Here is a 71567-nt window from a genome sequence, read left to right on the forward strand (position 1 = left end):
ATAAGGGGATTTCAGTATTTTCCTCCACCATGATTGTACTAACCTCTATGTGCCATAGAATAAATATATTGCCTGGGTTGAACCCAGCCTTTATCTTTTTTTGTTTCTCAGAGCGCAAACCTCGCTCATACATACAAAACTCACTTTTTTGGGGGGGTGATCCAACCACTATTCAATTGCCTTGTCAAACAGGAACGGAATCAAATTTTCTAGGGTCATTAATCTGAATCAAGGATGGGCAACTGGCGGCCCGCGGGCCGCATGCGGCCCGCATCCTCACTCAGTCAGGCCCGCACATAATAAAAAAAGAAAAGAATAATAATAATTGATCGAGTTACAGAAAACTCGGTCAAGAAAGATGAGAAGAATTCATAGAATTTGTAAGGCAAACCCATGCGTCTAGTTTGCTTAGAAGCAATATCAGTCATTAAAGATATCCACTTAAGTCGCTACTACAACTGCTTGTTGGGTTTGAGTTCATTGAGTTGTTGCACTTAAAAGTTGAGCCACTGTTTTTTTTTCAGTTTTTTGACTTCATTGAATGATGATGTATGTGAGCCCTTTGCACTGATAAAAATACTGACCATTCATGTGGCTGTTTGAGCATGGAAAACATGAAATGAATGTATGTTGGTTCAATTAACATACCGTACATAGGTTATGATTCTGGATGATTTTTTAGGTAGTGGCCATCCCCAAAATGCACCAGAATACAGGAAATCATATCTACCAAATTCAAAATTGTGTAGCTTCTCTCAGCTCACGTTTAGTTGAAGTGTGTCATGTGGCCCTCCGATGGTTATGGTGAAAAATGTGGCCCTCTTTATCATGAAAGTTGCCCATCCCTGATCTGAATTGTGCTACACGTATATAAATCATTGTTTATCAATTGGTAGGCCTATCTATTTATCAACCCTAAAAATGTAACTCACAATTTCCTCAACCGTTTATTTTTAAATGGATTAATTTGTGAGGCCGATCAGGTAAGCATATCAAGCATTCTATACAGTATGCCAGTTACACAAGTGTCAGTAGTATGAAAAGTTTCGGAGAAAAAGATGAGGAAAAGCAAGACCAAAAAATTAACCAAATAGCAAAACAGTTCATTTACAGAACAAGCTCATGAATTCGATACTATTGATTTTTTTATTTTACTTGTAATTGCTTCTATTTACTTTATTTTTTCATCTCATTTTGAGATGTTGCTACTCACTGATTCAAGTGTGTATTGGTATTATAATAAAAAAAAAATGCAAAGGTCCAGGGGTCTCATTTATAAATGAGAGCCCTGGGATCGTTACTAAAAGTGTACGTACGCCCAAAAGCCAAGTTTTGCGTGCGCCAAAAAATATTCAGATTTATAAAACCGCGTGATATCGCGTGATACCGGTGCCGTGTTCCAACACCCGTACTTCAATGTGTTCGAAATCGTTCCCTATCATGGATGTAGTGCACTAGGGTGCACGCCATTTTGTAGGGTGTTCGAATTCTCAGTGGTCCACACTGGCTGTTTCCCAATGTCAAGGAAGCATGCTCAACGGCCGCCCTTTTAAGGACGCTACGTCATAGAACGCCGACAAGCACGGTTCCAATGTTGAGGACACTCAAAAGCCGCGCCATTTTTGCGTCCTTTGTTTTTGAGAGGATGCATCGCTGCATCCTAGACGAGCCAAAACTACCCACAATCCTCTGCGTTCACTGGGCGGGTTCTGGAAAATGGCAGCGCAGTACACGTTCAAATTAAGTGAAGTTATATTAGTTTTCAGAAATATTTTGTGCCGTATTGCTTTTTATAGATTCATCATGTTAATGCAAATAATCAAGCCTAAAGACCTGTGCCACTTTTCAAACGTTTTTGCAACTTAATGATACGTTGCTATATTTTGCATGGACGTAGCTGGTGTTAAACACCACTGTCACCAATGTCAATTTACTCGCTCACAAGTTTACATTATTTATGTATACCTATTTATGTTTGTGTTGAATCGTTTTTTTAGGGTCAGCCCAGCAAACGGAGGCTTTTGTGCGCCTTAGGGTGGCGCACAAACATTTGTTTACCGGTGGAAGGGATAGTGCCACTATCCAATGTTGTAAAATTAATGCACAACCGATCATTTGCAATGTTTGTAATTTTTAATGAACGTATTTAATTGTATTTTATATGATATACTTATGTGTTCAAAGCACTGGTAGATTGTAGGCATATATGAATGAATGAATCAGATCAGTTAAATAATATATCCAAATAAATACACGTTTATCATCTCTTTCTGTCTTTTCCCCCCTGCATAATAGTAATCAACCGTACTGTAAATGTGATGCATGAATTCAGTTCTCAGACAATTTCACTTAGTTTTATAAAAATTGAATGGATTTTCCTTTTAATAAAGACAATTCGATCAACCACAACAAAGCTTTTGTGACTTCCCCAAAGAGGCTCCATGCGAAGGAGACATGACCGCATTCATAACAGACAAAAGTCAAATAAATATCGATCAGCTTGATTGCTGCCATATTTTATTCATAAAAGCGCACATGTGTTTACAAGCGGACACGCAGTATTAAAAAGCGGAAGCGGAAGCGCTTCCACACTACCAAGTCGTTCCCAAAGTCCGACGTTACAAACGCTAGGAAGCACTCGAGCTAGCACTCTAGTCTCATCTCCATAGGACGCGACTAGCAAGGACGCGTCCTAGCAAGGCTGCAGCCTTCACTTTGGGAAACAGCCTATATAGGGCACTGGGACTCTCTAAATCGACGCCACTTCGACCTGGGCGGGACTTTACGTCCTACGTCACTCGCTATGTGTGTGCATGTGTGCGCATAGCCGTCACTCGCGATGGGTGTGCATGTGAGAAAGGTTTTGGCTTTAGTGTCTATGGGTTGGTAATAACGGTTCTGATGATTTTTCTGATGGAAAAGTGGTCTTTTATTTCCACAATCTTTGTTCAGTGAACGCATAAACCCGTTTGTTAGTTAGCAGTTAAACAAAATGCGATCTCTTTGTTTACAGTTACCAACGACCAACTGATGATTGGGGGTTCGATTCCCTAGTGAGGACTGCACACACATCGCGAGTGACGGATACTCGCACAATGTACACACATCACTGTCTTTACAATTTCTAGGCAACCGAAGTTTAAAGATTGTCAATTGGTCTTGAATCGCATGTACTAAGACCTGATGGGTTAGTGGTCAGAGAACAACTCATTAACGCGGGGATAAGGGGTTCGATTCCTTAATGAAGCTAGCTTTTTTCTTTCATATTCGACTTGATTTTTCTATGCCATTTTGCGTAACTTGTAGTTTATGATGAAGAAATGTTACTGGGGTTAAGGTTAGGGTAACGCTAAGGGTAAGACACAGTGTTTTTGCAACACAATATTTCTTACAATAACAAATTCCAAAGTTTTGATGACTCAAGTAGGAAACTTAAGATACCTAGAGAAATGCGTGAGTGCTCACAAAACATCAACAAGTCAGCAGTGTGGCACAGGGTGATCATTTCTGATAAACAGTACAAAAGCTGAAACTATTAGCCAGGAGTGGGAAAGATGCAGACGCAGACGCAGACGCAGACGTGGGAAGCAATAAGACGCACCAACACACAGTTGCCTGTTGCAAAATGGTTGAGTTTAATATAAATAGATTTTTCTATGCCATTTTGCGTAACTTGTAGTTTATGATGAAGAAATGTTACTGGGGTTAAGGTTAGGGTAACGCTAAGGGTAAGACACAGTGTTTTTGCAACACAATATTTCTTACAATAACAAATTCCAAAGTTTTGATGACTCAAGTAGGAAACTTAAGATACCTAGAGAAATGCGTGAGTGCTCACAAAACATCAACAAGTCAGCAGTGTGGCACAGGGTGATCATTTCTGATAAACAGTACAAAAGCTGAAACTATTAGCCAGGAGTGGGAAAGATGCAGACGCAGACGCAGACGCAGACGTGGGAAGCAATAAGACGCACCAACACACAGTTGCCTGTTGCAAAATGGTTGAGTTTAATATAAATAGTTAGGGTTAGCTGGTATGGCGTTATCTGGTATGGCTATAGTCTAATGTTAGCTAAGTTCGTGTTGTTTTGTCATGTTAATCGCTAGTAATAGTAAGTCATTTGTAGAAATATAGCCTATCATCACAGACTGTAGGAATGTCACCCACCCTCCATCACGTACGACACTGACGCTCGTAATCTGTAGTGCAAGGGAGTTCGTGCACAGATCCCTGAGACAAACGGCTACGCGCACACATACAAACCCATAGCGAGTGACGTAGGACGTAAAGTCCCGCCCAGGTCGAAGTGGCGTCGATTTAGAGAGGGGCACTATGGTGGACTTAAAATAGGGTAGGTACATACATGTTCCCTACATGTTACTCCCGTATACCACAATGCAATGCGGTCGTGTTTTTCCGGAGGAGAAGAAGAAGCTGAATAACCGCGAAAACGAATGCATTTAATGATGGAGTCTCTGGCTTTCGTTTAGAAATGTCAACAATTTATTTGGGATTTAGCATAGAATATTTAACATTCAAAATTAATAAAAAAAATACTTGAACAAGGAAATGTAACATTCAACATCAATACAACCTCCAGCTTTCCTCGTGAGTGCCTGGTTTGTTTACATGATGTGGGCGCATCTGTCTGCGTCGCACAAATACCCGGCGCATTTACTGACGCAAATGACGTTTAGAAATGTTCAGCGTAGTGTCCGAATTCTCGTTCCCTATTCCCTATATAGTGCACTATATCATGTACACTATATAGGGAATAGGGAATGAGTGTATAGGGAACGATTTCGAACACAGCTCATGAGTACACTTACAGGAAGTACTATCCGTACTCACTTGAGTACGTTAATTTTTCAGATGTGAGTGCTGTTCCAAATCGAGTACTCCGTGGTGCACTAACCGGAAATTACGATCACGACTGCCGCCGCGGCTGCTCCCCCGCAATAAACATCCCGCTTTGAACGGTGAACTCTTTACGCCTAGCAGCTATAAAAAGCTATAAAAACGATAACAACTACAAAATGACTCTATTAATGCAGGCTATGTGGAAAATGCGCCGACTTTGGCTCAGCCTGGCTCCGCCTCTTCCGCTACGTAGCTAAGACAAACGAGCTGTGTTCGAAATCGTTCCCTATACACTCGTTCCCTATTCCCTATATAGTGTACATGATATAGTGCACTAGGGAATAGGGAACAAGAATTACGCTGAATTTATAAAACCGCGTGATATCGCGTGATACCGGTGCCGTGTTCCAACACCCGTACTTCAATGTGTTCGAAATCGTTCCCTATCATGGATGTAGTGCACTAGGGTGCACGCCATTTTGTAGGGTGTTCGAATTCTCAGTGGTCCACACTGGCTGTTTCCCAATGTCAAGGAAGCATGCTCAACGGCCGCCCTTTTAAGGACGCTACGTCATAGAACGCCGACAAGCACTGTTCCAATGTTGAGGACACTCAAAAGCCGCGCCATTTTTGCGTCCTTTGTTTTTGAGAGGGAATAGGGAACAAAAACACTACGCTGAACATTTCTAAACGTCATTTGCGTCAGTAAATGCGCCGGGTATTTGTGTGACGCAGACAGATGCGCCCACATCGTGTAAACAAACCAGGCACTCACGAGGAAAGCTGGAGGTTGTATTGATGTTGAATGTTACATTTCCTTGTTCAAGTATTTTTTTAAATAATTTTGAATGTTAAATATTCTATGTTAAATCCCAAATAAATTGTTGACATTTCTAAACGAAAGCCAGAGACTCCATCATTAAATGTATTAGCTTTCGTGGTTATTAGGGCAAACAAGGTGTCCTTTGACATCTACGTTTCGAGGCGATTGCAACAGTGCCACACATGATCATATTTGAATATGTTTCGGGGTAGTAATTAGCTGTCGATTTTGGAGGCCTTTATCAATAATGACCAGTGACCAATGACCAATGACCAATCCACACTTGGGATTTAATTTACATTTGATTATGTGTTTACAGTGTCACATAAAAATATTATGTTATTGATACATGTTGGACAGATGCTTTATTCCATGCAGTCGTGCCGTCAGTGGACAGTATGGAGTGACGGGATTAAATATAGGCTAGAGATTTTTTTTAAATTTCTATTCTAAGGAGATGTTTCCGGAGTTATAACTGAGAAATAACGCAGTTGACTTAAATTATTCTGATTACATAGATTTAACGCATGATACGGGTTGAAATTAAATTTATGAAGGGCGATGATAAAACAATCGTTCTTCTCACTCTACAATTCTTCTGTCTGACTTCAGTTCACCACCCCACCATCTGTGTCGCCAATTCTCCTTTTCCTTCAAACCATGCGTACGCATGGGTCAGAGTTTGCTTAGGGCTGCGCACATTCTCCCGTCAAGTAGTTTTTTTAATATATTTTTTCTTGGCGTGGAAAGTCACGTAGGCCTACGCAAGGGCGTCAGTTTGTTTTTAGAAGTGGTGGGGACAATAACCATAAGCTTGAGTGTGGTCTGAAAAGTGCTGGGTACCCTTATGTAAGCTATTCATCCATTCAACGCTGCATTACAATATGCTGTACAGTGTACAGTGGAAAATTAGTATTTGAAGCTTAAATCAGTATTCGGAGCTTCGTTATTTATTTTTTTCACGTACGTGACTTTACCAGAGCGAGGGAGGGAGCAGGGAGGCAAACTATAAGCGTCAGCGACACCAAGCAGAGAAGCGAGAGAGGTGGAGGAAGAATAGATATCTTGTTTCCCTTTACTTTATAACACAACATTAGCGGGATCTCTGGAGGAAAAGTAATACTTAAAACCTTAGCTTAGTTGTTTGTTTACGTTCGCTGTACAGCGCCGCGCCAATCAACTGTGACTGGCTTGCTGCAGAGCGTGAGCGTCTTGGGAATACCCGGTCAATATAATGGATATCATATGGACACATAAGACAATCAATATTCGGTCCATTTGTTAAGGATTTATTGTAGAAATTCCCTGAAAAGATGCACGTTCCAGGATGAATTGAAAAGCTCCCGTAAGGGCTGAGATGGCAGAGAACAGCTGATTTGGAACAGAGCAACAGCTGTTCGCTTTCACGGGGAAAAACGAAGGAACTTCAACCTACTTAGGCCTACTAATTAACGTTCAAAAGCTATTAAATCTTCAACAAAATATGCAGATACTGTCAAAATCGGTTCCAGGGAGTATATAAGGATTATTAATGTTGTTTTTTTATGGTGTTTTTTTCATAAAACCCAACGAGTATTCAAAGCCTGAAAAATGGCATTCGGGCCAGCCCTATGAAGATCCTATTCGAACAATAAAAGTTGAAAACCACAGTTTGTGTTTTGGCTTGTTTTTCAAAACGGCGTTGGAAACACCAGGGTATGGCTCGGGATATGTAGGCCTAATACAATGCATACTAACTGGAGCAACCAGAATCAGATCAAAATCGCTTAGGACCGTGGGTAACCTTTGGCCAGGTCATCACGATTCACGAGCAAACAGAACCAGCAGCAAAGTTTACGTAAACCAATTTCTTACCTTATGTGGCCCTCCACATGCAGGCTAGATGACGTATCCATATCGATATCCAGTGTCACAAACATGCTTTTTATAGGAAGCAAAAGGACCGGCTATTTTCTGAATAAAAATGTCAATTTTGGCTGTCTGTCTTGAAACTTCTCCAGTGCGTTCACACCAAACGCAACGGGACGACAAGATCCCATACAAAGTGAACGTATAGACGCGTATCGGGCGAATTTTTTTGATTTGTCGCGCCACACTTTCGCCGTGCACAGGCGAGCGCGCTCACGAGGATTTGTGGCGCGACAAATTTAAACTTTGACACGAATTTCGCGTGATGACAGCCAATCAGCGTTCAACAGCGTGGCCACTGAGTGACATGTGTAACGTAACAGCCAATCAGCGTTCAACCGTCAAACTCAGCGCAGTGCAGTCCGGGGTGTACTGCAGCATGGAGGAGAAAGTGATTGTTGCCGTTTGCGACTCTCGGAGCTCTATATATAATAGTATATAATATAATATAATTGTATATATAATATCACGGCCAAAAGCTCTGTGTGCCTCCGGATGGCCATAGCGCGGGGAGCTCATAGGGATTGGGCTTCTCGGGAGTCGGGGTTTGTTTACCGGCGTTGCTATGGGTTCTGGTCTTGTGTGTTCCAACGGTTTATTAGGTAGGCCTATCTAATAAATGATGTCTTCGAGCGCGCCTATCGCATGATTTTAGACTCGACGATTTCGGTTTAGTATGTGGGGATTTTTTCAGTCGCAATTGGTTTGCACATTTTTAAAACTGGTGGGGACAAAATTCGTATTTCAAATAGTGGGGGGGACATGTCCCCCCCGTCCCCCCCGGAATCGACGCCTATGGGCCTACGCCAATTTCAGCCCCTTTTTGTGCGTAGCCTATTGTCCCATTTCCACTGCAGGGTGCGGAACGGATCGGATCGCAAAGGTGCGGTAGGGAGGGGGCGGTATAGCCCAGCTCAGTTCCGAGGTCGCGTTTCCACTGCCGACAGTACCCTTGGTGGTAGCCCGGATGTCGATCGCCGCGGCAGCTACGTAAACATCGTAAACAACGTCTTCCTCCCCAAGAATGCAGACGAGCGTCTCCACCTCCTTGTTCGCCCAAGCAAGCTTTTTACGCGACATGTTAATTGTAAAGAATAATACCTCGAGGCTACTGTTTGTTTGTTTTTATCCCCGCGTCACCCGGAAGTGACGATTCTGTCGACCAATCAACGGAGGGGGGGTGTAGCTAGAATTTCACGGGACCCTTTCAGGCGTCTGGTCTCGTTTTGGGTACCGCAACGGAGGAGTCCCGAGAATGGGGCCGGAACGGGTACGGCAAAGTCCGGGTCACGCCCACTTTTGGCGGTGGAAACGCGACCCGACCCGCACCTTTGCGATCCGATCCGTTCCGCACCCTGCAGTGGAAATGGGGCATTAGCAACGGTTATAAATGAGACCCCTGGCTACTACACGCTACGCTTAAGCGTAAATTTAAAAAAAAACTAAATTGGAACAAACACGTTATTAGGAAGTTGTTGAGGAATTGCAGTAAAGAATATTCTTAGGAACTTCGTAGAAATTCCTCTTCAGAAATGTAGAAACATCCTTACTATACCGACAGTGTTATGTTCCTCTTTCTTATGAAAAATGTAATTATTGTACGTCGCTTTGGATAAAGCGTCTGCTAAATGCCCTAAATGTAATCTAAACGCAAACATAAGATAGACAACAGCAGGACAATGAAGCTTGATCCGATGCTATTGCTGATATTCCCAAGGTTACACAAATCGCCTTCGCAGCAAGCTCCGACTTTTCCCAGGGCACACAAACCACTGAATTGACATCCCTTGATCAAGGTTTCCCCTCCAAAACATTAAGCATATATTAAGCATTATTCTTATTTTATTGAATATTTTTTATTTTTTGATTTCAATATCCGTTTGGTAATACACTAATGTTACAACCGGTAGTGGAAATGAAGCACTGAGAACTGTGTACATTTTTTGTTTGTTTTTTCATTTTTGGAAACACATGGATTTTCATCAATACTGAAATTCAAGTAGTTTCACCGTAAAATGACATGTTTATAACGACTTTCGCCTCTAGGGCGCAGCCATGTTTTAAAAACGCAGGCGCTACGTCATCAGAATGGTTGGCTCCATATATATCTATGGTTGGCTCTTTAAAATAAACATGTCGGATATTGGAAGAAGAACAGGGGGGTCCTTTTGTATTGCCCCTGGCTGTTCAAACGAATTTTATCGGTTAAAGGAGAGCGGTAGAATAGTTCATTTCCATGTAATTCCCGTCAAGAAGCCTGAAGTGCTCCGAAGATGGTTAGCTGCATTGAAACGCCTCAGCCCCCCAATGGGACCAGGGCAGAGAGTATGTAGCGACCACTTTATAGAGGCTGATTACATCGAAGAGGGAGCTTTTTCTGAAGATGGGAGATTTGTTCGCCGTCCCACCAATCGCCTGAAGCCAGATGCTGTGCCAACTATTTTTAATTTTAGTGGATATAGTGCTGGAGACACGGACATACCCGTCAGATCGGACCCGGGCGGTGCTCTTATGCGCAGCGAAAGAGCGCAGAAACGTGCTTGCCAGGCAGAGGAACGAGAGGTCTCAGGTGATCAGTGTAGTCCCCTTACTCCCTCCGCACAAACCAGGGGCGTTGCTAGACCTAGAGTTTTACTGGGGCACAGGCCCCCAACTGCCAATACTTATTTTATTTTATTTTCTTACGTGGGCACAATATGAAATAGATGGATACAGAAGGGTATGTACGAGCTTCAAAATCATTGTCAGTGTCATACTGTAGGCTATATTAAAGCACTGGTAAAGGTAAAGATTCAAAGATAGATTCATGAGTACCGTACAATGATATGTATTTAAACACATACACATCTCAAAGATTTACAAATAAGGTAACTGACAAATAAACAAAAAGTCTCTTTATGGCCTTCACCTCTTTATCAGGAGAAGTCTACACATCTATATTTATTTAGAAGCTGTGTGGAAACAGCATAATTTTGCCAGAACGACATGGACTATAAAGGCCAGAAACAAGGTTTAAAATATAATTTCTGACTTAAGGTGAGGTGGCTCATTGTCACCAATCAACCTGGAAAATGTTATAGAACATCAAAGCTCTTAAATTTAACTAAATAAGGCCATACACTACTGCATAGAGCCTTTTTAAATTATTATTTTTTCACTATTAAGCTGTATCGCCACGCCTTCATGGTGGCAAAGCGGTCAATAATTTGGCTTAGACTCACTTTGCATAGTTGCTCCCTTTCAATGGACAAAAGAGAAAGTTGGTGAAGCCTTCCTTGCCCCATGGTTGACCTAAGCCAGGTGTGGAGCCTTCTCAACACACTGAAAGATTGCTCACAACTACAACTGTTTACAGGAATTGTGAGTGCAATCTGAATTATCTGTTTCAGTGTTGGGAACATTGTTGGATCCAGTATGTTAAAAACACCCTGTCTATCCATAATTTCCTTTTTAGTGTTAAGGAAGTTTTTGGCCACTAAAACTTCCTCAAATTGTGAAGATTATTCATTTTCCGCGTGTGTGTGTGTGTGTGTGTGTGTGTGTGCGTGTGTGCGTGCGTGCGTGCGTGTGTGTTATAAAACGACAGGCTACAGACGCTCAGTATTGAAAAACTGGTGCTATTTATGTGGGCAACATTCTCTAACAGCAATCAAGTTGTCATTGTTTGTGTCAAACAAGTTGTGCATTTGTTGTAACGTTAAAACAGGAGATGACTATACTCTGCGCTGTTTCCAGCTCCCGTGGTTTCCAACGAAACATTCAGAAGAGTCACGTGGACGAATCCGGAAATAACTGATTTTTTTCATTGGTTGTTGCGTTAAATCTTACCCAGATACAGTAGTGCTATTTTCTGATTGGCTTTTATGTGGCCCCTTTCGTTTTTTGATTGGCTGGTAAGTGGCAGGCTCGACTGAAGACTCCCGAGGCAGCAGGAGATGCACTTGATGAATCCTGCCGATTCCATAGCGAGAGCGGCGCTTCTGCAGATTAATTTAATGATGATCAATGGAATTTTACTGGGGCACTGGAGACTTTTACTGGGGCACGTGCCCCAGTAAAAAGGGCCTGACGACGCTCGGCACAACCCATCAAGACTGTTAGTTTACCTGCTGTTTATTGGGTGCTCCAGTGTTTCGGCTCGGATGTCCCTCAGCGACAGCATTGCGACCTCCAACACGTCTCGCTCTAATGACAGCATTTGGCACGTCGGATTGGACGTGATACATCTGATATTTTTGATGAGATGTCCCAGGTTCATTTCATGGCAGCATACACTCTCCATGTCAGTGGACATAGGGACACAAACCCCTCACAAGCACCACCGATTGTTTCCTGTACGCTCAGATACATCTCTCTCTCCTTCATCTATTTCTCCTCCATAGTCAGGCTCTGTTGGGGGCACTAAAACTCCGACTTCTCTTACTGGCTCAAAAGCCTAGGCAATTGGATGCCTGCCCTCATTGGTGGGTATATCCCATTCGTCCATATCCATTTTGTTGAGGCAGTAAGCTACCTGTGAGGCTATGAGCCGCTATGTAAACAACATAGAATGTTAATACCAACCATTCTCGTGACGTCATCGTATTCTGAAAACGGAGATGGCGGCGCACAGGCTGAAAACATTGTAATTAATGCAACGTGTTTGTGCTTCATTCTGAATAACGGGACATATTTCCGACTTTATTTGTATTTATGGTATATTTAAATATTTAACTAGTGCTATAGACATGTTTTATTTGATTGCTTCTTTCCACTTTAAGAACAATACACTGTGTATTATAAATACTTCAAGGGCCGTCTCAGACATTTATTTTTTTCCAAAGGAAAAGTTACCAAGGCCAGTCAGATCCAGGCTGTAACAGCGATCCATGGGGATGGAACATTCTTTGGTCTCAAGGCAGGAGAGGGGGTCTCCGGCGACACACGAGTAGCATTTTATTCCCCCAACTCAGAAACACATTGTCAATGCATCCCCGTAGAGGCAGGGTGAAAGCCCCCCCCCCCCCCCCCCCCGCTGAACGGATTAAACAAATAACATAAAAGTGAGGTGTTCAAAAAATGTGTTACCGGTTGATATTGTCAAATAAAGAACGAAGAGCATGCAAATAGCCCATCGTGGAAGCAGGAGATAAATGATAGCGCTAGTGGAAGGCTTTTAACCAAGGTGTGGTAAACGCCCTGTATAGCCTACTCTATTCCTTTGAAAACGAAACTTAAAAAAAGGGATTGGTCTACTTGATACTAAAAAGAAAGAAGTCCCAATGCACAGCCTTTTGATTCTCAGGTGCTGGTGATGTGCAGTCAACAATAGTAGGCTATATCAAGTCAAAGAAGGATAAGATCATGAAATTAAAGTATGAAATGTCCCAACGTTTTAGACAAAGAGGGTATGATGAAACACTTATTATTGACCACTTATCCTACACCTACGTATAGTGACTTTTGTGTCTGAATACTCCACTGCATCAAAGCAGGTCAAACAAATCGTCATAAGCATTGGACACTTTTAGAATTTGACCCCAGTCTAAATCATTTATCGTCACTCAAACGTCGCTTACGTTTTAAAAGAGGAAAGACCATTGCCCCAATGGTCTTTCTGCGGCTGCCCCTAATTCCGACTCCTCTTTGTTCCGACGTCTCAATGGTCCGAAATATTTCCCATTAGATCGACATGCCACATATGCCGACGGTTATACGAAAACGGAACGCATTGTTCCGAAGGGCCGTTTGTCCGATGGAGCTATTAAAAAATATAAATGGATTTTTCATAAAAATAATGACTAGTATTCTCTAAAATTAGGTGTGTCCAATTGGTTTAAGCTTAAGGTATACATAATATGGTATACTAATAATATATGGAGTTACTGGGTCACAGGACATTGAAGCCATTGAAAGCAATACAAATATTTATTTTTCAAATATTTAAGTATGAATTACATTAGCAATCAAATATGTGTGATACATGAACAATTTAGTAAAATATTTAAATCATAATTTCCACTAATACAAGCAAGTCAGCACGAACGTGCATATTTTTTTTTCAGTTCACATAACATCTTTCCAACATGATTGTACTAACCTCCATGTGACATAGAATAAATTTGCCTGGGTTGAACCAAGCCTTTCGCCTGTTTTGTTTCTAGGTCAGACATACAAAACTGCAAATTTACATTTATTTTCTCGTACTTTGTGTTTGTTTTGCAACCCCTATTCAATTACCTTGTCCAAAACAGAAACGGCATCACATATTCTAGGGTCATTCCTTTCAACTGTGCTACACGTATATGCCTTATTGTTTATCAATTGGTATTTATGATGTGACAATGGTTAAATGGAACAATCACTGGTAGTATCCGTAAAACAATAGGTATATTAGGAACTTTGTAGAAATTCTTCTTGAGAAAAGTATAAACACAGAAACATCCTCACTGTAGGCCTAACAGCGTTATATTGTTGTTTCTTTTTCGTCCGACAAATGTAATAATTGTAAGTCGTTCTGGATAAAAGCATCTGCTTAAGGCCCTAAATGTAATCTAGATGCAAACATAGTCTCCAGACATAGTCTGGCCCCAGGTTTCTAGAGTGCATGCAGACCCACTGATCAGAGGAAATACAGTGCAGCGGTAGACAACAGCAGGAGGATGAAGCTTGATCCAATGCTATTGCTGGAATTTGCAAAGTTACACAAATCGCCTTGGCAGCAACCAGTCCCTGGCAGGGCACACAGACTACTGAATTGACATCCCTTGATCAAGGTGTCCCCTGCAAAACAAGATAGAATTATTCATATTTTTTATACTGGCCATTTCAGTATCTGTATGGTAATACAGTAATGGTACAATTTATGATCTTAAGAACACAAATCAGGTGTATTATAAATACTTCTAGGGTCACCTCAGAAAAAAATGTTTAAAGAAAAAAGAAAAGTTACCAAGGCCAGTGGTGAAACAGCGATCCATGGATGAGGGACATTCAACGGGCTTAAAGCAGGAGAGGTAGTCTCCAGAGATACACGCGAAGCATCTTAATCCCCCAACTACACAGAAACACATTGTCAATACATCCCCGTAGAGGCAGGGGTGACAGATCCCCCCCCCCCCCCCCCACAGAACGGATTAAACCAACAACATAAAAGTGAGGTGTTCAAAAAAGGTGTTCTTACCGGTAGATATTGTCAAAGAAAGAACGAAGAGAATGCAAACGTAGCCCATCGTGGAAGCAGGAGATAAATGATAGCGCTAGTGGAAGGCTTTTAACCAAGGTGTGGTAAACGCCCTGTATACTCTATTCCTTTGAAAACGAAACTTAAAAAAAGGGATTGGTCTACTTGATACTAAAAAGAAAGAAGTCCCAATGCACAGCCTTTTGATTCTCAGGTGCTGGTGATGTGCAGTCAACAATAGTAGGCTATATCAAGTCAAAGAAGGATAAGATCATGAAATTAAAGTATGAAATGTATGAAGGTATTATTGTAGCAAAAGTCTTTAGCACCTGTAACTGCAGAATTTGAATGCGTACACTAAAGTCACAGTAAATTTGAAGTCGTATATATTTATTTTGCAAGTGTACTCTAAAGTCACAAATGTGTAACAGTACATTTGTAGTTTTATACCATTGTAAACACAAAATAGGGTCTACGAGTACGCAAATCTGTGTTACAAGTGCACAAATCCTTTTGCTACAATTATTGCAGCGCAGTTGGTGCAAAACACATTCGCACACCCGTGTTTCATAATCTGAGAACATGCCCAAAAGGTGTGCATTCGTAAACCCAAATTTGAACTAATGCATCAGAAGATGCACATCTGTGAAAACTTTCCTCACAAATAAAATGATAAAGAACGCTATGTTGATTCAGCATTTCAATGAGCGAACACAAATCCAATTTTACAACTGCTCGAATCTGCTCCTGCAAGTCTCAGCAGTGGGGTTTTTTGCAGGTTGTTTTGCACCACGTCTAGGTGGTAAATGTGTAGCAAAAGTATTCGTATCCGTGCCAGAGCGTCCGTGGGCGGGACAAAATAGTCCCGCCCATAATTTCCTAATCCAATGAAAATCGCCGGCAGGGATGCATTTCTCAAATTACACTGGGACCAGTGACGGCTGGTGGTGATTTTGGGTGGGTGGGCTAAAGAATGCATTACATTTATCAATACTTCACAGGGCTCCAGACGCCATGAGGTCACCTTTATATCTCTGTTCATAACTTTCATATAATGTGAATGATTTTTAAACAAGATTAAGGTGTAGAGAAAGGCATGTCTTTATTTGAAGCACAATTATAAATAAAAAGAAAAATAAGGTGTTTAAAGTGCTTCACTGAGCTGAAATTGAACATTTCGAACTAAACCATTAAGCAAAATAAAACTTTTTTTGTGCTTAAAGTATTACACAATTAAAATGTTGACTGGTCTCCCTTTGCGCAAAATGCGGCTGTAGACGATCACACACTCTTTGGTAGAGACGTCTGTGTCGCCGTCAATCATGAAGGACATGTAGGCCTATGTGGCGTTTCCGACGTCCGCAGCTGTCTTTTGCTTTAAGGTGTCGCCCATTAGGCCTACTGCAATGAATTGTGCACATGCCATCTCATTGCTATACGTCGGGTTGATGTTTAATCCATTTCTCTTCATGAGAATAATTTCGGATTTAAATTGAGAATGGCAACTCCTCTTTGGCAATGTTGTATGCAACATTAAATGAGATCATTTCCGATTCCTTAGAGAACCTTATTGTTACTGCCTGTCGCTGAAATGCAGCTTGGAGAGGGGCCACTATCTCTACACACTTGTCACGTCATGTTGTGTTATTTAGACAGCTTTTTAAATGTTTCGATACGAAACGTAGTTGACCCGCTTACAAATGCACTATTACCGGCCATATTCTGACCGCACTCCTGACAGTAAATCTGTACATCGTTTGGTTGATGTGTCCCCAATCTTTTCACTTCCAATTTTTCCTCCAAAGACATTAAAGAAAACCGATTAGAAAGTAAATAATCCACTTCATTCATTTTCATGCTAACGCCCGCCATACTGCACTTGCGCTACTGTGCTGTGATTAGTCGAAGGTCACTGTACTGTACTGTGCTAGGTCAGCCTTTGGGCTAAACTAATTTAGACCAAATGGGAAGCATATGAAGGGGGCGTGTCAGGGCACCTGTCAATCAAACGTCAATGGAAGTTTACGCTACTGCGCTTGGGCTGAATACATTTAGCCCATTCACAGGAAAAAAACGAAGATATATATATCCTGGGTTTTTCTGTCACTTTTTGGTGCTGTTGCTCCTTTAGGTTCTACCAAAATTTAAAATAATATGTTCTAAGTTTTTAATAATATTTTTTTTATTTTCACTGTAAGAGGGCTTAGCCCTGTTAGCCCATTTATACCAGCCGTCCCTGACTGGGACCCATCGCGTGCCAGCCATGGAGCTATAAAGATCGCAGCATTCTTAGCGCGGGTACGTTTCTTTCTGGAGAAGTGAAGAGGGCGTCCTACTGAACGGAGGTGGGTATCCTACATTATGTTAAATTAAATGACTTAGTTCAAGTGAATTCTCCCCAAAGTATTGCATTAACATTTCTGAATTTATGTTATGGCGACCATTAAAATACATTGAAGGACATTTGCGGCATGTTAATGAAATACTTTGGGGGGAATTCACTTGAACTAAGTCATGTAGAAGAGTCCATGTAGAAAAAGTAGAACGACCAAAGGTTACATATGAGAGCAGGTCTGGCTTGCTACTAACCACTGTTTAAGGGTATTTTTAAAGGTGGTGTAAGTGGCACAGTCTCTAACATGAGATGGTAATATGTTCCAGGACTGTGATCCTCTGATGGACATCACCATTTGACCAAATTTGGTCTTGCGGCGTTGTATTTCGCAGTCACCTCTAGTTAGTGCTCAGGGGCCGTATTCACAAAGCATTTTATCTTACCGCTAGGAGTGCTCCTAACTCGCGCTAAAACATTTTACGTAGGAGTTTTTTCTTAAAGGTTGGGTATGCGATTTGCGAAACGCCAGCAGATTTTGAAAATACACAACTCAAATGGTCCTACCCCCTCTCCTTCAACGCTGACTCTGACTCCACCCATTCCAAGTACCTGGACGCGCAATCATGCACGAGCGCGAACAGAGATGCGCGAGAGCGAGCCAGGCTAGCGTAGGTTTTCGTTTAACAACATGGCACTACATTCAGCTGTAAGTTGCACCCAGTACCGCGGGAAGTAGGGGTGCTGGGGGTGCTGCAACACCCCCTGTCCGAGGCCCTGTCTTATCACAGAAAACGATCATTTCTAAAAACTCCGGCCAAAGTGAGATTTCTGAAAACGCCGGTTATGTGTTGTCGTGTCAACGGGGAGAAACGGGATTTTAGGTTCTGAAGCGTCACATTATGCACCAGGAAATGCTTAACGTCATGTGAGCGCCCGCTGTACCGTATTGGTCCGAATATAAACACAAACCCCATTGTAAGACGACCTATATTTGGAAAAAAGATTTGAAGACCAGATCTTGTTTTTATGAATAAATAAATTGTATTCATTGAAATAATATACGAAAATAAAAAGGCATAGAATAAAACACTGCATTGCCACTAAACAGTAGTGCAAATAGGCCGTACTGATGTGTACACCAAAGACTATTCCTGACACTCCTCTCCCCCGCTGTGTTCGCTCTGGCTGTGGTCGCTCCGAACTGTTTCGGCCCGTGGCAAAGCGAGTCATCCTCGCTGCTGTCCAAGGCATTTTGAGACGCAGCATTTATTTAATGCTCATATGACCTAGTGCTGAAAAAAGGTTATATGAAAAAGTGTGAGGGTAGCGGTGGTGCGCTAAACTTGTTCTGTGAGCAGCTGGATGTGAACCATGGTGTGAAGAAAGTGAACACAACGATCGATTTTCAACTGTGCGCGCATGCACTGGTGTAATTGAGCTGCGCTGCTATAGGCCTACATCTTTTTTATCAATGTAACGAGTTGCGAGTCTAGTGCAGGCTGAGTTTTTTTTTCCAGCACCCCCTGCTGAGAATACGTTCTCACGGCTATGGTTGCACCAGATGTTATAAACATTAAACGGTCACATAAATCATTACTATTTTTAGAAAATGTATGTTTGTTTCATATAATTGTATTGGAAGTCCTGGTTTTCACTAGGGTTGCTGCGGTGTGGACATTTTCACAACGAGTAATACACTCGTCTCAACACGGTATTACCGAGTATAAACGGTATAAACTTTGAAACTATGTCAACCGCCACACAAGCATCGGTTTTTAGACCCTTCTCGTCCTTCAGTTGCCGCCAACGTTCGAAAGCAGCGCCTAGGATTATTCTTGATTTCAGTTTTTCTCTTTCAGCGTTTTTATTATCAATTACTCTCTGAAAAAGAGTTTTCCTTCTCTTTGCTGGTGGTGGTGGTGGTGGTGGTGGTGGGGATGGTGGCGTCTTGTCTGCCATGGAAATTGTCTTCTACTGCTAGGTCCAAATGTGGATTAACTAGTTCCAGTAGCTACCGCAGGATAACAACAAACAGGAGCTTGCTCTGGGTCACGAGCACTGCACGAAGGGGTCGCGCGTGGGGCGCGGGGGAGGGGGAGTGCAGTACGACCGTTTGATTGACGTACTTACTGTCCAATGCAACGAGGTGGCAATCCAAATGATTGGCTGGAGTTTTTCGAGCCCTGCCCGTTCCACAGATGATTGACTTGTTTAATTTTCATGTCAGTACTTCTAACTCAGTGGCTGTAAGCGGGGTATGATAAGGATTTCAAGTAATTTTGCAAAAATGGCCAAAAAAGCAAATTCCGTACCCAACCTTTAAAAGTTATTCACAAAGCCGCTGAGACCTAGTCTTACTAAGGATAAATCACAAAGAGTGAACTAAGAGTGACGCGCCGTTGCTATGGATTACGTCAATTCTCATGCACGAGTTTAGAAGCAGTCAGTTCGGTGATTGGTTGTTCAGACGAGCCCACTGAATCACCGAAAAACAAGGAAATAGCCTAGGCTAGAAATGAATTCCTATTAAGTAGTTATAGTGCAGTTAGCAGAAAAAACAATGACAATTTTGTGCAGACCACGATAATGACGTTGTAGCCTGCACGTTCAAGAGAGAGAGAAAGCAAACAATAAAAATACGTAAAATATAAAAGAAAATAAATGTTATGAACTACACAAGTGTTGACTGATTTGTGCCACCTAAAATGTGTTTTCAAAGTGATCCCTAAATGCCGGCCAAATTCATTGTCATGTTGATCGCCATCATCATCATCATCATCATCATCATCATCGTCTGGCTGTGGAATGTTCCTCCGCTTGCAGAGGTTGTGTAGAATGGCAGATACAGTAATGACTGTGCTTGCCCTCTCTGGGGTGAGGCGTATTTCGCCGTGGAGGACATGAACCGACGTTTCATCTGCCCAATTCCTCTCTCCACAACATTTCGTGTATGTTTGTGTACTCTAGCATATATGGAAGAAATCAGTAAACAATAATAAATATGGATTCAACAAATAAAAGGCGTCAAAGAGCCAATACGATGTGTTTTACACGTAGGACTAAGCGTAATATGCGTAATCACTTGCAGGTTATACTTTAACTGTGCTCCCGGTTGTGGATTGAGGTAGGGTGTCTAGAGCCACGTCTTGCATGGATAGTCACTGTCTCCCAGCAAGTGACACCCAACTGGTACATCTCAAAAAGCTGCCTCAGACCGCTCTCCATTAAAATGCGCGAATCATGGGTAGCTGAAGATCCAGGCCACTTTGCAACAACATCCAGGCTATGTTCAAATTTGCATCAAAAACAACCTGCGTGTTGATGGAATGCACTTTCTTCCTATTGACGAACACGTCCTCGTCTTTTGATGGCGCAATTATTTTTATGTGCGTCTCGTCAATAGCACCGACCACACCGGGCATACCTGCAATTGCCATGAAGTTGGCTTTGATCCTGTGTAATTGTTGAATGTCCAAAGGAAAGTTTATGGCACGGCTGACTGATGGTTGCGATATTTTTAAATCGTCGGCATTGCAAAGTTGCATTGCACCTGTTGCTAAATAACGTAGTATGGCCAAACATTTTATTTCGGGACTAATCGGATTATTCCTGTTAGTCTGGGATGTTATTGCATTGCGATTAACTCCACAACAAGTTTAATACCCTAACATTTCGTCTCGCAGGCATTTACGATTCTTTGTGAATAGGTCTTACTGAGTTAGGAGTCCTCTTGAGGACTTTTAAGCTCTCCTAGACTTAGGTGCTACTTTTAGGCCTAAAATACTTTGTGAATTGCTCCTAAATTTAAGAGTGACACGCCCATTATTTTTAGGAGTTACTCCTAAATTCGCCAGTTAGGACCTACTTTTAGCCCTAAAATCCTTTGTGAATACGGCCCCTGATCTTCCTCAGGATTTAACAATCAGGGACCCTTCATTCAACCTATGGTCTGATGCTCTCGGGCGTCTGTGTGTGTGTGTGTGTGTATGTGTGTGTGTGTGTGTGTGTTTGTGTCTGCGGGTGTGTGTGCGCGTGCGTGCATCTGTGTATTGTTGGGTGCGTGTCTGTGTGCGTTTTTGTGTGTGTTTTTGTACATGTGTTGATGTTAATTTTTAATGAGAGAATGTGCACCAGGCAGGGACATAGCTAATCATGCCGCTACAATGTTCAGTATTAAACTTTATTTCCTTTATTTTTGTGAGATGGAAAGATTATCAAATCTTATAGCTCAGGGACATCTAGGCAGTGTTTTCTCTTCATGTAAAAACCATGAAACTGAAATTCTAACAATTTCTGTGTATCTTTGATGAAAGCATTGAGTAAAAATAAATTATTTCGTAGCAATAATTACATCAAATATAACAATAATAGTAACTAAGTGTTTAGAAACATTCTATTTACTTCCATCTTTCTTCTACTATGTTCAAAGTTATTCTATGAACATAGTTTTCAATAGAATATCTTTGTGATGAAGGTGTCCCAGGTCCAAGAACCGGGCCCAGTACTCGGGGTCCCAGGGTCCGAGGGAGGGGTCTGGCCTCTCAGTGGGGTTCCCCCCACACTTGGGATCAGAAATTGGTAGAACACCTGTATGCTAATCATTACCCCCACCTCCCAACCCCCTGAGTCATCGGGCGCTAGCCAATCGACACAGGGCTTCCCTCACCTCCGTCAGGGTTGGGTGTTCACACACCCCCCTCCTTCAAGGTGTCATTTACATTTACTTTTGTAAATGAGCAAGTTAATACCACTAAAAATAGTAGCGACTGGTAAAAGCTGTCTTAATTAATAGAATAGTAACATAGTTTCATAATAGTTAGTCATCTGTGAGATGTCTTTTTAAAATGTGTGGCTTTTTATAAACGCGTTTCACTCTGGACCGATGCTGAAACCACATTAGGATATAACCCATATATGTGTCACTATACGGATAATTATGATGTTTTTCATATCAAAATAATGCTCTCGTTATGAAATAGCTGCGGATTCATAGAATAATATATTAGTGAAACGTCCCTTTTAACACTTTAAAATTTCACAGCATCTAACCAATACCACATCTAGGCCCGGCCCACACCCCTGTCATCCCCTGTTAAGTTGTGCCAAAGGATAAATGGAACCATCATAGTATGTGTAAAACAATGGGTATATTCAATTAACCTTATAAATGAACTCACAATTTTCTAAAACGTTTATTTTTAAATGGTTTTATTTGGGAGGTTGATCAGGTAAGCATATCAATTGATCTACACAGTATGCTAGTTGTACATGTGTCACTATAAAGAGAACGTTTTGGAGAGAAAGATGAATGAATAGAATAAGCAAGACAAAAAAGTGATCAAGATAGCAAACAAACAGTTGTTCATGGACAGAACAAGCTCATGATAATGTATTTGATACTGTTTTTCTTAACTTGTAATTACTTCTATTTACCATAGTTTTTCATCTCATTTTAAGGTGTTGCTGCAACTCACTGATTCAATTGTGTATTGATATTATAATAAAGAAAAAGAACATAGGTCCAAGCTGCGAAACGCTATGCATAACTACAAATTAGTTCATCCCTTGTTAGGATTTGACCTTTTCACTATAGAGATGACAAGTGATTGATTTACACGTATCCACAGAAAAAAAATTGGAAAGACTGGAAAAACATTTCTTAAAGAGCCCATGCCATTAAAATCACATTTTTCCTATTGTTTGTTAAATAACATAGGTCTGAATAAGTTTGTGAGCTGTGGTAAGTTTGAAATCTATGCAGTTTGTCTGCTGAATGCAATAGGCAATGAAAGGAAAAAGGCAGAAGAAATGAGCCGATCTGGATAAGGTGACACTGTGACGTAGCGTTGTCAAATTATTATTCATGGCCCTGCCCACTTGGTTGGTTCGTAACCACCCACAAGAATTCTGAAGGAGTCGTGATTGAGCTAGTGCTAAATGCTAATACGTGTACGGTAGTTGCTTAGTTCGTAGTAACAGGCTAGTTACAGAATTGTGAATGCAATGGCAGAACGACATCGAAGTACATGAACTGCGACATGCTGCCTGCCGCCGGTTGCCGCGAGGCACCACCGCCGCAAAGCACCACCGCCCGGCAGCGGGCTATGGAAAGCCAAGAAGGCCACAATCCAGACCTAGAATGGAGCGGTAAAAGTGCAAAACCGCACGGATTCCGTACGGTTTGGCAAGAATTCCGTACGGAATCCGTACGGTTTCCGTACGGATTCCGTACGGTTTTGAATGACTAATAGCCGCGGCTATTAGTCATTCACTCCGGCTATTAGTCATTCACTCCGGCTATTAGTTATTCACTCCGGCTATTAGGTATGCAGAACGAGCCCCTCCCTCTTCTTTGCTTGACCACTAAGTTTGAAGGCTGTCTAACCAATCAGAGCTGCAGTGCCTCGATGTTTCGCTGTAACATAAAGCTGTGTTGTCTTTACTAGTTTCACTACAATGTAATGACCACCACTAGCTAGTGGAAAATACATTTGTGTCTAGTACAGCGATATATATATGTTAGGCTATATATTGAGATGGCAGTGTGCGAAATACCCGACAATATTCGGGGATGTCCTCATCCCCAGATTGTTCTCGATATGCAGTAGCCAGCTAGGCCATAACATTACATAACATGAACATGAACTGAATAAATGCCAGGTATATAGCATATCGGAGACTGGCACACAATCAGTGCATTTGCAAATGAGAGCCTGCAGTATGACCGATCTTGTGACATGTGGTCGGAGAGAGTCGTGTGTGTGTGTGTGTGTGTGTGTGTGTGTGTGTGTGTGTGTGTGTGTGTGTGTGTGTGTGTGTGTGTGTGTGTGTGTGTGTGTGTGTGTGTGTGTGTGTGTGTGTGTGTGTGTGGGTAGAGCAAGTTGTTGAAGGAAGTGTTTCTACTTGACGTTACAATATTTCATGGATGCAAGCGAGCCAAGACAATCAATCTATATCTATAGCCTACATGACAACACACACACACACACACACACACACACACACACACACACACACACACACACACACACACACACACACACACACACACACACACACACACACACACACACACACACACACACACACACACACACACTCACACACATGAGTTTCAGCTGAGGCAGAAGACTGTTTGAATAATGTTAACAGTCAAATTTCAAATGTGTGCTGTTGAATTCACAGAATGTTCTACCATTCTCCTGCATAACACATTTTCAAGTGTGTGCATGGTTCTTATTTATCTTTTTAACTTGCAGTGTCTTCTATTCCTCTACATTTTACACCAAAAGCCAGTACTTTGGTTCAGAATGGTTTAAAAGAGGCGTCCAAAGAATAATCCCACCCACTGCTCAACTACCACCCCTGTTTGTTACAGACCCAATGCCCTTGGCTGATGGAGGAACTGCATCTGGAGGACGACCATGAATCTACCTGCCAACAGGTGGTACTGGTTTGCACTGGTTTGCTTGAACTGAACATGGTGGACATGAGGCAAATTCCCTGCTTTTTGCTCCAGACCAGGACTCTGTGAGGGGTGGTGATGGAGCCGTGCTGAGGACCCGCTGGTGAAAGATGTCCCTCGTGGGGGGGCAAGGACAGCCGACCCTGAGGTGATTATACCTTACACTGCCACCTCAATGTGAAGGAGTAGGCTGCTAGACTAGCCACTCCACCAGCCCTACCACGGTCTCTTCAGCCATCGTTTTGATCAGAATTATTTTGAGAAAAAAGTCGCTGGGTTAATGGAGCTGTGAGTGAACAGGATTTATTCACTCACAATTTTGCTCTCCATGTGAGGCTGCAGCGTCTGATTTCTCACATGAGTTCTGAAAGTTGTTATTCTGTAAAGGGGACGTATTATACCACCAGGTGTGAGTGTGATTAGCCTAACAAGCGGTTTTGAAAATCTGCCCCATATGACATCACTAGTGGGCGTGTCCACCTAGATCTGTGCTGTACAGATCATTCTACCAGCCTACCCAGTGGACCGAAGTAAACGTTGCTCATCTATCCAGCACAGATCTAGGTGTACACGCCCAGTAGTGATGTAATATGTGTCCGATTTTGGAAACGGCTTGTAAGGCTAATCACACTCACACCTGGTGGTATAATGTCCCCTTTTAAAATGAAGAAAAACTGTCTACTGAGGTGTGCGAATGTTTTTTTTTTTTTCATATCCTGATTGTATCGCTGACCCACCAGGATCCGCTCGGATCTACGATCGCTAGGATGCGACTGCAGAGGTCTCTGGAAGGTGAAGGACAGCTGTGGGTCATCATTGTGTTCAGTCATGTGACCATCAGAACTAAGTGATTCAATTATTTATGGAACTGAACAGCATTTTCATCAACTAGAATATTTCAGTGTTCTGACTTAAAAGATTACAAACTATAGCTGCTTTGCATTTGCTTTAGTTTCTATGCAAGTTGGAAAGAATAAAACAAATCATATTCAATGCTCTCATTAACACTCCAGCCAGGGCTTTGGTTTAAACTGGGCGTCACAAGAATACCCCCCCCCCCCAATTGCTCAACTACCACCACTGTTTACACAGACCAGGAGTCCTTGCCTGAGGAGAGCTGATGGAGGAGCCGTGCACCTGGAGAACCATGAGTCTGCCTGCCAACAAGTAGTACTGGTATGTTTGCATGAACTAAACATGACTTGTACTGGGAAACAGCAGTTTACTACCAGACATTATAGCAAACTACCACTGATGTCAGACCATCAAACTACCACTTTGATTGTGCCCAGACATTGAGGCCAAACGGCCCCGTTTGTCCCCAAACAGGAAGGCGGGGCATAGGGAGGTGATGGAGGACCTGCCTGGTGAAGGACGTCAGGGTGGGGCGAGTGACACCCGACTCCAAGGGGATATCCACTGAGGAGAGAGCTGAAGGAGCCATGCATCTGGAAGGTGAGTCTGTTGCTGATGGAACTCTAAACGGGGTAGGATGGGGTGTTGGGCTCTCCATCAAATGGTGCTGGGTTCCACCCCTGAGTTCTCAGACTACATGGCATGGCGCACTTCTGAATTCACTGGTGCCGTGTTCCAATACCCGTACTGTCCGCACTTACTAGCCAAAATTTGAGTACACAGTACGTTCCAATTCAGATCCGGCGAAAAGAAGTATACTTCAAGGACCCGGATGCCGTACTCAAAACGGGCTAATCGTGAAGTGTGGATCAAAGGACACTCCCCGTACTCAACGGCAGCCATCTTAGCTACGTAGCGTAGCGGAAGAGGCGGAGCCAGGCTGAGCCAAAGTCGGCGCATTTTCCACATAGCCTGCATTAATAGTCATTTTGTAGTTTTTATAGTTTTTATAGGTTTTTATAGCTGCTAGGCGTAAAGAGTTCACCGTTCAAAGCGGGATGTTTATTGCGGGGGAGGAGCCACGGCGGCAGTCGTGATCGTCATTTCCGGTAAGTGCACCACAGAGTACTCGATTTGGAACAGCACTCGCATCTAAAAAATTAGCGTACTCAAGTGAGTACGGATAGTGCAGATAGTGTACTTCCTTTAAGTATACTCATGGAAGTACGGGTATTGGAACACGGCACAAGACTCTTTGGCTCGGACGGTCTGCCAGATAACTGAATCGTTGTGTCCTTTTGTATTCATATCATCCGTCTTTGTAAGGTGCAGTTGAAATGCTGTGTCCAGTCTGGGACACACACCTGAGCTGCGTCAAGCCTGTATCTCTGACCAGCTGGAGTCCCTTAGGTCAGTAGCCCACTGCTGAAGATGACATGGATATCGTGTTCATTGACTACAGGTGTAATAACCTTTTGATAATGTGACACTATCTAGACAGTCAACTGAACAATATGCTGTTTTCCTCTGTCCACATTTCAGTGATCAACAACCGCCACTCATCGCTGGCCTGTGGATTCATCTCCTTCACTCACACAACGTGACCTTGGCCTGTGGATTCATCTACTCCACACTCACACAACAGGACTTTGGCCTGTGGATTCATCTACTCCACACTCACACAACAGGACTTTGGCCTGTGGATTCATCTCCTCCACACTCACGCAACGTGACCTTTTCACCATCTGTTGCACGTTTGGATGCACCTAGCGTGTTCCATCGAGGGTTCCTTCCTCCCCACGGTGGGGGGTTCCTTGTCCTTCAAGGCGTCGGGGTTCAGTGTTAGGGACAGAGTTAGGGACAGATGGCTGCGCTGGATTCACGATATACGCTTTGTGATCAAAATGGGTTCGGACATTGGACAAAACGCTTCCCAAAATGTTTCAATGTGCAAACGATTTTATAAAATGTATACTCATGGTGTTTATATAAAATCGTATATAACAAATTCTACCTGGTTGTGTGGCTTTTTCTGCATGTTGTGCATTATGTGATGTTTAATACTGACCATAATGAGTTAACCTATACACATCTACCCTACCCCCCCCCCTCTACCCTCACCTTGACCCCCCCCCCCCTCTACCCTCACCTTGACCCCCCCCTCTACCCTCACCTTGACCCCCCCTCTACCCTCACCTTGACCCTCACCTTGACCCCCCCCCTCTACCCTCACCTTGACCCCCCCCCCTCTACCCTCACCTTGACCCCCCCCCCCCCTCTACCCTCACCTTGACCCCCCCCTCTACCCTCACCTTGACCCCCCCTCTACCCTCACCTTGACCCTCACCTTGACCCCCCCCCTCTACCCTCACCTTGACCCCCCCCCCCCCTCTACCCTCACCTTGACCCCCCCCCCTCTACCCTCACCTTGACCCCCCCCCCCCTCTACCCTCACCTTGACCCCCCTCTACCCTCACCTTGACCCCCCCCCCCCTCTACCCTCACCTTGACCCCCCTCTACCCTCACCTTGACCCCCCCCCCCCTCTACCCTCACCTTGACCCCCCCCCCCCCCCCTCTACCCTCATATTAGACATTCTCTGATACTATTGGCCGAGGCGGCGGGAAGCATATGGCGAGTGGATAGTGCCAAACCTAAGGATTCCCTGGAAGAGCCGAAGGAGCAACCTACCCTACGTCGCCGTGGGAACGTGTGAAATTTTGAATGGGACTGCAGACAGAGACCAGCAGCGACGTCACGGCGGCGGCATGGAAGATCCGTCCACCGGCGGCGGTGTCACGGCGACGTACAGAAGGAAATTCAGACAAAATGTCTGTCTACTCTCGACGTGTGGATAAGTTCGTCGCCACTAACGCCCCGTGCCCACTACCTCCGTCAGTCAACGGACCTGGGAAGGCGTGGCTGACTGATGGGGGAGTAGTCTTTGCAGAGGAATCCGTCAGCCAATCAAATCGCTTCGCCGGGTTCTTCCCGCTACTTCCTGCTTGTTGCGATGCAAGATGACCCGCTTTCCCGCTTTCCAGTATCGTCAGAGCCCGAGTCGCGTCACAGTGCTTAAATTTGCATACGCGATCTGATTGGATGACGGATCCGTCGCTGCCAAAAAAGTTGAACATTTTTCAACTTCTTGACTGAGCCGAAGGCTCCAACGGAACGGACGGATCCACAATGCATTGCGCGTCCGTCCCCATTCAAAGTCAATGGGGATCAGTCAACGGACGGAGGTAGTGGGCACGGGGCGTAAGACGCCTGCTGCCCTACGTCGCCGTGAGAACGCCTGAACTAGGTATGTGGCCACAAAGCGCTTCATTGTGATTTTATGACTTAGTTTAGGATTTACTAGTGTTTTATACAACCAGCACATTTATATCACTTGGAACAGCAATGTATAATGGTGTAGGACGGATAAAGTGTTGTTTAAATGTAGGCCATTTTGATGGTGCCTGTTTTGATACTGTTATTCACTCTCAAAGTAGACCTATTATCGTTTTAGTTGAGATAATGAATTGCTAATTTGTATGGGTAATTTACTGTAATTAAAATGGGTAGGTCTACAGACTTGGCATTAAACACCACTGAAAGTGTTATCTTTTACTACAGTATATCTGTTAAGAGTCACATTCATACTTAATATTTATATTAATGTAATTAGATAAATGAATTTGATTTGAAGGTTTATTTTGGTTATTGGTTATTGGGTTTATTTAATCAGTCATACAGAAGAAATTGTGTAGATTATTCATTGATTGAGATAACAATGCTAAGAATATCTGATCTGTGTAAAATAAAGGAGATGACAATGGCAGCCAACATAACCAGCGTTAAATCTCCTCTCTTGCCTGTTTTCATATTTCCTTGTACACACAGGAGACTATAGATCTACCAACACAACAATTTATTATCCGTACAATACCAAGAATCAACAGATTTTCACGATTACAATCATGAATACAATTTGAATTAAGCTCACATTCACAAACAAATATATTCTAAATGAATACTCTGAGCAAGCATGACAATACTGCAAGGCAAGCCATTACATCATGTCTTGTACTACACTAATGCTACTCAATACCTTTGCAAATACTTTGCAGGAGGGAGAATCCCAGCACAGTGACCTGACTGCAATCGTGTGTTTGAGGCACTTTTCATCCAACTCTACGAGCAGTACTGTGGATCAAGGCGCGTATGTGGAGTCAGGCACCAGTGTTTGAGCCATACCCCCACATCCGGCAAGTCATTATTATTAATATCATGGTGATGGAGAAAAGCACCACCCGGCTCCAAGTGATAAATACTGCAACAATCACAAGATGTTGAGTTTATAAACACTTTACCCAGCCAATAATAACCTAGTATCTGTGCCATTTCCTGTGTAGCCATGTTGTCATCTGATATTATGCTTTGTTATACAAAAAAGGTAATACTTTTAGGCACTGCACAGGGAGAACTGTCGCGAGCCCATAGAGGCTCCATCTTCTGTTCTGAGGCCTGCTCCTGAGCTTCCTCTCCAGTCAACCAAACCAGCTCTTCAACCACTTGCCCACACCTCCACTTCTCCTGCCTGCCTCCCAGATTCTGGTTCCTGTGGTTCCGGTTCTAAACCTGCAGAAGCGTCTCGTCCCAGTTCCACGTTTTTATGCTTTGCCAGACCCTTTGCGAATAGGGGAATAGTCACCAGCTGTAGCCCCGCCCCCCGGCGCTACACCATCGAAAAGAGTGCAACTATTTTCTTTTCAAATATTTATTTACAAACAATTAATTGCACATTACAATCAAAATATGTGTGATACATGAGACTTATTTAGTAAAACAACAAAATTCATGGTGTTCAGCCGCACATTGCGAAATACTACAAAAGAAAAGCAGACTCATGCAATATAAACCACCTTAAAAATAAAACATAAATGATAAGAGCCATTTTTGTCTTTCTATTAGTGCCTGGCTAGTAAGATATAAAGTTAAATAAACCCCCAAAGTGCTGCTCTGGAAAATACAGCGAAAACCACACTCCTACGTCATTTACGCGCCAACGTGACATCAGAATGTGCGCCTCTCCGCGGATAATTCTCCTTTTCAAATCTCTGGTGGTTATGTTTAGCTTGTTCGGCTTCTAGTATTCTATGCAACACATTGCATGTGATATTCAATAAAAGAAAAGGACTTGATCATTCTTATCAGCATGCCGAAATCGCTCAAAAAGTCATGCAGTACCCAGAGCTCCATAAGCAGTTACTTCAGCGGTCTGAATAGCAAGAGTTCAACTAATGGCAGCATCCCATCTGGGAAAAAAACACAACAACACACACTGCTGCAGCCTTCCAGGGGCAAGGTGAGGCTTGTTTCGACTGTAGGGACGATACACACTAGGGAGACCGATGTGACATCTCTACGTCTTACTTCCCCCCTAGAAGCAGAGAAAAACAGATGAAGACGATTCTGGGTTGCCAGTCAAACGTGCTCGTCTGTCTTTCCAGAGGCACGGGGAAGTGGGCGGTGATGAAGGTGGGTGGTGGGTTTCAGTGTGTGTTGGTTTCCAAGAAGCGGCGGTTTTTGTTCATGTGCAAACGGATATGGTTTTAAAATAAATGTAATTTTCACTTTTGGCACATTTTCAAGGCAATGTGCCATTACTGCTGCATGGCTACATTTCTGAATGACTTATATTATTGATTGTTAAGATTGGGACATTGTCCATGATTTTTGTTATTGCAATGTTTTCAGATAACTAGATGTAATTATTTAATTGTTTTATGTATTGTTTGTTTTCTGTAGTAACTGAGACACCCCCAATCTGTGGAGCCGAAGGCTTAAGCGCCGCCACGGTGGAGAGGCTGCAGTCCTTCTCCTGCCCGGCTGAACTCAACAGAGGTGGCGCTTGGAGGGTGGATCAGAAGCAGTCTGGGGGTGGTGTCGTTCAAATCTGTGACCAAGGAAAGGGAGCCATGCTCCCTCCTTGTGGCTTAAAAGATCATCACAACAACACCAAGAAGCCCAAACAAGAGAGGGAGGATGAACATCAAGAAGAGGAGGCTGTGCAGGAGGAGCACTCAGTTGTGTCTCAGAAAACACAGGTGCTTGTGGTAAACACTGTAGTTTTGAGTAAGATATTGTCTAATCTTTATTCAGACCCATTAATCCTGCCATCATTATAATTGATGGTTGAATTCCTTTTTCGGCCCTAGCTAGAATCTGTCTTGTCTAAAATGCACACATTTGACATCCTAAACAGGGGATGATTCTTAATCAGTTTGCCAAGACAGGAGGAGGAAGGGTTCTAGGTTCGAGTCCGGCCCAGGACGCTAGCGTCCCCTGCAGGCGCTCCAAGAGTGTGTTCACTCCCCTGGAGCAGCAGGTCATCCAGCTCAAACAGCAACACGAAGACGCCTTACTGGCCATCGAGTGCGGATACAAGTACAGATTCTTCGGAGAGGATGCGGAGGTGAGTGTTATAGTGCCATTCATGTATACACATTTAGTAAAATAATTGCCGTAGATAGAAATGTATAAGGAAGTTTGTTGTCTTAATCAAAATAGTAATCATAAAATATAACCTTGAGCAACATGCCTCACTTCAGCAAGTCATGGGAAACCAGTATGTACTGTACATCCACTTTCGCTGGACACCAACACTCGCAGTGCATCCAAAAAGCCTCTGTCTCCCATGTTGTGCGTTTGTGCAGATCGCCGCAAAGGAGCTGAAAATCTTCTGCCACCTGGACCACAACTTCATGACGTGCAGCGTCCCCACCCACCGGCTGTTCGTCCACGTGCGGCGCCTGGTCTCCCAGGGGCACAAGGTGAGGCCTCAGCTCTTTCCTTCTCCACGGCGTGTCTGTGATGCCGCTCTTGAGTTGCCTTCTCATCAGTGAGCTGCCCGGGTGGTGCTGTTTCCTCGTGTGTAGGTGGGCGTGGTCAAGCAGATGGAGACGTCTGCCATCAAAGCCTCGGGAGCCAATAAGAACGCTCTGTTCACGCGACAACTCAGCGCGCTCTACACTAAGTCTACACTAGTGGGCGAAGGTATCTGGATTGGGATTCATCATGCTGTTTTTTCATCTATGTCTCTATTGATGTATATTTCTGTATGCACCGTACTGGTAACTTGTGTACCAAGCTTGTTACCATGTTTGTATTTTCGTACTTCCTGTTCGTCTTTTATAGATTTGTGGCTGACTCTTATTTCTCAGTGTAAAGCATCCTTTCCCTAGAGGGGAAGTGCCACGCTCCCTGTTTTCTAATATAAGGAAGCATTGCATTAAACGCATAATGAGTAAGAAATTCGAAGTGGGCACAATCATCGTCTTTTTTGGGTACAATACCCCAAAATCGGTCACTTTAGCATCTATGGACAAATGCAACGGTGTTAATGTCGTAGACCGTGAATTCCTTCGCAACACATGTATGAAGCTACTCACTCTTTAATACATTTGAAATCAGGACGGCTCCCCGTTAACCGTGCTCCTCTCTTAAGACGTCAACCCGCTGTGTGGCCTGGGAGAGGACGACCAGGGGTCCAATCCCCCGGACAGCTTCCTGCTGTGTATCAGTGAGAGCTGGGACCAGAAGGCCAGGCAGGTCACCATCGGCCTTGTGGTGAGTCAGAGGTGTTCCTCTGTGTATTTACTGCAGCAATGTGTTATAACAAGAACCAATAGATGATTTGTGTTTTTGGCATTATTTTCCGGTGTTATTTCTAAATATGCTTTAACTGCCCCCTTTAACACATAGACAATAACGGTTATAACTGATAACTATTGTGCATAATACCTGGAGATGTCGACCCCTACATATATTTGTGTGTGTGTTTGTGCCTGTGTGTACCTATTTCCTTGACTGCATTTCTGTGTACACTTAGGCAGTGCAGCCCAGCACAGGAGACGTTCTATTGGACAGTTTCACTGACAATCACTCTCGCTCTGAGCTGGAGGGACGTATCTTGAAGATCAACCCTGTGGAGATCCTGGTGCCCTCTGACCTTTCAGAACACACACAAAGGCTTTTGCATAGCATCGCCAGCACCAGGTAAATTGTTGTTAGGATTACTTAACGAAGGAACATAGGGAAATAATTGCAGACTGCAAAACCTTTGTTTTCTGTACATGAAACTCTGGACTATACAAATAGATACTGGAACATTCCATTCCAAATAAAACACTGTCATTAATTTATGATCATTTATATTCCTCAATGTCTTTGTTGTCTATGAAATCCATTGTAATTCCTTATTTGACCACTAAGGGGCAGTTTGCACCAATTTATTGGGTCATGTTAATAATGTGAGTTAAAATGCTGGCCAAAAATTATCAAAATCACGCTGTTTGTGTGTATGTATATCTAGAGACTCTTGTTGTGGGATTGTGTCTGGGGTTAGGGTAAAGTCGAAGTCTAATCAGCATTTACAAAAATGTATGATGTGTGGGCAAGAATTTACCCTGGCCAACGCACGCATGCCCACACAGAATAACAGTGCGAGTGCCATTCGACTGAATTTGCAGTGTACGATTGTCATTTAGTTTTCTGTATGTGGTAAATCCAGACCTTGTCTGAATGGATGCAGCCGCCCTCTCATTCATATTAACGGCTGAGCAACACAAAGAAGAACCTTAAAAAAAAGACCTGCACAACCACACAGCATAGTCAAAAAGGAACATATTAAAGAACATTTCTCCACTCGTACATTCCTCTTTCCGCCTGAAAGCCCTATGTCAGCGCGTGGTTTGTGGGCTGAATGAGGTGCTGGAGGCTTGTCAGCCGTGGTTATGTATTTTTTCCGGTAGCCTGTTGCTTCCCCGTTCTGCCGTCATTCTCCCGCACAGCGCTGACATCCTGCACCTGGCACATTCACTCCGGTGCGATGTGTGAGATTACTTTCGTCTGGCAGAAGGAAATGACAGCAAGGGTGGGCGGAGAAGACTTCACACAGATGGAGTGATTGATGACGGATTGGTGGATGGAAGGCTGGATGAATACATGAATGAATAACATCCCACTCTAGTCCGCCTCTGCTTTGATGCTTTTCTGGAGTCTTTTGCGATTGCTATTCATTCATACTATTTTTATTAGATTCGTTTTTCTCTCTATAGTCTAAATCATTTGATTGTTGTGCAATTGGCTCCATCTCCATCTTCCTTCCCTTCCTTATCTCTCCCCCCTCTCTCTCCCCCCTCTCCACCTTCCTCTGACTTGCTCTTTGGTTCTCTCCAGTCTTCCATTGTTTCCGCCGTCGGTCCGATTGAGTTAGGTGTTTGAGACGTGCAGAGTAATGACCAGGCCAATTATCCTGTTTGAACAGGTCCACTCGCCAGCCTGGTGTGCAGCAGAGACAAGACTGTCTCTTAATTATCCACACACTCACACACACACACACACACACACACACATATATGCTCACAGATGCACACACACAGTTTGTTCCGTTTAGTCACACAGGAACACTGACACACACAGACACACTATGCTGTGTTTCGTTTTTTTGAACAGCAACAGTATGGAGCACAAGGTCTTGTTCGGCAATGCGGCAACTCTCAAATCGTAATCTGTTTATTTGTAAAAGCGATAAAACAGGACTTAAAAAGTGAAACAACACCGAAAGGACGAACAAATAAGGAACCATTAGCATCGCAAAGACGAGAAAGCAGCATCGACTCTGCGGGCGTTTATCACCAGGCCGGGGGCACCTCTGTGTAGCGAGCGGCCCCCAGGTGAACGGCGACATGGGGCGTTGTGTGTCTCCCCGGCCCTCGGAGGTGACTCGCCTCCCCCGGATCCCCCCGGGCGCCCCGTCGAGGCGGCCCCATCCCTCCCTCCCCCCCCCCGTGTGCCCCTGCCCCCACCCGTGGCAACGGCGGTCGTGTGTATCTCTGGAGCTGCGGGTAATGAGTTCCCGGGAGCAGGCTGGTATCGAGGCGCGGCAGGGTGCGTTCTTCAACTCGTCCACGGCTCCAGACCGTACTCCGGTCGACACCGGAGAAGTGTGTGTGAGGCCCGCGGGCGTGGAAGGGGAGGCGGTGTGGGTGGCGATGTCTGGACACCGTCAGCGGTGGTGTTTCTTCTTTGTCGAGGTTCAGTGCTCTCATCTGATGAGGCAAGGGGCTACGTGCAAGGGGCTCTACCACCCAGTGGATGTTTCTGTCGTCTGATATTCAATTGCGAGATTTGAGATTTAATTTGAAGAGCCCTTTATGTGTTTTTATTGCGCTCGCATGAATAATGGTGTTTTTTAGTTTGTGTCTGTGTGTAGCCATGGGTAGATATTTCCTTTCTTGCATCAGTTCTTGTACCCATCAGAACCCTCTCCAGGTTGAAGTCGTACTAGCTACTGAACAAGAGAGCCGAGGCAGCCGATCACAGCCTATTGATTTTGGTGGTCGGGCTCAGGGATTAGCAACCACCCTTACTCACTTATCCGAATGTCTTTCGAGCATTGACCTCTGACCCGACAGTCATAACACCGCCCTTTTCCTTAAGCCATGTTCCTCTTCTATTGATCCCAGTGCTCACCGGGGAAAAGATCCATGACACTTTTTTGTGAAGCAGGTCATGAAAAACGGCACTATGAAAGCAACGACCCAACAGAGGCAGATTTAGAAGGCCTGGTCTTTGGATTGTGGACAGAAATGTGAGGCTCTGAAAAAACGTCTTCACAAACATGCCTCAATGTGTATAGCCCAACCCGAGTGTGGGTGGGTAAACAATTTGATACTTCCAATAACCGTACGCATCCTAAAGAGGACCCTGTAGCCATTATATCCACCAGGGCTTCAGCAGAGAAACCCTTTCACCTGTATCAAAATCTACAGATGTCCCTTTTCCAACCACATCTTCTGCTCTCAATGCCTGTTTGAAGGACTGATGTTTTGATACACAGCCCTATATTGCTCCATATGTATTGCATATGTACCCCTCCCCTGAGGACAAGGTCTGTTCACAGTCCTGTAAGAGTCTACTTTTAGTGAATGGATGTGTGTGTGTGTGTGTGTGTGTGTGTGTTTTTGTACACTTACTGTGTGTGTATTTGTACATTTCTGGGAAACATAAGAAAGATATTTCTCGAGCACTCCATTCAAAGCCACGTGTTTGCCTCGGTTGCCCTGGCAACAACCGAGCGCACAAAGCAGTGGAGTCCTTGAAATCAGCAGCACTGTGCAAGTGAACGCATACTGCAACTGCAGTGTGTATGTCTGTGTGCATGTGTTTGTGCCCGGCGAGAGATTGCCTATCGATGTGATCAGATGCATGTATCCACCAAAGGGCATTGGAAACATGTTCCCCAACCTCTTTCCGCAAAGGCAATGAAAGACGCTAAACATTGTTACGATTTTGTCTTTTGTTTTTGAAGTGTCATGGTCAAAGCCTCTACTGTGCCAACCAGGCAGTCATGAAATCTCTGCAGTGGTCCTTCCGAATATTGCGTTGAGCTGTCGGTGGTTGACACTTCTGTCTCTTCTCTCTCCCTCCTGTCCATTCACCATGGCCAGTACGCAGGCAGATGATCGCATCCAGATCCAGAAGAAGGAATCTGCAGAGTTTGAATTCCCATCTGCAATGAACACTGTTACAGAGTTCTACTGTAACTCCCCGGACACAGGTGTGTGGGTGTGTGTGGGTGTGTTCTGTTAAACACGTGCATTTTGTGACTTTAACTGCAACACAAACAACAAAACATTTAAATGAATCCAAACAAAAATAAGCTACATAGGTTGACAACAACACTTGTCAAGTTGTGGTTAATTACGTTGTTCATTATAAGATATTTAAAATACACTCTGTACACATTCCAGTGGTTTTGAAAGACAAACGACCACAAAAAAGCCAATTAATTCAGAAATTTGGGTTTTAGTCAAAACAAAAATAGTGTTGCAGTCCAAACCGCAGTGGGTGTTGTAGTCTAAAGACAACGTCATGGATGGAGATGGTTGGGGTAAATGAGTAGTTAGCACAACCTATCCTTGAAGTAATTTGGATAAGCCTGCTGGTGGCAGATAAGGAGCAATGTTTGTGTTGTTTTTGTTTGGCAAATGGTTCCGCGGGGGTGGATTTATATATCTTTGTCTTGGTTAATAGTTGATCAATAAGGCCATTAGACTGAAATATTGGATGTTGTTTTCCGGATGTCTGTGAGTCATGGTGTTTATGTGTGTATGTGCGTGTGCGTGCGCGCGCGCGTGTGTCTTGCCCCAGGTTCCCGCTCCCTGTCCAGTGTCGCGTCGTTAGAAAGCCAGGTGATCTGCTGCCTCGGCCCCCTCATTCAGTACCTCCGGGAATTCAACCTGGAGAGGGTTCTGCTGAATGATAGGTACCAGCACGGACGCACAAACAAGCACACGCACACACACTCACACGCACAGATGTATACAGTTTGTATAACACACACGGATATAGACCTTATATATAAGCACACACACACACACACTCATCGATTTGTACTGAATATATAAACACACAGATAATGTTTACAGAAAAACACAGACAGAAACACGTACGAAAAAAGAACCCCTGCGTACAAGGATATATACGGTACTCTTAAACATCGCTGTACGCTGGACGGACCCCGAATGCTTGCATTGTTGTCACATTCCAATTCAACTGTATGGCTGCCGGTTCTCCTGGGGTCGGTCTAGTAATGTTTGAGCCGTGTGCCCCCCCACCGCCCCCCCCCCCCCCCCCCCCCCCCCCGACCTCGTAGCTCCTTCCGCTGCCTCTCCACGGAGTCCCAGGGCCTGGCACTCAGCGCCACCACACTCAGGAACCTGGAGATCTTCAGTAACCAGGTACACACACACACACACACACACACACACACACACACACACACACACACACACACACACACACACACACACACACACACACACACACACACACACACACACACACACATTGACTGACTGACACGTTGTAATCTCTGTGAGGCAGTGAACAGTATGTGCCTAGTACAGTCAGCCCCCTTCCACCCGCCCGCCTGCCCTGCTGAAGTGTTCCCTCTCGGCAGGCCACCTCCCCTCTCACCTTCTCCCCCCTCCTGGCTGCACATGCACGGCGTGGCCGCGTGACCAACGGCTTTGCAATCCCTTACTCTTCTGTATTTTTTTTCTCATTGTACGCCACATACGGTTAACGATCCTGTACGTTATCCATGGTGACATTAGCAAAAGCAGCTTGCTTTTCCTTGGGTTACGGCAAAAGAAAAAACGGCAGGCATGTGTGTGTGCGGGCCTGCCGTGTGTGTTTGATATGAAGAAATACAAATGCCCGGCACGTGACCTCTTATTTGTTTCTCTTTCTCAGGTTGTGTGTTTGTCTCTACGTGTGTCTGCATGTATCATGTGTACGTGTCTCTGTATATGACTAACCTTCAACCTACAATTGCCTGTTTTACTGTGTGTGTGTGTGTGTGTGTGTGTGTGTGTGTGTGTGTGTGTGTGTGTGTGTGTGTGTGTGTGTGTGTGTGTGTGTGTGTGTGTGTGTGTGTGTCAGACGGACGGCGGTCTGAGGGGCAGCCTGCTGTGGGTGCTGGACCACACCAGCACGGCGTTCGGCCGCCGACTCCTGAGGAGATGGGTGAGCCAGCCCTTAACCGACCTGCGGTGAGTGGCTGCCCCCCCCCCCCCCCCCCCCGGTGGCCCCGGTCGGGCCGCTCTAATAGGGCCCCCGGGGAAAGGGAGGGAACACAGAGTCTTACGCCGTCATCCCATAGTGGCTCCTCCGGGCCCTGAAGGGGATAGCTCTCTTTTTGTGTTGTGTTGTTCACCTGAGCCGTAGCAGTGCCCTCTTAATAATAATACCATCCACACACACACACACACACACACACACACACACACACACACACACACAGATAGCCTGTTGGAAAGTGAATGGCACGCATCTTCCTCTCCAGCCCCTCCCCCTGCTGTTGGCGGGTGATAATCCTGGATGGAGCCCTGTTCCAGATAGATATAGATAGTGTTTTGCAACATCGCTAAAACCCAGATTACATCATTCTCAGAAGCATTAATTCCAAAACGGCATTCCCAATGCAACGACAAACACACACAGATGGACACGCATTCAGGCTTTAAAAAGTGTTGCTATTCGAATAAAATAATCATAGCTCAATACATTGTCTCGCTTTTTAAAATGGTACTGATTCCATTCACTGAATGGAACACATATCTGCCTCCTCGATCTGACCACATTGCCTTTTGAAGTTTGAGAATTAAACTATATTTCAACACTAAATGGATAAAAAATGTATTCATCACCAATGATGGAATGATATCCTACTACTGCAGGAAAAAACTCAATGAGATCATTACTTTCCTTGATTTCATTTGTTTCCCTCCCTCCTTCCCTTCCTCCCTCCCTCCCTTTCTTTCTCCTCTCCTCCCTCCCTCCCTCCCTTTCTTTCCCCTCTCCTTCCTCCCTCACCAGCTCCATCTCTGACAGGCAGGATGCAGTTTGTGAGATCCTGCAATCCGACTCCGCTGCCCTGGCCGCCATCAGGTCCCTACTGGTACACCTTCCTGACCTGGAGAGAGGAATCTGTAGTATCTACCATACTAAGGTATAACACACAGACAGACCGACACCCCCTTACATCACCATGGTTGAATCGTGGGCTTGCGCCAGTCGCCTGTGAATCCTTCCGCTCAGCAGCTGACAAACCAGCTGCATCTTCGTGACCAAGCACAAGATCTGAGCAGGTTTTCCAACCTGCATCTACAACATTGACAATGTAGTGCACATGCACACATGTGCAGTTGGGTACAACGGGGAGACGTATACACAAACAGACACACTCTCCGTATCTTTCTATCTCACTCGCTCACCCACACGCGTGCACACACATACACACAACGGCAAGGCACACAACAACGCACACTCCCACACTCCACGAATCAAGCTTAGTGCGATTGTTTTCGCCATTCACATGATGGGAAGCAGGCCATGGTAATGGTTCCTCTGTGCTGGGGACCATGAAAAGGGGTAGAACCCCCGGCAGGACCTCTCTGAGGTAGCAGGGAGCTGGTGTCCCCTCACGTGGTTCCAGCTACACCATTAAAACGTAACGCCCATTAACCCTCCGACACGCGTTCATATCTTACGCTGATACATCAGCAAGACAAAATCCATTTTCGCCTCATGGATTGACCCATAACATTGTTGATAGATCAGGCATTGTATCTCGTGATGGGTTTCGCAGTTATGGCCGCCATATCTGAACACATACCGGCCATAGTTTGTCGTAGAAGGAGCGGTGGGATGTGGATGTGGATGGCCATAACTCAGTTGAGCGATTTGAACAATCTCTTGTCCTGCTGGGGCTCGACAATGTCATCATAGAAATGTTATTTTTAGATATCCGAGTACACAAAGGCGATCAGAAATTGGTGCTGATGACAATGTTTCAGGGTTCTCATTCAACAAATTAATGAGAAAACGCTTTTGTGTTCCATTTTTTTATTGGAATTTCTGTATTTCGGTTCCTTTTAATACGATCGGATGTTTCGATGCTCTATGTGGTTTCCCCTTTTCAAGGCTCTGTTGGAGCGTGCCACAATGAGCACATATGAGACCCAGGGTTTCACCCTCAGTGGTTCAAACACACTCACTTACTCCCTCACTCACGCGCAGATCCTTTGAAATATTCATAGGCGTTATTCCTGCTTCCTTTGTTCTAAATACGTTTTCTCTAGTCTTCGTCGTCAATCTCTCTGTACAGTACAGATGTAAAATTTCTTCACAACCGTCTATCAGCTGTAACAAGTAACTGTGTGTGTGTGTGTGTGTGTGTGTGTGTGTGTGTGTGTGTGTGTGTGTGTGTGTGTGTGTGTGTGTGTGTGTGTGTGTGTGTGTGTGTGTGTGTGCTTCTCAGTGTTCCACTCAGGAGTTCTATCTTATCTGCAGCAGTCTCTCCCGGTTGGGGCTGGAGCTCAAGGCGTTGATTCCAGCCATCCAATCACAGCTCAGCTCCTCACTGCTCCGGACACTCCTATTGGATACCCCTGACCTGCTCTCTCCTGTTCATCACTTCCTCAAAGTGCTCAATGAAAATGCTGCCAAGTTAGTAAAGTGTGTGTGGGTGTGGGTGTGGGTGTGCGAAATACTAGACTTAAAGGGTCGATGTCAATCGCTTTACAATTCTGATAAGCAAAATACCGATATCCTTTCTAATGCAGATATTGATAATATGCTAGAGACAAGAATGTTCTCTTTTTCCATCGTGGTTAATTATGGACAACGCTGTAATAAACCTAAAAGACTTGGTGTCGGGACTGTACACGCTACTCTCATTTTCTTACATGAAGAAGCAAAATAGATATTTAGTGTTTTACTTGGCGCCACATGAACTCAGACTGGATCCCACTATGCTGATATAATGGAAGCTGCTCCTAATGCTTCCCCTCCACACTGGGCCGCGCGCCTTGCCTTCGTGTCTGTGCTTCTACTTGATTGCTGAACACAAGTGGAACCCCGACGGTCATTCAACCCCCCTTTATAATTCCAGGCTGAACGTGTCAAATACTGCAAAGAGTAATGGTCCCAAAGGCTCTCTAGTGTGTGTGCACAGGGTACAATTAGTAAGTCCAATCACACTGTGTCATTTGAAACACACACACACACACACATACACATACACACATACATACACACACACACACACACACACACACACTTTCTTCCACCAACCTCTGCTTTCAGAGGTTGGAACAGTTGCTTTGTTGAGTGGATGTGTGGTGGTGCTAGTTGGTGTGTGTTCTGGGGGTGGTGCTCGTGGATGTGTGGTGTGTGTTCTGGGGGTGGTGCTGGTGGCTGTGTTGTGCTGGTGGATTTGTAGTGTGGTGGTAGTGCTGGTGGATGTGTTGTGTGGTGGTGGTGCTAGGTGTATCATGTGTTGGGTGTAGGGTTGGAATTCGGAATTCGCACTTGTTGTGATATCGTGATATAAAAAAATATCTGAAAATGAATGACGCATTTCACAATGAAACAAACTGCGATTTTTGGTGTGTGTGTGTGTGTGTGTGTGTGTGTGTGTGTGTGGTACTTCCCCTTACTGCAATAGTTCCTCGTAAATATTATGCAATTCAGGTACTATTGGTTGAATGCTATGGTTTCAGACGGACCAGAAAATGCTGAGTTATGTCAACCAAGACAATGAAAACAGCCCCGTTCTCACCCACCACTACATCCAACTAGCTCATTAATCACCTGAAGATGTCGATGAAGTTATCGAGTCCTCATTTTGGTCCATTCCTCGACTTGTGTGTTAGACCATGGGTTTACTCAGGCTAGACTTGTTCTCCTGGTCCAGCAGACGTGTTTTGCGCCGATGTCTGCATCCAGTTTGGAAAAGTGTCAACAACCACACTGGCTTCTGCTTTCGGCTCAACATTGCACAGACAGTGTTGAACGTACCTCTTGAGCCTAAATTACGACATGGTCGCTCATTTTCTCTCTTTCTCTAACGTGCGCTGTAGCATACTCTCTCAGCCACCAGATGCACACTCTGACTTTTAGGTATCAACTTAATCCGATGATTTAAATTTAAAGGAACTCAGTAGTACCGATGTATTTTGGTCAGTCCTGTTAAAAGTAGGGCTGCGCGATTAATCTAATCTTGATTGCGAATTCGAGTTTTGTGTCAAACGATCAAAACGATCAATATAATCGTGTTGAAACGATTATACATATGTTTTGTTTTTGGGGTAAATTTATTTTATTCTTTAAATGTCTTTATAGAAACAGCTGGATACATATTTATACATTATTTTCGCATTTTAACATTTTGTGTATTTTTTAAGGGGAAATTTCTAAGATCTCAGTTACAAATGTTTTTTTTTGGAAAGAAATGCTGAAAAAATGCATCATGTCTTCAAACTTAAAAATTATTGTTTGAATAATCGTGATTTCAATATTGCCCAAAATAATCGTGACTATGATTATTTTTTTTTCATTATCAAGCAGCCCTAAATAAAGGTCAAGAGTTCGGTACTCAAACCTCGTCCTGTGTCTTCTCAGGGCAGGGGACAAGAAGGAGCTGTTCTCCGACTTGTCAGACTTCCCAGCTCTGCGGGAGCGCCGGGCCGAGATCCAGAGCGTGCTCGACGAGATCCGGGACCACCGCAAGGTGGTGCGGACCGTGCTGAGGACCCCCGCGCTGGACTACACCACAGTGTCCGGTCTGGAGGTAGCCGCGTGTGTGTGCGTGTGTGTGTGTCTGTGTGTCTGTGTGTCTGTGTGTCTGTGTGCGTGTGTCAAATTAACGCTTCTTCTGTCTTACTCTGACCTTCTCTCCCCCCCCCCCCCCCCCCCCCCGCCCCGGACTTCATCCTCCTCGCCCTTCATCCTCCTCACCATCTGACAACCCCCTCCCCCTCCAGTTTTTGATTGAGGTGAAGAACTCCATGTCAGCTATTGTTCCGCGTGAATGGGTCAAAATCAGCAGGTGAGGACGCTTACATTCATTAATATGCAAACACACACACACACACACACATGTAGAGGCTCTGGGTGTTTAGTCTGTAAAGATGATTCCTGGTCTGTTACCAGTCAAATACATTAGATGATGACACCGGAAGTTTAAAGCAAAGCCAAGAGCATGGTATGCATAAATGGGGGGTTATTGTTGGACCGTTCTTACTGTGTAATTTTTGTGCTATGCATTGGGGGAGATGTGTGTAACTGTAACCAATAGGTGACTGCGACCATGTATGGCTGTCATATTTGTCCACTTGAACAAATATAATTTGAGGACAGATTTGATTTTATTTCATCTGAGAATTTAGGGATCTGAACGGATTAATATATTCGTGAAGCTCCTAGATATAATGGAGGGATTGAATCTCCTGTGGGAACTGAAGGCAGATCCCCGCATGCAGTTCCTCCCGCCCAGCCACCATGATTAGAACCAAGATGAAACCTAGGCGGCTGCTAGGTGAATGAGGCCAATAACGTGTGTGTGTGTGTGTGTGTGTGTGTGTGTGTGTGTGTGTGTGTGTGTGTGTGTGTCTGTCCAGTACCAAGGCGGTGGGCCGGTACCACTCTCCCTACCTGGTGGAGCGCTGCCGCAGTCTGCAGCAGCGCCGGGAGCAGCTGCTTCTCGACTGTCAGAGGGCGTGGAACGACTTCCTGCAGTAGGACCAGCACGTGTACACGCACACACGTTCATACAAATGTTGTGCAAGCATTTCAGTCGCACGCTAGAGTCCCAATGGGCGTAATGTGGATGCAGAGTTCAACTTTTTAAGGAATACAAATAATTCGGTCACTGGCTTTTTCTTAAATGGTGAGCCAAATGTTATTCAGCATTAATTTTGTTATTTTTGCTCTGTCGTCTCTCTCTCTTTTTGCTGTCCGCTCTCTCTCTCTCTCCCCATTCTCCCTCTCTGTTTTCTAGTCAGTTTGGCGAACACTATCACACCATGAAAAGAGCTATTAGTCACCTAGCAACCATGGATTGTCTTTTCTCATTGGCTGAGGTGGCTAAACAAGGGGATTATTGCAGGTGATGTCCTTTTCCTAATGACCAAAATATTGTGTGTGCAAAATTTTTCGACAATAATCAGAAAAGGCTGTGTGTGTGCGCACATGCCTGGCACCATGTCTCCACAATAACAAACAGCCTGTGTGGGGGAGAGTGGTCTGGCTCTGCCTGACCCTCAACGCCAACATGTCCCCCTACCCCACCGCTACCACCCCCTCTCTATATGTAGTCTGTTCTCTCCATCCTCTCTGTGGATGCCCCCACCCACTGCCTTCACTTACCTTACATTTACATTTAGGGCATTTAGCAGACGCTTTTATCCAAAGCGACTTACAATAAGTAAATTTGTCACAAGAAGTGCAACAATATATCGCTGTCAGTACAGTAAGGATGTTCATAGGACCAAGTGCAAGTACAATAAGCGCTAGGCTAACAAATTCCCCGTGTTACAGCAAGGATAGCAGCTACTGCAGTTGCTACAAGTCGCTTTGGATAAAAGCGTCTGCTAAATGCCTTACCTCTCAACTACTGCTACTACTTCTACCGTACTCTCTCTTGTTTTCGTTGCACTCGCTTTTGATCCCGTCTATGTCGTCCACTCAGACTCCTCTCTTTACTTCCGGCGCTGTCGTTTCTTAATAGAAGCTGACTGTGGACATGAGCGGCCAGGCGTCTTTATGCCCCTCATGCTGCCTGCTGAAGGGTGCCCTTCTTGCTCTGTGTTGTTTGGCAGGATAACAGGATCTGTGGACATCAGTGACAGCAGGGGGAAAAGACAGCTGAAATCCAGGGCTGAGCCCGGTTTTATGAATTACCAGATTTTCCTTCATAAGGACGTTTTTTGAATCACAATTCAGTATTCGGATCTCATATTGTTTTGTTATTATGAAAAAAAAGAATTACAAAAAATATATTTTTTTTTAACATCTACCGGTAATCATATTTTGGTACTGGGGGTAGCAGGCTAGGTTACATTCCGTCTGAATATCCCAGTGATCAAATATATGTGAGGGTGCTATACGTCTGAGTATGCTTCACGTCTACTCGTTCAGTTGAGGTAATGGCAGCAGCCATCATCATCATGGGATGATGATTATCTTTTGATATATTCAAACACTATTCAAATACTCCAGCGATCGGTCCCCCTCAATAGCACCTGCGTGAGTTATCACTGGGTAAATAGCACAAGTCCTGCAGGGAAAGTTATTCAAAACGTTGCTCAATGTACTAACCACCTGTTTGCTTTGGGATAATTGGAAGTAGGCCAACTCGCCATCTTCGGAACTTGTGAAACTTTGAGGCTGCAGTGAATCTCTGCCGCAACCAAGACAAACTTTGACCGATGAGTGGACCCGAAAGCCACCGACATTGTTGTTTTGCTATTTTGCGTTATTAACATAGCACATTTGTTTAACCAATTTAACCACTTTAAAACGATCAGTTGATAAAAACCTGATTCTTCAGCAGTGGCCTCCGCCTGCTACTGTTACAGGCAGTGAAAGATGCGCACTATGAATTGACTTTTTTTCATTATCTTTTTTTCAATATTCATTTGGAACCCTAACGAATATCCAAAGATTGAAATGATGTGTTTGGGCCAGCCTTAGTAAAATCCAATCCTGCAATGTTAAGCAACGGACATGGTCATTTAGGGACAGACACAGAATAATGATTTACAGAATTTGCATGTACCGAAATAGAGAAATTGATGTCGAAAATAGACACTAGCGTAGAATGACAGCCTCTAATCGCACTTTGTGTGCTTGGCTCTGTTAATTCAATGTGGTTCCGTTTCTTTTTTGGGTCGTGGTACAAATATGATCCTATTTCACGCTCTTGTTTTCTCTGTGCTTAAACAATCACAAAACAAAGAACAATTTTCCCTATTTTAACAGGATCGGTAATCAACCTGGCACCAATGCATCGGTTCTAGTGACCCGTCAAGCCTTATCCGAGAAAGGATTGGGCTCAGGTTTAAACTACGCTGTCTTCAGTGCAGCATATTTGAAGTGTTAGTGGTCCATTTGTTCATCCCCAGATTGTGTTTTTCTGACTATTGTTTGGCTTCAGGCCAGAGATGAGTGAGAGTCGGTGTCAGATCGTGATCAAGGATGGCAGGAATCCTGCCATAGACTTGCTGCTGGGAGAACACAATCAATATGTACCCAACCACACGGACCTTCAGGTGCGTACACACGCTCACAAATACCCACACTCACACACACATAGACACCTGCACGTAGACACACACACACAAAATGCACATGCTCTCTTGATTTAGAAAGTTATGAAACAAAAGTAGGTTGAAGGGTGCACCGAGGCGAGCACACACGCATGTCATGCACACATGAAAAATACTGGCAAGCACACACAGTATGTTACCTTACCTATATGTTACTCAGATCTATACACAGTACACACACTCACAGACACACACACGCACACGCACACAGGAACACTTGCTCAGCAATGCAGTGGGTGTAGGTTAATCTTGTAACAGGCACAAGCCAATGGGAAGAGAAGCCAAGCCTCCAAATCGCCCACCTCCTCAGCTGTGCAGGACACCATGCAAATATTTCTCTCTTTGCCTTTCTGTCTGTGATGCCACCATTATTCCATGAGAGATGTGAAGATACAGTATTGCGTGTTCCAAAAAATGCAATCAAATGTTTTGCATCATTAGTCTTCTGATCTCTCTTCCTTTTTTCTTTTTGTTCTTTTTTATTATCTTTTTGGTTTTCCCCTGTCTCTCTTTCTCTGTCTCCATTTCATCCTCTCTTCTCCTCTCCCTTCCTCTCTTCTCTTCTCCAATCTTCTCCCCTCCCCTTCTCTCATCTCCCTTTCCTTCTCTGTTCTCCTTCCCCCTCTCCTCCTCTTCCTTACTTCTCCTTCTCTCTTCCCCTCTACCCTTCTCTCCTCCTCGTTCTGTTCTCTCCTCTCAATCGTCCTCACCCTTTCCTCTCTTTTCCTCCGTCCCCCTCCTTTCCTCTCCTCCTCCTCCCTCCCCTCTCCTCCCTCCCCTCTCTCCCTCTCCTCTCCTATCCAGGGGGAGGGTCGGAGGACCATGATAGTGACGGGCCCCAACATGGGAGGGAAGAGCTCCTACATCCGCCAGGTGGCCCTGGTCTGTGTCATGGCCCAGATGGGCTGCCATGTCCCGGCCGCTCAGGCCAGCCTGGGCATCCTCGACGGCATTTACACCAGGTGTGGGGGGTCGGGGGGTCTGGGGCCACACAAGGAAAACCAACTGTCATGGGCATTTGGTGACCGCATGAGAATATATAGAATCTATACGTAGGCACTATTATGGACATGCATGCATGCATAATGCACGTGCACGCACGCATACAGATGCACACACAAGCCTCGTTCCCGCCGCTCTCTCTATCTCTTTCTGCAATTCTTTCTCTCGCTCTCTCTCTCCTTCTCTCTTTCTACGTCTGTCTCTCCATCTCTCTCTGTCAGGTTTTTTTTCTCTCTCTCTCCCTCTGCCTCCCTCTTTGTCACACTCCCCCGCCCCCTGTCTCCAGGGCTGACGGTGGTCTCCTGAACGGTTCCTCTCAGTCTGTTGTTGGCGTCAGAGCGGAGTGGCCATGACAACGATGCCTGGCGCGCCGCAGCACACTTTCTGTTCGCTCTGCTCTGCCGTTCCTCATCCACGGCCGCGAGCACAGCTGCGCTAAAGAATAGCCCCCCCTACCCCCCCCCCCCCCCCCACCCACCCTGTGAGTGTGAGAGAGAGAGAGAGAGATGTCACACGGTTTGCACTGGTACAAAGTGACAGTCCTTCCTCTCTGAACAATACACAACCCGTGTTTCCTCCACAAACGCATCCCGCTCCTGTGTTGGTTTGCGCGTGTCGGAACGGGCTGAACACTCACGCCGCTGCGCGCTAATGCCCCATCACGTTGCTCCAAAATGACGAGGTCGCGACGGGCCCGTGAAGTGTGTTTGTATTGACATTAATCCCCCCCCCCCCCCGGCTACAGCTATCTCTATTCTTTTCTCTCTGTGTGTTTCTCTGTGGAGCGTGCTGTGCAACGGAGCGTTTCCCCGTGTAACTCGAGTAAACCAGAGACAAAATGTTTTTTTGTCGCAGCACATTAACCCCCCCCCCCCCCGATGATTATTCTTGTTATTATCAGAATCCCGGCGAAGCGTCGTGGTTTCTGTGCCGCTTCGAGCGCTGGCATGCAATCGAGGCTAATGCCTTCCAGATGCATGACTTTTTTTATGTGTACGAAGCATGTTCTTCCACTGCAACCAGTGGGACAAACACCCGTGAGCACAAAAACGACTTGTTCTGTGTGTGTGTGTGTGTGTGTGTGTGTGTGTGTGTGTGTGTGTGTGTGTCTAAACAAAACAATTTATGTATGGATATTATATGTGTAGTGAAAGTCAAGTTTGCGAGGTTGAATTGAATATCAAGCAGCTCAACATGCACAGGGCTTGGCACGGGGTCCACAGAACAAAGCGTACGGCTCTAATGGAGTCTTAACAAGCAGAGCCCTCGGCCAATAGAAACCAATGCAGTAATTGGCCAGCAATGCGATTGTAAAGTGTGCGGCTGAACTGCCTTGATCCTTTTAAAAGACTCCCAGCGCAGTGTCGGTGAGTGTCCAACATATTCTTCTCCCCTCCCCCCTCCCCCCCGCAGCTCCCGCTGTATCCTTCCCCTGGGAGGGGGAGAGGGGGACAGAGAGAGAGAGAGAGAGGTAGGGAGGCAAGGAGAGAGAGAGGCAGGAAGGCAAGGAGACAGAGAGAGTGAGAGGCAGGGTGGCAAGGAGAGAGAGAGGCAGGGTGGCAAGGAGAGAGAGAGGCAGGAAGGCAAGGAGAGAGAGAGAGAGAGAGGCAAGGAGAGAGAGAGGGGAAGGAGAGAGAGAGAGAGGGGGAGAGAGAGAGACTGTAACAACGTGGCGTAGTTACAACACACGCTGGACAGTCCTCTGGCGTCGCCCGAGAAACAAACAAACAATGGAGCGAGCGGGAGGTAGGGAACGAGGGCTGGAGCTGGCTCGGTTCCCGCGGCGTGGCCAGTGTCCAGCGTAAACAGACGCCGTGGGTGGGGGTAATGAGCACAGGCGTAGGTGTCTAACGGCGTGTCCTGTCTTCACCGCTCAGACCACTGGTCACCCGAGAGCTGTCCAAGAGAGTGGCTCGAATCACATAAATTAAGGAGGCCAGTTCACTTTCGCTGCCCACTCTTATTTCTCAGCAGCACACCAATGTGCCTTTTACAGGAAGGGGTTTCGGGCGCAAGTATTGGCGTATTTTGCACGTGTGTGTCTGAGAGGGAGCGATTGAGGGTCTGCATGTGTGAACCAGGTTATGAGAGTCCGACATTTGACGCATCCTCGGCTCACTTAGCAGGAAGAACAAGAAGAACATGGACCCGTTTGTGTGTGTTTGTGTGTGTGTGTGTGTGTGTGTGTGTGTGTGTGTGTGTGTGTGTGTGCAATGCATGCATAGGGTATGGTGGCGGATGTGGATGTGGATGCCATGTTTGCGTGCGTGTCATAAGTGCAAATAGCTGTGTGTGTGTGTGTCTGTCTGTTTTGCCGTTTATATTGAAGCCTGAAGGTTATGGAGCACAGACTACGGTCTCCTCATGGTTGTTATGGAAACTGCAAAGGAAACAGAATGTAAAACTGTGTTTTTGAATCGGCCATGGATGCCACCTAGCTAGGATTAGAATGGGTTTTACAACAGCTGTTTACAACTCTGGCCTTCGGAAAGAATCTCCGGCATGGCGAGATCTTTTTAAAGGGCCCAGGGCCTATAACTAAAGGTTTCCAGAGACGCTAGTGAGCCCTTTTATACGGAGCATTTAGCCGCTTACGGCAACAACATGGCATTATCACTTGGGTGGTCATTACATTGACAATAACGCAAATCAGTTCTTCACCTTATGATGACAAACGGGCGTGGAGACTGGCTTTAATCCAAAGCAAGGGCTCCAGCAATCTCTGGCTTTTCCCGGTGATGGGCTGAGAGTAGGCCCGCCGTGCAAACATGGTTACCGGCAGATGGAACGTTATTATTGTGGCTTTAAGCTGCTTTTGAAGGGCGGAGTATTAGGAAAGTACTTAATAATGTATATGCTTCGAGACGATGTGGAGGAAGCGTTCAGTAGATGGAAAGCTAGATGCGTTGGCTCGCCCTGGGACTGTCTCCATTAAAAGTAATCCTGGTGGTAATTTCACTGACTTTATGAGCAGCAGGATGTAAAAATTGTATTGAATCAATCTGCAGCTTTTCCCACTGGTCTGCTCATATTGCATGAGATTTATTTTATTTTTTTTACAGCGTTAATGGTCAACAGATATCCCTGCCTCAATGTCTCATAAAGGAATTAATATGGTTATGTTGGAGTGTTGAACCAGATAGATAAGGATAATAAAACAATATGTCCGCTCTTCGGAGTGGACTATGGAAACTGATAGATTAGGGCCTTAAAACAATATGTTACTCTAAGGAGTGGACTATGGAAGCAGATGTTGTACAGCTGGGGGTGGCTACAGTAGTTATGGTTGCTACGCCGCCACTCTCCATCCTCATCAATAGTAGTAGTTGCCAATGAGGCTGGCAGGCGCGCGCGTATGCACACGCATGAAGCCACGCTCGCAACGTACAAATTAGCGGATGAAATGTAGCAGCACGTCTGCCCCTCCCCTTTTCCGGTGCAGCGTGTGGGGTAACCATGGGAACCGCCGCCACCGAGCCGCTCCTGCGTGCGCTTCATTGACGGATACCTAGGTGAAGGTCAGGGCGGACAGGAAAAGACGGATTTAGAGACGTGGGGGGATGGAGACTTGCTAATGGAGAGAGGGAGAGTTGAACCAGGTTTGTGGGAGACGAAGCGTCCCGTTGTGGTTTCTGATTAAAACAGGGCTCCTCAGCCACATTGTCACATGATTCAATGTACGGATGAAAGGAAGGGACTGTTCAATGTGCTCTACAGAAGATGGGAAGAACAAGATATTATTCCCGAGAGAGGGAATAAGTTGTTATAGTTTCATGGCTATAATTCTGGCATTTACGCTGGTCATAACCGTTGATGATCACTGCTGCTGTTTTTCTTTCGCTAAAAAGCACAGCATATTCTACAGTTATCTATGATAATAAATTAGTCGAGTCACATAGTGTTACATCCTGGCTGAAATAAATGGGACAACTTCCCTTTAGTTTTTGCGACATCACCTTGAAAACAATGCTTGTCTAGAATCAGTTGACCGTTTAGTGCCGTCCAAAGCACCGAGAGCTTGAATTGCATCGCAAAGAATCCTCCTACCTCTCGCGTCATGCCGTTCGTCCGGTGACCCCCAACCTTTGCCGTCTTGTTGTATCGGTGCACAAGGATGGGGGCGTCGGACAACATCTACAAGGGGAGGAGCACCTTCATGGAGGAGCTGACGGAGGCCTCGGAGATCATCGCCCGGGCGACGGAGCGTTCGCTGGTCATCATGGACGAGTTGGGCCGCGGCACCAGCACCCATGACGGGATCGCCATCGCGTACGCCACCCTGGAGCACTTCATCACAGAGGTATGGGGGGGGGGGTGTGGGAGTGCCTCGTTGTTGGGCCGCAAACAGTGGTTATTTTTGTTCCATTTACTTCCTGTGTGTGCGTGTGTGTGTGTGTGTGTGTGTGTGTGTGTGTGTGTTTCTGTGGATGTTGCCGTGTGTGTGTAAAGAGAGAGACACACACACACAGACTAGAGACTAGCAAGGCTTAATGCATTGGAACTTTACGCTCAGATGCTGCCTGTTGCTATTCTCCCCTTCACACGCAAACACCAAACACACACAGACACACACGTGTTGTTGTGTGTTTACTCTGCTACTGAGACCTCCTACAGACCAATAAACAACAGTGTTACCGGCATCAATAAAGAGGAGTTGTCTGTCCTCAGATATGTGCGTGGGTGTATGCACTGGGGTCGTTTGTTTGGGTGGCATAGACGAGAGCCCTGGGATTGTCGGAGATGCAGCAAGCCTCCTCCCGCGAGACCAGGGATAGCTCAGCCCAGGCTTGATCTACGATGTTAATATTCTGATGAGGGAGGGAGGGAGTGAGGGAGAGAGGGAGAGAGGGAGAGAGAGAGAGAGAGAGAGAGAGAGGGAGAGAGGGGAGAGAGAGAGAGAGGGAGAGAGAGAGAGAGAGAGAGAGAGAGAGAGAGAGAGAGAGAGAGAGAGAGAGAGAGAGAGAGAGAGAGAGAGAGAGAGAGAATTGTGTGAATTGGGAACATGTATCTTAACTTGTTCCAATTTGTTGTCTTCCAAACACATTGCAGCTGATGGTCTCGCATTGCCCCCCCCCCCCCCCCCGTTATCAGTTACATATGAGAGGAGACTAGTCTCTGTAAATACAGCCGCTGCCCTGTCCGGAGTAGGGCTGGCAAAGTCTAGAGGCTGAAACGACACAATAGGTTAGAGAACCTGAGAACAGACATAATCTGATGGATCGCACCATTTTAATAAGAACAAAGAGTGGGAGAAGGAGGTGGCGTTTGTTTATACTGCAGCCAGCACAGTCAGTGGTCCTGTGGGTGTTGCGCTGTGTTGCGTGCTCCCATTGTGACTTATCCCCTCAGGATGTGTGTGTAAGTGTGTGTGTTTGCTCTGAGGTTTGTGTGGAAAGCGGTGGAAGGGATGACCGTTGATCTCAGAATTGCCCCTCGCTCCATGGGTAGATGGGTCCCGGTGTGAAGGGCCTTCCCTGCAGAATGAGAAAAACCTTAGTTTCGCCAGCCCCTGCTGCCGCCGTGATCCAGCTCTGGGCGACCAAGGCCCTCGACAGGCAGACTTGGCTGGCCCCCTGGTGCCTGACTCCCGAGGGGCGAGGGTGACCTGCTCTTGCTCCAAAAGGACTAAAATGCTATGAAAGGGATCTGAAGTCCCAGCTCTGGCATGGAGGACACCGCTCTCAGCTAACGGCTGGCACGGCCGGCCGCAATGTATGAAAGCTTGCATTTACTTTATTTTTTTCTCCTTCCTTGACTTGATTATCGTCAGCCCGACCTCAGTGACCCGCCTCTGCCCCCTTTCCTGAGTCAAGAGGAGCGTAAACATTTCCAAAACGCCCTTCTCGGTTTTCATGTTTGGCCAGTTTCACATTAATCTTTGGACTGTGTCTTGCTCTTATGCAACGTTCCTGCAAGTCTGTGAACATTAGGGCAGAGGCCAATACTACTGGGGGCTGTCGGCTGGCAGGGATGTGGCCGTGTGGCTTTTGTGTGAAAGCATTGCTTTGTTCGGAAAATACCCTGCTGCTGTTAAAGGAAGCAATGTGCGACAACAAAACACAAGAGGAGAAGTTTGACTTCACCCCAGACCCGAGTCTACCAGTCCTCTTCTTTCAGCCTCCTGCCTCCTCTTAGCTGCCATCTTCTTCTTCATCTTCATCCTAGTCCTCCCCCTCATTATTGTCTTCATCGTCATCTTCATCATCTTAGCGATCGTCGTCCGCACCACCGTCACCATCGCCACCACCATTGTCATCATCATCAAACGAGCATGCAACAGGCGCCCCGTGAACGTCTTCGGTTTGTTCTGTTGTTATGGCAACTGACCGTTCCCTGTCCCAGCGTTCACCAGAGGGTCAGCTCGGTGTCCGACGGCAGCTCTAACCAAGCCTCAGGGTGGGTCTTTGTGCTCAGCGTGCACCGCGCTGACGGGCCCACCGGGCGGAGAGGTTCATCAGGGCTGGGCTCTGACGGCTCTGACCAATTAAATGGACTCACTGGGATGTAGGAATCTCCCGCAACGCCTTGCATTAGCTCTATGCTATGCTTGGACACTCTTGCCTTTACCATACTCTAAATATTGATTGCTAGCTAGCGAGCTTGCTTTCCTCTGAACACAGTATGGCATTGTTCTGGCCAGTCTGGTGCTATCAATGGTGTTCTAGGGATTGGATTATTGCCATTAATTCTCTTGAAGTGAACCCTATTTCATGTTGGACTTGAATTGATTTCTTACTTGATTGAAGGTATGTGATGGGAAACTTATGGCACACTTCTTTTGTGATGGTGGATTGTTTGAAAGTTAGCAATTAGCCAATCTGAAAGTGTAACTTAATTGATAGAAGCAACACACACACGCACACAGAGGTAATCCTTGTTGGTTATACAAAGTTAATGAAGGGTGATAAATTGTGTTAACATGAGGTTTCTGTCTCATTGAAAATGAAAGACAATGACAATGTCTTGGACATGTTTGGCCATTCTAAGGGATTACAACACATGCACACAGCTCTACTATCCTCCGGGAAGGAAAGTAGAGCTGTGAGAATGCTGCGAAGGAATACCGGTAGGTTCCTGACAGCCTTACTGGCATCGCCATCCGCAGCGGCCCTGATCCCCCTCAGCGTCAGCCGTCCACACATCTGTTGGAATAAGCCTGCATGCATGTTCCCGAGAAAATCCTCCTATTTCTCAACCACGTTCCATAGTGAGGAGGGAGAAGCCTGAGAGATACATCGATCATTTCCTTGTCCCTTCCGATAATCTTCTGGCCGCTATAAAAGGCTAAACCAGTATTCATCCACTACTACCCTCAAACAGGTTTGCACGCACCATTACTCACAGACCATCTTCCACGGCCTCTGTCTGATATCCAGGCGGCTCCAGCGCAGTGCCCTTCTCTGCAGAGTCGCCGGAGGAGGAAGAGGATGATGAAGGTAGAGGAGGGGGAAGGGGGGGGAATCGAGGAGGTGGAGGATGATGAAGGAGGATGCGAGAGGGGGAGGATGTTTCAGAGGATGTTGCCGTTAGCGACTAATCAGGCCATTAGTCACACAGCTTTAACTTTAAACTTAGGTGGAGAGAACTGATTGAAATAGCCTGGCATTTCATGCGTGTGTGCCTGTGTGAGAGAGTAGCTCTCTCAGAGGTTGATGGGTGAGGCTTCCGAACAAGCAGAAGTGACCCCCCCCAAACATATCTCGGGGGGGGGGGTAGGTAATGCGTGTGACATGTGACCTTTCCCAGGCGGGAGTGGGTCTTAGGTCGGTCCTGATGCCACCCCGGTCCGCAGCCGGCCTGTCGGGCTGTATGATACAACAGCAACACACCAACAACCAGGCTTTGCCCGATCTCTCTGCCACCACCCGCAGTCCATCGTGGCGTTGGCTGCTCCGTCTCGTCCTGCCTGCTCGTCCTGGTGTCATCGCAGACCACCTGAGACCCAACCATGCTAGGCCGCTTGGATACTCGGACATCCCCTAGGCTAGCTGTTGATATGTTAAACAACTGTGTTTGGCTTTTGATGCTGGCCAAACCCATGAGTTTGTGATGGCGACCCAAAGCCGAGGCCGTTCCATTCCCACCTGTGACATGCTACATGCTACATGCCATCCCCTTTCCTCAACCCACTGTCCTGTGCCTCCTCACTGTCCTCTCCTTAAATGCACAAAAAGCCCATCAAAATATATAAAAAATAAATGAATCTTCTAATCTTCTAATAAGATCAGAAAATGTGATTGGATCACAGTCTTATGCAACATTTCAGAAAAAGTCTTAACCTTCATACGACAAACCGAAATATCAATACAAATATCATTGTTAACTTATATTCCGATCTGTTTTTGTTTTCCAAAGAGAAAGTATCCCTTCAACATTGTGTTGCTCTTGCTGTGCTTTTGGAAGGTTAGACTCTGAATCAATTTACATGCGATTGGATTATTAAAGGATGCAGGATGGGAATGTGTTTGTTTTGGTCAAGTGCTCTTCGCAGCTGGCCCTAGGGGCAGTGTGTGTGTGTGTGTGTGTGTGTGTGTGTGTGTGTGTGTGTGTGTGTGTGTGTGTGTGTGTGTGTGTGTGTGTGTGTGTGTGTGTGTGTGTGTGTGTGTGTGTGTGTGTGTGTGTGTGTGTGTGTGGAGAGTGAGTGCCTACATAAGTCCATCAAGTGCTTTGTTCCACAGAATTGCCCGCCCAGCTTTCTTTGTCTGCCAGGACTTCGGAGAGATAAAGGGGCAGGCGGTAATACACTTGAATCTGAATCTGGCCCACGAGCAACCAAAGCTTTTGACTCTGTTCAATCTGCCCCTGGAGTCTCAAGACCACATCAAGAGGAGGTGTTAAGGAAATAGGAAAAAGATGAATTGCATACAAGTGCAGACTAACCAAAGAGATAAATGCACTCTGTGTCCATTTTCTGTTTGTACATATTTTCGTTGGGAAGAAAGAATAATTTATGTCATTAGCAAAATTCTGCGGATAATGGCTATTCCAGAATTTTCTAGGCTCAGACAAAAGAGTTGTCTTTTGTGTGGTTTGCCTAACTTGGCCGTGTCTCTGTCTCACGAGGCTGAAGCATTTGTCTGCCTGTGGTAGCTGAACAAATGGACACTTGTTTATTCAGATTCACAATTTGGACTCTTCCACTTCGGTTGTCTCGGTTCCATTCAATTGCATGTGATCAAAGACCAGAGATGATTTATTTATCATTAACGGCCACACTTTGGTCTCCTCTGAGGATTAGTGAATTGCATTTCATAGAGAGGATATTTTTTGTTGGTCAAATACCTCTGTGACTTCAAGGCTTTTACAATATTTAATTGTTTAATGCTTGGTTAGTCAATTAATTACTGTACTGGAAAAAAGCTAATAGGATGCAAAAGCAACCCAGTAGGATCACGATGAGCTATTTTATCTAAGTAATACCTGAAATGAAAAATGTATTTGGTACGAAGCATCTGTACTGTTGTTTGTGTAAGTGTTGACTCTCAATCTCGTTCTCGCTTTCTCTCTCTCTTAGGTGAAGTCTCTAACCCTGTTTGTGACCCACTACCCTCCTCTGTGTGAGTTGGAGCGGAAGCATCCGGACCATGTCGCCAACTACCACATGGCCTTCCTGCTCAACGACCCCCCTGCACAAGCCCACGCCCAGGGTGTGTGTTGTGTGTTCTGGTGTGCGCTAATCTGCGATAGTGTGGAAAGCACCACACATACAGTGCCATCTTTCCCTGAAAGATCAGGTTGCTATTTCATTATCCATAGTATTATCAAGCAGAAGGCAATACTTGTCGATTAATGTGGTCTAAATGATCGAAGTGGTCCTAACTGCCCGGCAGCGATCTGTAGATCCAATGTCCTGCGTGTGTGTGCCTTAAGAAGGAGGGGTAGGCAGTCAAAGATGTTTCATCCCACCTACTGAAGAACTTCCAATCCGGGCTAGGTTTGTGTAGCTACCAATCAGGGACATACTCTGCAAAGTCAGGAGCCTGGTTCCCTTTCTCTGCTCAACAATGCTTCTGATTGGACATTATGTGGTGGGAGGGGCTCAGACTCATTTATAATGCAGTTGTTTTAATATTTGTGTCATAGCGTCACTTAATTGGTTTATTGTGTGTGTGTGTGTGTGTGTGTGTGTGTGTGTGTGTGTGTGTGTGTGTGTGTGTGTGTGTGTGTGTGTGTGTGTGTGTGTGTGTGTGTGTGTGTGTGTGTGTGTGTGTCTATTAGATGATGGCGTTCAGCCAGAGTTCATCACCTTCCTCTACCAGCTGACTGAGGGAGCCGCAGGGCGGAGCTACGGGCTAAACGTTGCCCGATTGGCTAATATCCCAGAGACTATCCTTCACACAGCTGCAAAGAAGGCCCGTGAGCTGGAGGACACCGTCAACACTCGAAGGTAAACAGACACACACATGCAAGCACGAGCACACGTACGGACACATGCACGGAAATACATAGTTATACACACGAAGAAACACTCCATCATAAACCCCCAGCACATAACTCAACCAGCCAGAGTCAACGACCCCGAAACACGATTAAATCGGTACCACAGAACCCTTCGTCTAAATGAGTGTGATGCTGTGGCGGAAGTCAAACTGCTGGGAACTACAGTCGGAGAGGAACAATATCACACTGGGGCACGCTAGATTTCAGTGTTGCGTGGACATTACGGAACCAGAAAACACATCAACGGTTCCTGGAAAATCCACCCCGTTTACTGCTTAGTGGAGCAGTGCGGCGGGAGAAAAAACACTCAACTGCACCAGAGCGTGCCATCGGGGATGTTTTGAAGTTGGTCTCACAATAACCAATTTAATAGTAGTTGCCATGTCACAAATGTATGTGCAATGTTTTGTTAAGCACTTACACTACGTGTTTTATCCACTGGTATATACCGGACATGCGGGACATGCGCCTGATGACATCGTGGTTCGACCCATCCTCTGTTTTGGATATCTGGGATATTGGATTTTCCACCGATCCTCCTTTGACTCCTTATCTATTACTGTCGTTTCCCACGTCTTTATAGATGAGTTGGTTTCATTATACCAGACACGTCTTCTTGTGTGGCGTGCTTCTTGTAACCACACACCGTTTATCATAGTGTTGAGGCTTCTCCGCGCGCTGTTGGGGAAATGGAGCCCAGGTAAGCGCCAACGGTAGGATGTCGCCGTGGAGATGTACGTCACTGATTGTGACTCACCGGAAGGCAATGAGTGTCCATCTTGCAGTGTCGCTGACCACCTTGTGCAGACATGAAGCAGTGAAGAATTAAAACCCTTTCAGTCTCTTGGTGTAGCTCGGATCAGCTCCCACCCCCTCAGCCGCTCCCTACCTCCTCTCCCTGACCTCGAACGGCCGCGTCCATGTTTCATCAAATCAAATTACAATTGCAATCGAAAGTCATTTTGCAAACACACACAACACAATATGAGGAATCTTTCATGTCCATCATCCTAATCCTGTTCATATGAAATGTTTGGAGAGAGAGAGAGAGAGAGAGAGAGAGAGAGAGAGAGAGAGAGAGAGAGAGAGAGAGAGAGAGAGAGAGAGAGAGAGAGAGAGAGAGAGAGAGAGAGAGAGAGAGAGAGAGAGAGAGAGAGAGAGAGAGAGAGAGAGAGAGAGAGAGAGAGAGGTACAGAAGCGTTTCTGGACTTGGAGGATGCATGGACTGAAGAGGTTTCCTTCCCTGTCTTCCATCTAACGCTCTTCCCTCCCCTTCCCCCCCCTCTCCACTCTGTCTCTCATGTAGGAAGAAGAAGACTGTCCTTCCAGATCTTTGGAGGATCTCGGACAGAGAAACGCTGAGTAACTGGATGGAGACAAACTCTTTATCGCTGAACTGTTGAAATACTTGAACGCTGCCACAGAGCCACATGATGCCGATGTCTGAAGTGGCATGTCGCTGGGCTCGTAAAGGATTAGTCATTGAACCAAAGTGAAATGGGCTCAGTGTCGAGAAGTGACATCAAAGTCTCCTCCTTTTGCTCCTGTCCTTTGTATGTTGGATTCAGGAAGGATGGAATCGTGTGTGTGTGTGTGTGTGTGTGTGTGTGTGTGTGTGTGTGTGTGTTACTGTTCATTACTTTATGTAAAACGATCCATCATTTTACAAAAAGTGTTCTCACTTGATAAGGTTCAATTTGTGGTCTGCTAACATTTACAAAAAAACTTCACAAAAAACAAACAAATAAAAAGCAAAGCAAAACATGGTGTCTTTTTTTTTAATTCCTCATCATGCCAGATGTGAACAGTGTGCATGTGCTGCTTTACAATGAGAGACCATAAAGGGTTCACCATGCAGCTTTTTCTTTTCTTATTTTTGAGATCATTTGAATGCAGCAGCTCATCTGCGTCGAGGAATTAAAGCCCTCTATTTCGCTCTTTCAAACAAGCAATCACCCAACAAACTCATGCTCCGCCTTTCATTCCTCCGACTCCCAACAGGGCCCAACCTCCGAGATCTGCAGGCATCACTAGAGAGACAGACAGAGAGAGAGAGGGAGAGAGAAAGCGAGAGTTAACCGGTGTCAAAGCCGATTACAGCTTAGCTCGTCTGTGATGCGGTCACTGTCAGTCCACTTGAGGGATCTCCCGCCTATGAACAAGTCGCATTTAGTCCCTTCTGCTTTTTACCCTTAATTATTTGTCCCAGTTGTTTTTGTTTGCATATCCAAACGTTTAGCACGGTAACATGGAGCACAGGACGCGTTGGACTCGGAGGCGGACCGAGCTAGTATGAGTTTCCCTGCAGAAGCGCGTCCACAGGCGGACCAACTTTTCCGTTGGCCACGGGTGCTAAATCAAAGCGGAAAGTTTACGCGCGTCGGCGCGAACATGAGTTTAGCGTAAAGACTACATCTCCGTTTTTTTTTTGTTGAGTTAACCGTTGGGAAGGAGGAACAAAAATGCAGAAAAGTGTCCGGTACAACGAAGGACACGCGCTGTTTCTGTCGCTGCTGGCGCGCAAGGAGGGAACCAAGCGCGGCTACCTGAGCAAGAAGACCGCGGAGAACAGCCGCTGGCACGACAAGTTTTTCGCGCTTTACCAAAATGTGTTGTTTTACTTTGAGAACGAGCAGAGCGCGCGCCCCTCCGGGATTTACCTGTTGGAGGGGTGCACCTGCGAGCGCGCGCCAGCCCCGAAGATGTCCACAGCAGCGAAGGAGCCCCTTGATAAACAGGTGAGGGGGCGTTGACACCCAGCCACAGATAACAATGCGTCTCTGTTTCATCAGTCGATATAACTTCATACAGTTTAAAGGATCTACATCAAATATTTATATTGAGAGGGAGACATGGAAAAAAGTATACCGGCCAGCAAACGAAAAATGGTTCCTTGTTCTCTCTGGTTTTATTAGTCAATACAGCTTCATCCTCATCTGGACATCTTGTTTAACAGAGGTTAACCCTGAATGAATTATAATTACATGTATTGTAATACGCTTGAGGCGGTAAAGCAACGGTAACCGCAGCGCTCAACAACAAGAGATGGAGCTTCTGCGCAGCATCGGCAACCCAGCGAGTTCGCTTTGATTTCATAGGTTCATCATCTCGTTGCTAGGAAACGTCAAACGTATTCCTATGCATTTAGTGGCCGCAACTGGGTGCGCTGTTCATCAGACGCAAAGCCTGGGTAGTGAGCGAATAATATTATGCAGATGTACCCCCGCCCTCCCCATACACACATACACACATCACTTTTATTTGTGGCTTTTTAAGTACATTAATATTCCGTCTGTAGTTAGCCTATGTGCTCCCCCATTGAGGTTAGACTACACAGAACTTTTCCATCGTTTTAATTCATTTTAATTGCACACAAAAAAAGCAAGGTTGGAGGCTATGAAAGTTTTAAGTATTGACCTCATTGCATCATTAAATGTGTTCTACATCCCTCAGATTTACAATAGCTTTTACCTAGACCGTTCTGCTAGATGAGAGCCAACGTGGAACACACAAGGCTCAATCTGTGGTCCTGCCCGCACCACATAACAAAATAAACACTTCTGGATTTATTTAATCCATTAAAACAGCTAGCTGTATACAATGGAATAATGCATAAACCTTCAAACACATTCTCGCTTGATGGAGTAAATCCCCAAACACACAAGCCATTTGTTCAGAGCATTTACATCTGATCTGATCCCGTGGTTTCACTCAACATTTTTGAAAAACATTTTCTGAATGTCAGACGTCTTTGTGGTTTGGATTGTAGGCTAAGCATTGATTAATCAATGCACATGGATGAATCGTATTGCTAATGTTATCCACATGCTACATTACTTATTGTTGCCAAGATACAATCAGCTGTGTTTCTGGGTAGCCTGCATGGTGCTTTGGGGCTTGGCTGGTCTCTTGCTCTCTCTCTCTCTCTCTCTCTCTCTCTCTCTCGCTCTCTCTCTGGCTCTCGCTCTCATCCTCGCTTTTGCTCCCCCTCTCTTTCATCCCTCTCTTGCTGTCACTTTTTCCCTCTCTCTCTTTTTTACTCTCTCTGTTTTATTTGAAGTTGTATTTAATCTGCTCTCTCAACCATGTTCTGCCATGTCAGCAAGCGCCCATACACACTGCGCAGTGCCGACCCGGAGTCCTCTCGCAGTGCTGACGAGCTGTGCGGGGGAGGAAGGGGAAGAGTCGTTTCCCACTCTGTCTCCGTCCACCTCTGTGGTTCCTATCTTCAGCTCCCCTCACGACCCAGTCTACTAGCAACCAGCACTGACACATCCCCACGTGAAACCCGGACACGCTAACACATCCCCACGTGAAACCCGGACACGCTAACACATCCCCACATGAAACCCGGACATGCTAACACATCCCCACATGAAACCCGGACACGCTAACACATCCCCACATGAAACCCCGACACGCTAACACATCCCCACATGAAACCCCGACACGCTAACACACCCCCACATGAAACCCGGACACGCTAACACATCCCCACGTGAAACCCAGACACGCTAACACATCCCCACATGAAACCCGGACATGCTAACACATCCCCACGTGAAACCCAGACACGCTAACACACCCCCACGTGAAACCCAGACACACTTACACATCCCCACATGAAACCCGGACACGCTAACACACCCCCACATGAAACCCGGACACGCTAACACATCCCCACATGAAACCCGGACACGCTAACACATCCCCACGTGAAACCCAGACACGCTAACACATCCCCACATGAAACCCGGACACGCTAACACATCCCCACGTGAAACCCAGACACGCTAACACATCCCCACATGAAACCCGGACACGCTAACACATCCCCACGTGAAACCCAGACACGCTAACACATCCCCACATGAAACCCGGACATGCTAACACATCCCCACGTGAAACCCAGACACGCTAACACACCCCCACGTGAAACCCAGACACACTTACACATCCCCACATGAAACCCGGACACGCTAACACACCCCCACATGAAACCCGGACACGCTAACACATCCCCACATGAAACCCGGACATGCTAACACATCCCCACGTGAAACCCAGACACGCTAACACATCCCCACATGAAACCCGGACACGCTAACACATCCCCACATGAAACCCGGACACGCTAACACACCCCCACATGAGTCCCGGTGCACCCACACACAGAACACAGACACACTCTCACCAACTCAGTATCTCTACCTTCCGCTCCTACGTCTCCCTCTCACATTTTATCTCTCCCATGAACTGTATCTCTCTCTCTCTCTCTCCCTCTCTCTCCCGCTCTCCCACACACACCCACCCACCCCTTATGGAACTGGTTTCCACAGTGAAGTGGTCCCCAGTGTGTCCAAACGGTTTGAGCAGGTCTTCGTTTCAAAACCTTGTCAGAGTATCCTATGAGTTTAATGTGAGTTCAAAAATGGGTTTATATTTTGTGTCAGTGCATGAATTTAACGCACCGTGGGTTGAGTTCACAAGTACTGGGGCATGCAGGGTTCATCAGTCCCTGTCCAAACCCAATCGGACAGGGACAGGCTAACACACCGCTTCAGGGTTCGCACCTGTGACCTTTTGGTTGCAGAAACATCCGTTCTCATAAAGCAAATATCGCTCTGATGGCTGTTGTCGACCAGCGAGCATAAAGCCGCTGTGATGAGAGGTATGAAAAGGCTCAAGAACCAGGGTCCTGTTTCAAGAAGCTGGATTTCTAGATTAACCAGCAAGTCAAGTCAGAATTTTCACTTTCAGGTATGAGAGTTATCAAGATTAGAAGACTCTCAGTTCAGTTACCATGGCGACTCATGCTGAGAACCTGGAGCAAACCTGGAACACATGCAGGTTAGCTCTGAGATAACTCCGCCCACGACCGCAGTGGCTACCTCTTTCTATCGTCTCATTGGTTTAGATGATGCCAACAAACAACCTTATATGGTCATACCCAAAACTCGACTTCTATATGCACCATTAATTCAAGTGTTAACCCATGCTTACAGTAGGCTGTTAAGGCAGGGATTTAAGTGAAAGTTCTGAACAATGACATAATGGCTTCTCCCTTTTGTCAGAGTATCGCAGAACGTTCCTTGTACACTGCACACCCCACCACCCTGCCGGTCTATCAGTACCGTAGCTGAGCCCTGGGGTCTATCATTACCGTAGCTGAGTTTTTGGGTCTATCTGTCACGTAGCTTAGCCGCGGGGTCTATCAGTACCGTAGCTGAGCCTTTTGGGCTATCAGTACCGTTGCTGAGCCGCAGGGTCTATCAGTACCGTAGCTGAGCCTGGTGGTCTATCAGTACCGTAGCTTAGCCGCGGGGTCTATCAGTACAGTAGCTGAGCCGCGGGGTCTATCAGTACCGTAGCTGAGCCGCGGGGTCTGTCAGTACCGTAGCTGAGCCTGGTGGTCTATCAGTACCGTAGCTGAGCCGCGGGGTCTATCAGTACCGTAGCTGAGCCGCGGGGTCTGTCAGTACCGTAGCTGAGCCTGGTGGTCTATCAGTACCGTAGCTTAGCCGCGGGGTCTATCAGTACAGTAGCTGAGCCTGGTGGTCTATCAGTACCGTAGCTGAGCCTGGTGGTCTATCAGTACCGTAGCTGAGCCGCGGGGTCTGTCAGTACCGTAGCTGAGCCGCGGGGTCTATCAGTACCGTAGCTGAGCCGCGGGGTCTATCAGTACCGTAGCTGAGCCGCGGGGTCTGTCAGTACCGTAGCTGAGCCGCGGGGTCTATCAGTACCGTAGCTGAGCCGCGGGGTCTGTCAGTACCGTTGCTGAGCCTGGTGTTCTATCAGTACTGTAGCTGAGCCTGGTGGTCTATCAGTACCGTAGCTGAGCCGCGGGGTCTATCAGTACCATAGCTGAGCCGCGGGGTCTGTCAGTACCGTAGCTGAGCCGCGGGGTCTGTCAGTACCGTAGCTGAGCCACGGGGTCTATCAGTACCGTAGCTGAGCCGCGGGGTCTATCAGTACCGTAGCTGAGCCGCGGGGTCTGTCAGTACCGTAGCTGAGCCGTGGGGTCTGTCAGTACCGTAGCTGAGCCGCGGGGTCTATCAGTACCGTAGCTGAGCCGCGGGGTCTATCAGTACCGTAGCTGAGCCTGGTGGTCTATCAGTACCGTAGCTTAGCCGCGGGGTCTATCAGTACAGTAGCTGAGCCGCGGGGTCTATCAGTACCGTAGCTGAGCCGCGGGGTCTGTCAGTACCGTAGCTGAGCCTGGTGGTCTATCAGTACCGTAGCTGAGCCGCGGGGTCTATCAGTACCGTAGCTGAGCCGCGGGGTCTGTCAGTACCGTAGCTGAGCCTGGTGGTCTATCAGTACCGTAGCTTAGCCGCGGGGTCTATCAGTACAGTAGCTGAGCCTGGTGGTCTATCAGTACCGTAGCTGAGCCTGGTGGTCTATCAGTACCGTAGCTGAGCCGCGGGGTCTGTCAGTACCGTAGCTGAGCCGCGGGGTCTATCAGTACCGTAGCTGAGCCGCGGGGTCTATCAGTACCGTAGCTGAGCCGCGGGGTCTGTCAGTACCGTAGCTGAGCCGCGGGGTCTATCAGTACCGTAGCTGAGCCGCGGGGTCTGTCAGTACCGTAGCTGAGCCGCGGGGTCTATCAGTACCGTAGCTGAGCCGAGGGGTCTGTCAGTACCGTTGCTGAGCCTGGTGTTCTATCAGTACCGTAGCTGAGCCTGGTGTTCTATCAGTACCGTAGCTGAGCCGCGGGGTCTATCAGTACCTTAGCTGAGCCGCGGGGTCTGTCAGTACCGTAGCTGAGCCGCGGGGTCTGTCAGTACCTTAGCTGAGCCGCGGGGTCTAGAGTCCATTTTCCATTGGTGGGGCAGAGTCAAACCATGAGTCTAACCATCCACCACCAGTTTAAACAAGCCGAGCTGTGTCAAGTCGCTCCCCGTGATGGACCTTCTCCAGAGTGAGGCCAAAGCACGTTCCGATGTATCACATGATGTAGATCCGTCTACCAGCCTACCAGGTGGACTGTAACAACTGGTAGGTTTATCTGTCCATCATACCTCGAGGGGTGGACGCTCCCACTTGTGGTGTCACAAAGTCACAGGGCAGGGCAGATTTTGAAATGGCTTGTAATGGCAAATCACACCCTCATCTGCTGGTAAAATACAGTCCCTTTAAGCATTTCCTAATATGCTACTGGAACCAAGGCCACACATATAAGTGTCTCTGGTGTCTCTGTGGAGTAACATATATAATAGACATTATGGACACGTTGTTTCATCGACCAGTTTGGAACATGTCCGTCCATCCCTGGATGATGGTAGGGTTTTTCTCAACGTTTACAACCATTGATGGTTAACTATTGAAACAAGCCAAATGAAACAAGCATCGCTGTGTGGAGGCGGGCACAGACATGTGAGGAGGGACGTTAAACACAAGTTCACACCACCGAGATAAAAGGGCCACTTGTAAACAGCTGCTGGTCTCGTTAGTCACACCAAAGATGCAGGCCGGGCCGGGGTGATGTCGCACACTTGATGTGTTACGCAAGACTTCCTGTTGGGTGTGTGCCCACCCGCTCCATAGGCTAATTAGCTCTCATTAAGACACTCCTCCAAGTCCAAACACTTCTCTCGTTAAAAAGAGGCATTTCCCGCTATTGCTTGTGGTAATTGGCAGCCTCAAGATGTTGATCCAGCTCATATTGTCAGCAATACACAACAAAGAACACGTACACACACACACACACACACCAACACCCAGCAACACACACACAGGCACGCACACACACACACGCACACGCACACGCACACGCACACGCACACGCACATACACTCACTCTAAAGCATTCTATTTTCCATTTGTTTTTATTTCGTGTTTCAAGGGCCATTGTGTATTCTTAATGTCGAACACAAATTATATTTCTGACACTTGTGTTGCAATTGAGGGAAGCAGTGCTACAAAAAATGTGGCCGTAAAAGAAATAACCATATTTTAATTGCATGAAAAAGAATCCCGAACAAATCCATATCAATACATGAATAGTCGTTTTGAATAAAATGGTCATGCTCTTATGGGTGGATCAATTACAATGATCTGCTGGGAGCAGTTTTGTAAATCGATCGAAATTAGAAAATGAAAATGTGCTCCTCGCTAAGCTCTATTTGGCATGGCTAGATCTGCTCCAGGGCATGTCACCGAGCAGGTATTGACTAGGAGTAATAACACACACACACACACACACACACACACACACACACACACACACACACACACACACACACACACACACACACACACACACACACACAAACAGATGCATACACAGAGACATCTCTACCTCAACTGTTCCTTTACACCACGTGGTCGTGCCTGCTGGCTGGTGTTTGGAGACAGGCCCTTGGTGGCAGATGCTCCAGGGCCAGCTAGCCTCCTTCACTCCCCACTGCTGTGCTGTCACTGTTGTTATTGTTGCTCCTGTTGCCATCCATTATAGATGCACCTGCTGTCAAGAGCTACAGGTGTACCGATGAGGAGCACCGGCATCTTGACACACACACACACACACACACACACACACACACACACACACACACACACACACACACACACACACACACACACACACACACACACACACACACACACACACACACACACACACACACACAGTTGCTCATGCACACACACACAAGCACAAGCATGCACACACACACACACACACACACACACACACACACACACACACACACACAAACACACACACACACACACACACACACACACACACACACACACACACACACACACACACACACACACACACACACACACACACACAGGGACACGTTTCACATCGAGTACTGATTTCAATTTGGTTTTGAATTAGTTGTTCCGGTATTATATTGCATGATAAAAACAAAGGGGATAAGTGGGCAGCATGTTTCACGGTTCTCAAGAGCCTCATTCATGTGATTGATTCTGCGTCGTTGTATTCCTTCGTCACCACCAGTGCCACAACACTAGGTCCATGGCTTCTGGTCCAGGGTTTCTGGCTTTGCATCTCTGCCTCTATATTGCATTAGGGAGGCAGTGATCCCTGCAGGAGCCTGTGGAGGATGTAAAGGATGTGGATGCAAGTGACATGATTACACAATTAAACACACCTGCCCTCTGTGGCAAACTAATGCATGCTACCCATATGCATGCGCCATTACAATATCCTTGTTACAATGTAATTACTAGAGAAAGAACCGTGTGATGTACCAACCTGTAACAGCATGCACATATGTGCATATGTCTTGGTGAGCTCTTTGAGTACCAGCGCATGCCACCAGTGATATGCGGTTCCAAACCGTTACCTATCAAGTAGATGCTGTTCTAACATGGCTTATTATATAATATAATAATAATATAATAATACATTTAATTTAGAGGCGCCTTTCAAGACACCCAAGGTCACCTTACAGAGCATATAGTCATCATTCAAAACTATGTAAAACAGACTAGGAATAAAAGGAAAACAGAGGTTAAACATGAAGAATAATAATAATTAATAACACTCAAAGACGCCTAAAGTGAAGGGGGGACCTCACTAACCACCACCAATATGTAGCACCCACTTGGGTGATGCACGGCAGCCAATCGGTGCCAGAACGCTCACTACACACCAGCTTGAGGTGGAGAGTTAGGGATGAGGTGGAGAGTGAGTGAAAAGAACATATTTAAACACTATCGACCATATTTAAACACTGTCGATCACATTACAGAGTAGTTGGGGAATTTCACTTCAACATGACACTGTAATGTTAAGTGAAACCTGCCTTTCGTGTGTGTGAGACACGATAAACAAGACCTGAATCTTTTAAGCACTGTAGGTAAACAGTGGAGGAGGTGAGGAGCAAAGGATCAATCTCCTTATAAATACGCAGATAACCCCTGATCAAAGCAAGATGTACGAATACAACAAGTTCCTTTTGGTGCATTTTGTGTATGTGTGTGTGTGTGTGTTATAACGTGTGTGGATGAATTGTAGCAGGCTAGTGTGTATGTTAGTGACTGTCTACATGCGCTAGTGTTGTGTGAATGTTCTTCAACATGTGTGTGTATGTGTGTGTGTGTATGTGTGTGTGTGTGCATTCTAGTGTGAGTCGGGGTGTGAATGTGCGTGAACGAGTGTGTTGTGTGGAGGAAAAGGCAGCGTCGGGAGCACTGTAAAAGGCGGCAGGGTGTGAGATGTTGACTCAGTAATTGCCACATTAGATGGCGCATCATTAGCCAAAATCAGGGGTGAGCATGAGACAGAGAGCGTCTCTGCAGTCACATACGTCCTCGGTGTCTCTGCCTCACGACAAACGAGCAACGCTTTCACACACCAGACCGCCGTCTGCCAAAGCAATGCCCCTCACTCAGATTTACATCGATTCTGAAACACAAAAGCACTCTTTTTACCATCTTTGTCGTTTTTGCAGGATTCTCCTCAATAGAATATGGTCATCATTATTATTTTCATTGTCTATCGTCTTATGTCTTATCATTGTATGAACACTCAGCTCAGTCTCTCTGGGCGTTGTACGCGCGACACTGTGGGCCGATGACACCTTGCAAGAGCAAGTCAGTTCATTAGGGGGTTTTGGTTCAACCGTGGAACTTGCATTAGCGGTGCACAAATCTAATGATTCCTAATGATTCCTAATTGTTTCCCAATGTGCAAGACTCCCTTCAAAATGCCACCCTGAAGCATCGCTCATTTACCAAGCTATTAGACACAGATTCATACGAAGATCTTCCCTTCTTCCGGCTGGCTGTTGGCACAGGGTTGGAGAATAACAAACAGCAAGTGGAATTTTTAGATGGCAACAGAGTTTCTCTGTTGCCACATGAAGCCACGTGTCGTATAAAGCCACGTGTCGTTTTGTGAGGGTGCTATTTTTTCTCTCTTATCTGATCTGGTCTCCTTTGACGTTTAGCATAAATGCTCATACATATGTACGCACCCATACGGACATACACATACGGACGCACACATACTTACACACACATTACGTACGCGCACGCATATGACGCATGCATATGTACGCACGCACACATCCACGTGGGCTCATGGGCAAGCAAACATACACATAAACACACATACACACACATACAGAAACACACGCATCCATGCATGCTCACATGCAGCTGGCGATTTCCATGTTTCTGTAATGCTTATTGTCACCCTTCAGCAACCAGGAACATTACACTGAGAGACGCAAATTACACAGCAGATCTCAGCCACGGTCGCCGCTTAGATGATATCCCCTCAGGCTAATGACCTTCTCCCCTTCCCCTCATCGGCAACATGGTATTAAATGGCACAATGAGATACGCTTTAGACAAATGACCACCTCCTCCAGATGCTCTTGTGTCAAACCCATGTGGGGATGAAGAATAGCACAGAAACCAAACATATTGGTTACCATCGGATGCATTTATCCAAAGACACGGTAAATGACAGTAAATCCAGGGGTGGGGGCATCTTGCTCAGGGATACATACAGATATGTACATACAGGTTATACAGGTTGGACTACGGACACTGGGAGTTCAAACCCAGAACCAGTCCAGCACCTCAACCCCCTCTCCCTATTACAGAAACTGAGGGCAACGTGGGCATATCTGTTTGTCCAATTCTGCGTCAGCAGCCAAACTGATAACCTTGGTGATGTGACGAGGGTTGCACAGCCCAACACACCACGACAGAATCAAAGCACGGACAAAACGAACACAACAGAACGCGGAGCGGAGAGGGAGATGATGGGTAGACCTGTAAATGCTCAAGGATGTTGAATCCCCTCAATCTGATTAGTGCTTCAGTCCAGACGATTTAAAATGGAGAGCCGTGTTACTAGTGGGCTCTCCGTCAGCCCGGTCCTTGATCATGTGTGGTCCTTAGGAGTGATGCACTCACCTCACCTTTATTTGCACAATGCATGCCATTTGCGTGCATCTGTGGAACCCCAGCCATAGTCCATCCATCGAATTAT

At 45.8% G+C, this 71567-nt stretch overlaps 3 protein-coding genes and 2 long non-coding RNA genes across 12 annotated transcripts in view; 3 read left to right on the plus strand and 2 right to left on the minus strand.

Moving 5' to 3' along the window:
• The window catches only part of LOC132459725 (myogenesis-regulating glycosidase-like), an 8222-nt gene extending 8140 nt beyond the window's left edge, over positions 1-82 (plus strand). For all 3 annotated transcript variants that reach the window (XM_060054447.1, XM_060054446.1, XM_060054448.1), the window contains one exon: positions 1-82. This exon is cut by the window's left edge and continues 1548 nt beyond it. The gene's annotated coding sequence lies outside the window, so the exon portion shown is untranslated.
• A 9287-nt stretch (positions 83-9369) lies between these two features.
• LOC132459741 (uncharacterized) lies at positions 9370-13250 on the minus strand. The gene is made up of 3 exons (XR_009526288.1): positions 12660-13250; positions 12426-12539; positions 9370-9395 (listed from the first exon to the last, which is right to left on the minus strand). It is a non-coding gene; the product is annotated as an uncharacterized LOC132459741 (long non-coding RNA).
• Positions 13251-13480: 230 nt separating this feature from the next.
• Positions 13481-15039, minus strand: LOC132459740 (lymphocyte antigen 6E-like). Its single transcript, XM_060054475.1, has 3 exons — positions 14755-15039; positions 14524-14628; positions 13481-14354 (listed from the first exon to the last, which is right to left on the minus strand). Exons 1-3 carry the CDS (start codon positions 14801-14803, stop codon positions 14194-14196), a joined length of 315 nt encoding a protein of 104 aa, XP_059910458.1. The 5' UTR covers positions 14804-15039; the 3' UTR covers positions 13481-14193.
• A 10253-nt stretch (positions 15040-25292) lies between these two features.
• Positions 25293-27127, plus strand: LOC132459053 (uncharacterized). 2 transcript variants are annotated; one of them, XR_009526094.1, is made up of 5 exons: positions 25293-25346; positions 25647-25730; positions 25884-26009; positions 26736-26819; positions 26952-27127. It is a non-coding gene; the product is annotated as an uncharacterized LOC132459053 (long non-coding RNA). The 2 variants fall into 2 exon arrangements; XR_009526093.1 differs by having other exon boundaries at positions 26742-26819.
• A 3334-nt stretch (positions 27128-30461) lies between these two features.
• On the plus strand, positions 30462-60344 carry msh3 (mutS homolog 3 (E. coli)). Of its 5 annotated transcripts, none has more exons than XM_060054479.1 (24): positions 30462-30762; positions 30842-30935; positions 31206-31504; positions 31663-31872; positions 32114-32230; positions 32336-32453; positions 32905-33026; positions 33289-33455; positions 36911-37022; positions 37622-37728; positions 38119-38203; positions 38910-39019; positions 39846-39978; positions 41290-41477; positions 43434-43602; positions 43796-43860; positions 44432-44548; positions 44812-44919; positions 46969-47083; positions 47945-48102; positions 52256-52442; positions 57657-57789; positions 58361-58529; positions 59889-60344. In XM_060054479.1, exons 1-24 carry the CDS (start codon positions 30613-30615, stop codon positions 59983-59985), a joined length of 3330 nt encoding a protein of 1109 aa, XP_059910462.1. In that variant the 5' UTR covers positions 30462-30612; the 3' UTR covers positions 59986-60344. The 5 variants fall into 5 exon arrangements, with proteins under 5 accessions (XP_059910462.1, XP_059910460.1, XP_059910463.1 ...); XM_060054477.1 differs by having other exon boundaries at positions 36911-37020; positions 37614-37728; XM_060054480.1 differs by having other exon boundaries at positions 31681-31872; positions 36911-37020; positions 37614-37728.
• The last annotated feature ends 11223 nt before the right edge of the window (positions 60345-71567 follow it).

The sequence above is a fragment of the Gadus macrocephalus genome, chromosome 6 (assembly GCF_031168955.1).
Source record: "Gadus macrocephalus chromosome 6, ASM3116895v1".
Classification (NCBI taxonomy): Eukaryota; Metazoa; Chordata; class Actinopteri; order Gadiformes; family Gadidae; genus Gadus; species Gadus macrocephalus.

Bases quoted from the DNA above. Each gene is read 5' to 3' on its own strand.
- LOC132459740 (XM_060054475.1), bottom strand. From the start codon at position 14,803: ATGGGCTACGTTTGCATTCTCTTCGTTCTTTCTTTGACAATATCTACC. The intron at 14,629-14,754 runs GTAAGAACACCT...GTTTCTGTGTAG, and splicing joins TTCTTTGACAATATCTACCG to TTGGGGGATTAAGATGCTTC. The intron at 14,355-14,523 runs GTAACTTTTCTT...CTTGTTTTGCAG, and splicing joins CTGTTTCACCACTGGCCTTG to GGGACACCTTGATCAAGGGA.
- msh3 (XM_060054477.1), top strand. From the start codon at position 30,613: ATGCCGAAATCGCTCAAAAAGTCATGCAGTACCCAGAGCTCCATAAGC. The intron at 32,454-32,904 runs GTATCTGGATTG...TCCTCTCTTAAG, and splicing joins GTCTACACTAGTGGGCGAAG to ACGTCAACCCGCTGTGTGGC. The intron at 44,920-46,968 runs GTGATGTCCTTT...GTTTGGCTTCAG, and splicing joins AAACAAGGGGATTATTGCAG to GCCAGAGATGAGTGAGAGTC.